The sequence below is a fragment of the Mercenaria mercenaria genome, chromosome 3 (genome assembly GCF_021730395.1).
Source record: "Mercenaria mercenaria strain notata chromosome 3, MADL_Memer_1, whole genome shotgun sequence".
Classification (NCBI taxonomy): Eukaryota; Metazoa; Mollusca; class Bivalvia; order Venerida; family Veneridae; genus Mercenaria; species Mercenaria mercenaria.
The window spans coordinates 14,958,244-15,030,332 of record NC_069363.1 but is presented as its reverse complement, the minus strand read 5'-3'; the positions used below and the strand labels follow the sequence as shown (position 1 = coordinate 15,030,332).

The 72,089-nt window shown below is 34.7% G+C and overlaps 1 protein-coding gene across 2 annotated transcripts; it reads left to right on the top strand.

Moving 5' to 3' along the window:
* Positions 1-40,067: 40,067 nt before the first annotated feature.
* Positions 40,068-46,269, top strand: LOC123523645 (phospholipid phosphatase 2-like). 2 transcript variants are annotated; one of them, XM_045301306.2, is made up of 7 exons: positions 40,068-40,358; positions 40,623-40,719; positions 43,001-43,152; positions 43,537-43,757; positions 44,750-44,867; positions 45,197-45,373; positions 45,840-46,269. In XM_045301306.2, exons 2-7 carry the CDS (start codon positions 40,674-40,676, stop codon positions 46,092-46,094), a joined length of 969 nt encoding a protein of 322 aa, XP_045157241.1. In that variant the 5' UTR covers positions 40,068-40,358; positions 40,623-40,673; the 3' UTR covers positions 46,095-46,269. The 2 variants fall into 2 exon arrangements, with proteins under 2 accessions (XP_045157241.1, XP_045157240.1); XM_045301305.2 differs by lacking the exon at positions 40,623-40,719 and having other exon boundaries at positions 40,073-40,358.
* Positions 46,270-72,089: the final 25,820 nt, after the last annotated feature.

Below are 72,089 nucleotides of genomic sequence, written 5' to 3'. Positions count from 1 at the left end.
ACCAGTGTTCCTGGATCCTGTATCAGTACAAATATGTTATCCGCACGTAACTGCCAACTTCCCAACATGAATCAGAGGTAGAGGACGAATGATTTCAGACACAATGTCTTTTATCAAATCGTACATTTCCTATAAATGTGTAGTTTGAATTTCTACAAGCGCTTCAAAATCGCTGAATTTGACTGGGTCATTTGAAGAGTATTCCAGGAAGTCCACTCTGGTACCGTGGTATTGGAACAGTCAAGCGCATAGTTGGCGCTTAAATAAACAAGATCGGAAAAAAGTACAGTACCACGTTACGGTCAAGAACGCGGTACCGGTGTGGACTACTCAGTGAATTACCTTTTAAGAATATCCTATTGTATGAAAGTAGAAAAATATAGTTGTGTTTATGTGTCCTTTGCAATATGTGGTCTTTGCAAAAGTAACATGACCTGAAAGAGTTTTATCATACGTAATATGTACCATGCATTTATTTGTCTGAACTTCAGCTTCACATGCTCACTCAGTATATATATATATTTAGACGATGTATTTCCTATGAAAGCAAACCTCAAGCCTTTCATAACGCTGAGAGCATTTTTTTTAAATCGGACCACTATTAAAAACGATATGGCAGTTTGAAATTTAAGAAAATGGAGGGAGCCATTTTAATGTGTTAATGACGTCATTTACACACTACTGAATTCTTTAGTTAGCAAATAACATTTTAAATAGATTAATTTTATATGTTTCTTGAGTGTATTTGTTTTGTTTGTTTTGGGTTTAACGCGGTTTTTCAACAGTATTTCAGTCATGTAACGGCGGGCAGTTAACCTAACCAGTGTTCCTGGATTCTGTACCAGTACAAACCTGTTCTCTGCAAGTAACTGCCAACTTCCCCACATGAATCAGAGGTGGAGGACTAATGATTTCAGACACAATATCGTTTATCAAATCGTCACAGAAACCATACGCCCCGCCCGAGGACCGAACTCGCGACCCCGCGATCCGTAGACCGATGCTCTACCTACTGAGCTAAGCGGGCGGTTGTTACATTTCTACATTTCTGGTTGTGCCCGCCCGCTTAGCTCAATAGGGAGACGCAGATCTACGGATCGCGGTGTTGTGAGTTCGATCCCAGGGCGGGGCGTATGTTCTCCGTGACGATTCCATAAAAGACATTGTGTCTGAAATCATCCGTCCTCCACCTGGAGAAACAGGTTTGTACTGGTACAGAATCCAGGAGCACTGTTACAAAAGAAATCTGTAAAAAGATCCTTTGGAAGCAAAGAATGCAACCAAGAAGAATAATAGCAGACTCTGTTTGATTGAGTCTGTTCATAAGAGGTAACAGAAACACTGTTGAAAAACGGCGTTTACACCCGAAACAAATAAACAAACACATCATTTCTGGTTAAGAATTTAGCCTTTCGTTTTTTATGCAGCCGTGTATTGCAATTGTTGGACGTAAGACATTCGTATTGAAAGAAATTTCGCTTAATTCACATTCGAAGTATAGAAGGTAGAGGCTGCGGGTATATGATTTTAACGTAAACGTCTTTTTCGGCACGAGTCAAAGTTTCTTTCTTTCTTTGTATATTAGTGTCTGGTTAGCATACGATTCATATTTCACAGAAGTCAAAAGTAAGGAAAGGAATAGTGTCGATATTGCATTTTGTAAGGAATCAGACATGTATTTTGTTTTTGTTTGTGAAAGATTTACACACCAACACAGAAATATGGCGACTTTTCTACTTTTCATGTTGGACGATGACCCCTAGGTCCGTCTTGGTATGGTATTATTTTAGCCGAAGGCGTGCATCTGAGTAGAGCAGCCGACAATCCGTAATTAAGCTTGATGGCTTCCTCACATGAAAGAATTCTACACCCAAAGCGAGAATAGGAACCCACAGCCATGAGAGACAAGTAATTTGAAGTCAATAACCTTATAACCACTTAGTCAATTGTATGTAGATTTACAAATCAGTTAAATATGAATGGATTGTCTTTCCATCGGAAAGAAATTTAATAGATAAGATGCAAAACTGAGTTGGTTTCGATAGGTGTTATTGGTTGCGAGATAAGGAGAAAGAATAATAAGATATACTTCACTGGATAACTGTGTTTCTCCAACTTGTCGGATAAACTTAAGAAAGACCGTGACCTAATGTGTTCATGTGCATAGGAGACGACCGTTTACACTGATATAAATTTGTTAAATCCCTATTTGTAGTCGTCTGTCTCTGTTCGTGTGTTATTACATGACCATAAATGCCTCAAATAGTTATATTAATATTTACTTCAATTTCAGCTATAATGAAAAACTTGAAATGTTTCGAAAAAGCAAATGGGATCAAACCAAAGCAAAGATATGTATCGAATTATTTACTTCTTCACACTGTATTTTATATTAGATCTTTTTTTGACGTGTACTGTTGAAACAAGAATGGCTTCAGAGATGATTCGAGTTCATGCTAAAACAACATGGAAAGTAAGACATGTATAGATTTTAGTCATATTGAATGCTGATAAGTTGCTGCTACTGCAGAAATGTTGTTAATTTAAGACATTCATATTGCAGAAAATAGAATTCATTCTATACACTTATTTCAGGAATTTTGCTCTTTTGACAACCAACTGCTCTGATTCTTACACTAAAGTCTTAATTCTTTAGTATTTTTGTGCGATACAAAGAATCAGCCGTAATGTAAACAGATGACTTCTAAATATATTACAATGTGTTTCTGTTTGTTTGTTTGTTTTGGGTTTAACGCCGTTTTTCAACAGTATTTCAGTCATATAACGGCGGGCAGTTAACCTAACAGGTGTTCCTGGATTCTGTACCAGTACAAACCTGTTCTCCGCAAGTAACTGCCAACTTCCCCACATGAACCAGAGGTGGAGGACTTATGATTTCAGACACAATGTCGTTTATCACATATTCACGGAGAACATACGCCCCGCCCGAGGATCGAACTCACGACCCCGCGATCCGTAGACCAACGCTCTTACCTACTGAGCTAAGCGGGCGGGCATGTGTTTCTGTTGTTAAGTCTGCAAGCTGCATTCCACCCTTAACTGTCATGAAATTAATCAACATTTCACCGAATAACATTCTTTCGTCTGGTAATATCCAGTAATACAACTACTCTTTCTGTGAATAGTATGAATCTTAGTGTCTGTAACATCTCAACTTTCTTTACACCCTTAATATTTACTGAGTTACACTAAGATGACTGTTAAAATCAATGTCTGTTTTAAGAAGCACTCTATCTGCATATATTTTAAAATCCCGGAAATGTCAATAACCACAGGAGAAACGGTCTTCAGTCTGAACAAACAAACTCATCAGAGAACAAATTATCAATAAAACATCGATTTATGTGCATACCAGCTGCTGAATGCGAATGATTTAATGCGAAACCTGAGGCGTTGATTGACAAATACATGCAACGCAGACAATAAATTGTGCACATTTCGTGCAGTCTCTGACGCATTATCATCTGGTGCAGAAATTGATTAGATATGGTTTGTTGATAAAATGACGTGTGTCAAATGATCCTGATAATATAAGTAGGACGTTGATAAAGTACCGAGAGATGCACTCCTTCCAAAGGTTTATATAAACATTGAAAAAGATGGTAATCGCTACATTTCTCCAAAATTGCATGGCTTCGATGTTTCAGGTCATACATATGTTGTTGTTTTTTTTCAAATCATTGACAAGAATGTTATCCAGTGTTGTCGCTGTTACGATTTTACTTTCTGCTTTTTTGCATATTCATAAATACAATGTAGTTACTATATGATAACAATATTTTAAAAATGCAGAGAAACCGTAATACATTTTGATAATTTAACATGAACTATACGACAAATCGCTTTTTGAAGTAGTTAAGAATTTTTGCCGAGAATGTGAACCCACTTGCCACGGCATCTGTGGAATTACTTTTATATGGAATGTTTTCATTCTAGGTAAACATCGTGACTGACTTTACGTTGATTGTATGTGATAACGATTCAAGGAGTTCTGCGGTATTCGTTCATATATAAACAACAAAAACCTTAATCATAACGTTGCTTTGCGCATCTAGGTGTTCATCTTTTATACCATTTTATTTGATGCAAAACATCGATACCAGGTGCAAAGCAAGTCAATTCTTTAAGTATATAAAAGAAATGCTGTGGGTCACAAGGCAATCTTCAAAATTACTTTACAGTAATTTCGTTATAAATCCGATTGTATTGGACTGCATAAACTATAAACTACTGGCAAAGAAAGTAAATAGCAAATAGAAAGTGGAACATGTATACATATGTAGTATTAGACAATTAACTAAGTTAGATGTAGACATGAAAATTTGCTATTACAAACTTATAATAGGACGTTATGTTTTTTGTGTGTGTGTGTTTCAGATGAATTTCATCTATGACTCTGTTTTTGCATGGCACTCCCTATAATAGAAAACATGTTGTGTGACTTTTTATACATGTACATAACTGGAATTCAACCTGGATCGGCTAGCAATGTATGTTTAATCAAGTTAGTTCAGAATTGTGCCTCTGTCTCAAAAGTAGCTATATTGATTTAAATAAAGATGAAATATGTTTTCATTCAGTTTTTCATGCTGATATTGGCTAAGATATTTCATCTACTTCTCTTATGGCATTTTTAAGGCTAATTTAAGTCACAGCGAAGAACAAATCGAGTGATGTGATAATAAAATATGAAATGTGAATAGCCGCGTGTGTTCAGACAAAACGAGTTTTATTCTGCAGCGTTGTTGTAAACGTTACAGGGTTTTATTGCGATATTCTCCTATAATTCTATCTGAGAATGGCTGTGCATTTTACTGTATAAATATGACTGTCTACATAAATGTATATGAGGGAACGAGACTTAAATAATATACTTAAGCTGTAATATTTCGATTTCTTCAGATCATTCAGCTGGACATTTACGTGGTGTTGGTGCTAGTGTTTAAGTTTTCGGTTTGAGTGGTTTCAGTACTCTAGTTCTGACAGATTTCGGTATTTCAGTCACCCTCATTCTCCCCGGATATGGTGCCTTCGTTTTTACATGAAAAGCCACATTCAAAGAAAGCAGATATGTCGTGTTGGGGGACCTGTGGCTTCTTACATTTTATATTTCATTATCACAGCCGTGTTGTGGGCCTAAAATCTCTCCCCGTTATTTTAATCCGAGCTGTTTTATTTACCTCTCTTCGGATCAATCAGCAGGACATTTATGTTGTGTTAAAGTACTGTTTAAGTTTTCAACTTATAGATTTCAGCTTGGTTGGTTCCAATACCTTTGGGTAGTGTTTAATCACCCCTTGCATATGGTCCCTGCTGTTAAATTGTTTCTTTTGGCAGTTTCTGTTATAAGTAGACTCCATAACCTCCCTAAATTCCAGTTTGCTTTATTCTGCCCATTGTTTTCTTATTTTGAGCGTACCTATTATTTTAACTGGGAACCATACGCCACGCTTTTCATAAAATTCACTCTGTTTACCATTGAAGGTTCTGTGTACTGAGCAGGACGTGTACATCAGTGGGCGTCTCTAAATTTCACTTTCGTTCCTGAAACATGTGTATATGTTGAGTTCTGCTCAAACCAGACTAGAGGGCGTGCACCGAAGCTTGTATTTCCGCTACCGTCCACGAACAGGCTCAGTCAAACCGACCTGCAACAATTTCATTTATGTCGTGTTTGGCGATCTGCGGATTTTCACATTTCTATTTTAATTTCATCAAGAACGAAAGGCTTTCACTTCTATTTAATTTTCCTTCACAGCGTTAAAACGACTGACTGCCTGTCATCTGTAAGAAAGTGTTACTTTTTTTCGTTACACATATGAAGATACGTACACAAATTCTTTGTCCTCCAGACACTAATTCTTTATATATACTTTTTTGATTTTCTGACATATAGATATCCAAACACGCGTGCATATCGTCAATCAAACAGACTTTGACTTGGTTGTGCTGAATGCTGCCAAGATAACTTTTTAGATTTTTGTTTGATTAACCGACACAATTTTGGTCCTATCCTATCTGTGGCCATCCAGACATTGTTCATTCAATTGCAGATTTTATGTAGAACCACCTGCTTTCCACTGGTCAGCGTCCTCACATGAAGGTATTAAGCATCCCTTGCGGGTTTCAAAATCGCATTGGGTTAGGGGAAAAGTGATTCGAAGTTTTAACCACTCGGCCACTTAGGCACCCGACAATTTAACAGAGCATTCTTATACAGACATTTGCTAACATATGTGAATGATACGGTATGACTAAACACCAACATTTTTGTGGCATCGAAATAAATGGATATGCTTTTCGAATCATAATATAGGTGAATATCTGAACCTTTATAATTGTGTTCAGACAAAACTTGAGTAAAGTATTCAGAGCCGCTTTATCTCTTGGCACATATTATCGTAGAGATTATAAAACATTTTGGAATCTCATACTGTATAACTTTTCTTTGCTTTGAAATGCAATAAATATATTACATTTGCATAATGCCGTGACTTCTCACGTAAGTTTAGCAAATAATTATGCAGTTAAATAGAAGGGTGAGGAGAAAACAGAAATACGCACATGATATAATTGCGATAATGAAGCTTTGAAAATTTTGAGCTGCCTGATAAATATAATAACAAAGCCTATATATCAAGTGTAGGATTTGTAACTGAAATAGATCCAGATAAACATGCTTTTATAGTACTATACGATTCACATATAAAAAGAAATATTAGGATTGTTATTTTTTATTAAATCCATAGTGATTAACGACAATTACATAGAACAAACTTCTCCAACCAAATGAAGATATTTGCGAACAATCTAGTATAACTTCGAATTCCCGTACATGCGTCTCATAATAAAACACCATAATAATTGGATTATGCGAAAAATTTTATTTACTTCCGATCGGTTGTTGTTGAACATCCTTGACATCTCGGCACAATTATTTAGAGATTTTTCTGTCCAAGAAGTGTTCCAATTCATTGATCAAAATTGTTTTGGGCTCATACTATTTATTTTTTATTAAAATGTTATAAATGTATTTATTTTGAGAAATATATCAATTTTTAATTTCATTTCAAAGATTTTTAACGCAATATTTATGTTTCATAAAAATCAAAAACTCTCTACACTAAAAACCATAAGAATTGATTGGACACTTTTTATTTTTGTATGTGAAGATTATCGCTAAGTATAATTTATCTAAGAAATACAATTAACAGATTAAATATGCTTACAACCGTGACTTCTCATGTAACTTAGGCACTCAAGCATGCAGTTATATAGAGAAAAAGGATGTGGAGAAAATAAAAATAAGAAGAATTTAAGATATATAGCTGCCTGATAAATGGAAATTATTATTACCTTAGTGTATCTTGAATGGATGCAGATGGGGTGCTCCTGTAATCACTTATATAATGTAAATACACAAAGCCTTTGGAATCATTATGTTACTTTATCAGCAATTTTGAGAATGTTTTATTATCGCTATCGAACAAGCAGTAAAGTTATTCAATTTCATGTTGCTCTATGCTACATGTGTATACCCCTACTTATTAAACTATTTTTGAAAAATACCAAACTGACAGAGGTTTAAATTAGGAAAATATCTTAATATGTTGCAACCTTCCTGTTATAATTTTCTGCGAAAACGCTCTTACTGTATATCCTTAAACATTTTCTTATTTATAATAATAATATTTATTACATCCTGCTTCCTTAGAATTATTGTATTAAAAGAGTTATGCTGTACCAAATTCATCACAATACAGTACTTATTCACACCATTTGCTCTACATGAATGCAAACATCTCATAACGCAAGATTCTTTACTAGTTACCGGATTTCAATATGGAATTATTGCAGTGTTAAGACTAACTGAAGACAGTTTGATGAACACACGGTGAAAAAAACTTTGTTAAATCTAAATGCACGTAACTATAGTTTACATTTCGTTGCACTGTTTATGTTACCAGGTATATATCTAACCATTGGGTGAATATGTACATCAAATGTAAATGTTACGGATATATAATCAAGATATAACTAGAAAATGCTTTTGTAAAAAAGCGCATGTCTCCCCAAATGCAAAGTCCTATAGGCAAGAAGTCAATAGGGGTCAGGAGCGAAAGTCAAAGAGACACTGATGGTTGGCTGCAATAGGGATCATCTACTTGGCATGTCCAGTCATCCCGCTAAATTTCAACACTCTGGGCCTAGTGGTTCTCAAGTCACTGTTCAGGCTCCTGTGACCTTGACCTTTGATCAAGTGACCTCAAAATAAATAGGGGTCATCTACTCTGAATGTCCAATCATCCTATTAAGTTTCAACATTGTAGGTCAAGTGGTTCTCAAGTTATTTCCAAAAAATTATTTTACATGAACAGGCCACTGTGACCTTGACCTTTAATTGACTGACTCCAAAATCAATAGGGGTCATCTACTCTGCATGTTCAATCATCCTATGAAGTTTCAACATTCTGGGTCAAGTGGTTCTCAAGTTATTGATCGGAACTGGTTATCAATGTTCAGGCCCCTGTGACCTTGACCTTTAACTGAGTGACCCCAAAAACAATAGGGGTCATTTACTCTGTATGAACAATCATCCTATGAAGTTTCAACATTCTGGGTTGAGAGGTTCTCAAGTTATTGATTGGAAATGGTTTTCCATGTTCAGGCCCCTGTGACCTTGACCTTTAATAGAGTGACCCCAAAATCGTTAGGGGTCATCTACTCTGCATGACCAATCATCCTATTAAGTTTCAACATTCTGGGTCAAGTAGTTCTCAAGTTACTGACCGGAAATGGTTTTCAATGTTCAGGCCCCTGTGACCTTGACCTTTGATGGAGTGATCCCAAAATCGATAGGGGTCATCTACTTTGAATGTACAATCATCTTATGAAGTTTCTTCATTCTGGTTAAAGTGGTTCTCCAGTTATTGATCGGAAATGGTTTTCCATGTTCAGGCACCTGTGACCTTGACCTTTGATGGAGTGACCCCAAAATCAATAGGGGTCATCTACTCTTCATGATCAATCATCCTATGAAGTTTCAACATTCTGGGTCAAGTGGTTCTCTAGTTATTGATCGGAAATGGTTTTCGATGTTCAGGCCCCTGTGACCTTGACCTTTGACGGAGTGACCCCAAAATCATTAGGGGTCATCTACTCTTCATGATCAATCATCCTATGAAGTTTCAACATTCTGGGTCAAGTGGTTCTCTAGTTATTGATCGGAAATGGTTTTCAATGTTCAGGCCCCTGTGACCTTGACCTTTGACGGAGTGACCCCAAAATCAATAGGGATCATCTACTCTTCATGGCCAATCATCCTATGAAGTTTCAACATTCTGGGTCAAGTGGTTCTCTAGTTATTGATCAGAAATGATTTTCAATGTTTAGGCCCCTGTGACCTTGACCTTTGACGGAGTGACCCCAAAATCAATAGGGGTCATCTACTCTTCATGACCAATCATCCTATGAAGTTTCAACATTCTGGGTCAAGTGGTTCTCTAGTTATTGATCGGAAATGGTTTTCAATGTTCAGGCCCCTGTGACCTTGACCTTTGATGGAGTGACCCCAAAATCAATAGGGGTCATCTACTCTTCATGACTAATCATCCTATGAAGTTTCAACATTCTGGGTCAAGTGGTTTTCTAGTTATTGATCGGAAATGGTTTTCAATGTTCAGGCCCCTGTGACCTTGACCTTTGACAGAGTGACCCCAAAAACAATAGGGGTCGTCTACTCTAGCAGCCCTACAATTCTATGAAGTTTGAAGGTTCTAGGTCAAATGGTTCTCCAGTTATTGCTCGGAAATGAAGTGTGACGTACGGACGGACGGACGGACGGACAGACGGACGGACGGACAGGGCAAAAACAATATGTCTCCTAGGGGAGACATAATTAGACTTACACGTGTGTGCTATTTCATAAATAATGCATACTTGCTAGTGCAACTGTGCACAGTGCAACGTCGTGTTTTAACCAAACTTCACGAGTGAAATCAGTAATTCGAAACCTAATATTAAAATTTGAATTAAACATACTGTCGCTGTCATTCTTCATATATCATCATAAATTAATTAAACTGTTATATAATCACTCCGGGAGAACTACGTTCCAACGTAAGTCATGTCTCAACGATATCATGTGACATATCTCAACGACTTCTGGTTACGGTATCGCTCAATATGACACGGCTTATATTATTTTCATATACAAAAATGTATATCAATTACTTTTATTATATTTACTTATTTCTTGACTTTAACATTTATTCACATTCTAAAAGTAATCGCATAAATTTATTAAAACATTTAAATTTTAAAAAACAGTTGTCTGTTATTTAGAAAATAGAAGCATTTTACTGTTTTCCAGAATAAAACAAATATACTACACTTTTTCAACAGCAATACTTACTGACAGTCAATGATCGATTAAAGGCAATGCCAGTTATAATCTTAGAAATATATTACTGCAACTGCTTTATCATAAACGAACAATATTTATTAAATATCATGTTCCTCACTCTAACCGATGATGTTACTAACTCTATACGCGACAAAGGCAAGGGTTACTGACACTCATCGAAGTATTTCTGCGTAACACATTACTTATATTCGAGTGAAATATACCAGCAAGTCTGTGACTGAAAATCAGATTTTGTTCAAGGTATGTACTAGTATTCTTTTAAGCCGTTTCTTTTATTATCATTTGACGGTTTCCCCAAGATATCTTACTAGTGATATATACGAGGTGGCGCGGAGTTGCCGTATACTATTGCATGCGCACACCTTAATTATTATTAAGTGTGTAAAAAGATTCTTTTGAAGCACAGGACCCAACTAAGAAACCTGAAGTGAGCATGTAATCGTAGGTTATTAGATTTGTATCTAGGTATATGCACGCGTTCTGCAGCGGAAATATAGAAATATTGCGCGACTTTATGAAGAATGAATAGATCTACTTATTTATCGATGCAAATCTAAAAATCTTTTTATAATTACTACATGTGTATAATTCATTATATCAATGATAAAAAAATTGTTCTTTAGCCCAAGTGGAACTGAAAATGTCCTAGTTAAAGAACTTAAAAACGTGACGATATCCATGAAACTGACGTCACAATTGACGACACGCACTCGAAATGAAACTGAAACGTCAATATTTATAAGTTATTGACTTTGTTTTTGGATATAATGCACTTGTTCTGCAGCTGTGATATTGCGCGACTTAAGGAGCGCAATATTATCCGCGAAAGAACGAGTGCATATATCCACATACAGAGTTGATAATGTTTTTATTACATACCTACTATCAAGTTATTACTTTATGTCTGAATTTTCTTTCTGCTACGAAAAACAGGAAAAATACGAGAATTTCTCCGAAAATCTAATAAACAAATCAAGCTGATGCGCATTCATATTTTCCACAAGTTGAAACGTCAAATAGATGTCGCAACGTGCGCGTGGACGTCATGGACGTCACGCGATTATTTCCATTTAAACGTTTAAGAAATCATTCCTCTCTGATATGAAAGCGTTTTCCAAATTATGTACAGTTTCATAAATGGGAGAGTGGAGCATTTGAGTAATAATGGCCCTGTCAAGATGATAATAGCCCAAGGGCTATTATTTTCTTTTAGGGCCATTTTCACTCAAAGACACCGTTATCACATCTATTTACCTGTTTATATTACACGTGTATCTATAATCTTGTAAGAAAAGTTTAAAGTGCATTTTTCATTTGTTCAAGCATTTACTGGAGTTTTTCAGTTTCTATACTATGTGGATAAGAGACTATATGTTGTATAAAATCAAATGCCTTGATAGTTGTACTTTCTTACATAAAGCATAATTTAGGGTTGAAAAAATCATTTCGTGAAGAATTACTTCGAAGTTAATATACGACGGGGTTGTGCTTTCTTGCCATAATGGCACGTCTAGTGTTATAATAGTCCGAGGGTTTTATTCCGAGGACCATTATGAAACTTGGCGTGCAATTGCGGCTAGAAGGCATAACCAGTCGTTTATTGACTTTTTTATCATATACGTTCACTTCATATTTATCTTGGTATTTTCATTTTATATATTTTCCAAACACTTAAAAGAATTATTTGTATTGCTTTTTATCAACAATGCCATCAATATTTGACAATCGATCTGATTCAGCGCTCTTTCAATCGCCATAATAATGTTGCTTCTTGACGTCAACATCAGAACGCGCTGACGTTCTGGTTACCCGGGGCGGTTATGGTTATGGCGCTAGAGGCGCACTGCGCCATTATGGATACATAAACAGAATCCGTAATGACCGTTTTAAACGGCTTTTTTATTACTATTTATAGTAACGTATATAATAAGGAAAAATATTGCACGATCGCAGTCAATTGAAACTCAATTGAAATAATTGTAGATATGTAATTAGGAAAATATTTCTTGCACAACGGACTGGCGTTTCTTTCGACTTTACTCATGCCTCCAAAATCCATCTGGCACCCCATGCGATGGCTTTCGTTCTGGTTATGATTATAAGGATCTTACATGCCTGCCTGTGAGGTTTTCCCTACCCGAGGGACAGTGTGGAATGGAAAACCGAGCGTTAGCGAGGTTTTTTATCCATGCTGTCCCGATGGTAGGGAAAACAGCTGTCTTACACAGGCAGACATGTTAGATCATTTTTCTTGCCTATCATGTTCAAAATAGATCGTGGAGACAAATAGGTTTGGGTATTTCCCGACATTATTTATAAAGTTTATGACGTCACAATGGTACCAGTACTATTTGACGTCACCTTAGTGCACGCTATTTTAGACAAGGATTTTCCCTAGGGAAAGACAGGAATATCTATCCCCGGCGCGTGCTCGGATAAATGTATACTTTCCCCGCTAGGTAGGCAAGAAAACTTGCGCTGCTTTGATATTATATGGTATTGTATATGTGAACTTAGACAATATCAGGTACCTTGAGACCTTCTCTTCGTCCTATTTACATGTAGTATTTTTGTCGGTCTGAAATACGTTATTTTACGGAAAGGACATACCGTTACGCTTTAAACGATAAAACTAAAGTGGAACTTCGTTACTGTGCTTCACTTGAATGTAATGACGTCACTTCGGCTTACGGACGTTCATTTCCCGCGCTGTAGGTGCATACTCTGCCGTAAGAATGAGTACTGCAAATGAAGTATTTCTAATTGCTTCTAAATTTCTGTTGTTATTTTAACAAATACGATCTGTCAGAATGAAACGCTTATTTTTATACGATATGCAAGAAAAAATTCAGTTATGTGTTAACGAACTCGACAGAAATATCCATCCTGAGGGCACTTGCGCCTTGTATTGTTACGAGTTATGACGTCTCCTGAGATGAAGGTTCCTAATACATTTGCACGACGTAATAATAATTATTATATGCCGACAAAATGAGCAATACGCCTGCACATGATGCCGAAAACATTTGTTACGAAATAGCTAATTTATATGGAAAGTTCTTGAAGTAATGCTTTACGATCCTGATTATCTATACAGTATTGATTACCGGCGTACACATGTACGTACTATCTAAAAAGTGTGTTGTAACATTAATGAAGCGTTCCGAGATAATTAAAGATTTTAAGGTTCGTGGTGACGGAAAGCGCGAGGTGCCCCTCCGAACATAATTTCATATACGGACTGGCATCTTGGTCGAGCAAACGACCTTTTGCAAGTACTATATAGTCTTTTTCGGAAATTATAATTCGGTCACAGTATAGGTAATTTCAAATATTACCGTGATTGCGGGATAATTGTAGTAACATTTCCCCATCCCTTTCTTTTTTCTTTTTTTTTGTTGGTCCACTCACTCTTGCTTTATATATATACATATATATTTTGTAATTTAATCATCTTTCTGATTGATTTACAAAACAACAACCATGATAAAATTATACATGCTATTTGACTTCGTACATGCTTATATCACCATGTCATGTTGAATTGAATTGAATATTATTTTTGCTTTGTATACTCAAATAACTGTTATGTACAAGTTCCGAGGTAATAAAGGTATGTTCTGTTCTATGTTCTGTTCTGCAAGCGTACTGGATGGATTTTTTACATGAAAATCCCACATCCAAAGCTAAAGTTCAAGCACATAGATGAAAAGGCAAGTAAATCGAAGTCTGCGAACATAGATTGGACGGAAGAAATAAGTAATGATTTAATGAGATTACTGAAAAGCGAGAAAGGGGCGCAGTAAAATACAAATCTGTCTGAGATTATAATAATTGCTTATCTTTGGATGACTTTCAATTTAAAAGGAAAAAGGCGTTTCAGTAAAACGACAAAGTAAAAGAGATTCGAGTCACTGTACGACTTTTGTGAATTATGTTTGAAAAAGCAAAGAAAAAGGGTGATGCAATATGATGCATAAGTTTGGATTATCTTAGTAAATGCACAAGTTTCGGGAACTTAAAAAAGAAATTGGGAGATGAAAACAACGCAAAATACTAGCAATGAAATTTTCAGGAAATGCGCGTATTTAAAAAGGACGACAAAGAAAGACATGCAGTAAAGTTTAAAATAATATAATTGTTATGTTCTTCCAATTATTAAAACCTTACAGGTTCTCTATCCGCTTTTAACGTAAAATGTAAACATTACAATGCGTAACATTTATACACTTTTTCAAAACTGACTGTAAGAGTAATGGTTCACCTGAGCACCACTTTTGTGTAGGAGCCATCGACAATGCTTACAAGATTCCATGGAATTTGATATTTCAAAGAATTTTACTCCACCCTGTGTAATACTATAATGTGTATTATTATAAAGACAAATACATTTGTCATACTGATTAAATTGTTGTATCATGCCCAGACGTCATCCAGTCATTTATGAAAATGTCCAAGAAATGTTCTCGACGTAAAGATAAGATCTACATAAGAATTTTCTACAAGTTCAAATGGTAATTATGATGCTGAGACTTTGCAACACTGTATGTGAGACGTTGTCACATAATGTCTGTTATCGTTGCGGCCTTGCAATATTTATGTAGCTTACATAAGTGTATTTGTAACTAGTTCGTTGTATCTTGCAAAATGCTGCAAATAGCTAATATATCTTCTACACATCAAACTTACCTTTTCAGTTATGAAAACGTTGAATACACGCTTAATTACACATAATATATGAATCAATAAGGTCATTCGAAGCGACACCGTAGCTTCATCGTTGAGGTATGTCACATGATATCGATGAGACTTGACTTACGTTGGAACGTAGTTCTCCTGGAGTGATAATGTAGATAAGGGAATGTATAAGTCATAATTATGTCTAAATCACAATTTCTTTGGAGTAATAATATGTAAAATTAATGTTAGTCCCCATTGCAACGCCATGTGACATTTATTTCATTTTTCATTCACTAAAACATAACTTTAAATTACTACTTACCAGTTTCCAAATTACGTTTTTCTAGATTGGGTAAATATTTACATCAAACGTAAATTTTATGGCTATATAATCAATATATAATTGTGACATCACTGAAATGTTTTGACAGGCATTTTGTGTATGCCATCGCCTGAAGATCAGTACTGAACGGAGAAAAGCGCTAACAATGTATTTTGAAGGAGACAGTTGCTTTCCTGCATAAGGCTAAAGGGATTGTTTCCTAAAGAAAAAATGTTTTGTCAGTGGAACGGGAGGTTTGCAATGGGTCAGAGACTCGCAGTCAAGACGTCAGAAGAGTTAAACGTCAATAATGTAATGTTTTAAAAATCTAAGAGGTTCTTGGTGTGGATTGAGACATCACAGTTCAGCATTAAGTTTCATCAGTATTATAAGAACAGTTATTCTATGTTTGTATGAAGGTGTAGAAAATGCATTTAACGGCGAGAAACTTTGAAGCAATGGTAATCAATTATTGTATTATTAATTTCGCTTGATATGACAGCGTCATAATGACGTTGATCCGATTTATTGGTAGTGCCTTAGAAACGATAGATAAATAATGATCATGTTAGAAAGTTGCAGTTTAAGTATTGACATTCAGTATGCTTCCTATCTATCATAGTTTCGAACTTTCGTAAAATAATACCAGAAAGAAAGCGAAAGAACACTTTCTGGGTATTTTGTGAACACACTAGTACACGATTCATATGTAAACACTATTTTTACTTAAACATTAATTATTTATATACACAATACATGTTTATAAATACCTACTTATGATATACGAACAACAACAACAACAGTGTTTATTCCACAAAGCTGATGTAACTATAGCTCCGTACGTTTTACACTAACGTCAATGTTATGAGTGAGACAGAGCATACCAACATTTTGCGCAGAGAAAAGTTTGTAACAGGGCTAAGGGCTGATGCATTCAAAATGCAAAAACTAGATTACATTGCAGTTCTGGTATCTTCAGATTATTAATTAACTTCACGTTAAACTGACATCGACAGGCCCAATAGAGATACTGGCGTTCTCATTTTCCAGAAAACTGACAAATTTCTATTAAGAACATCAAGATAACGCTGAAAGATATGAAGGTTAATGGATTTTTCACAACATCAAAACGTCCGCTGTCCCGGCCCCCTGTTTTGTTTTTAGATTTCGACACATGATTATAAAAAAACAGATTTCAATGGTAATGAAACGAACTAGAAATATACCCACTATATTATGAGTTATGTTTTTGACGTTTGATTCCATTACTTTGCTACATTAAAGTCTTGAGGTTTACTTATCCAAATGGACGATTGATAGAAACAGCTAAGCAGCAATCAATTATAGAGTCTGACATACTAAAACATTTTTCACGTGATGTATCATTATTTACGTTCAAACTACCAGTTTCATTGAAAGTTATGACGTTCATTTATCATGAAACGAAAATCTAAATGTACTATGTTACGATACGTCGCTTAGAGATAACGTGTCGCATTTATTTTACTACGCCCACATGTTATCGGGGAGAACGCATATACAGAATAACCGGAAAGAATGGTCATCAAATGTTAAATTCAACAAAATATATGCAATCTAGAAAATATAACTTGTTAAAGAATGGAAAGGAAATATAATGAAAATATCCTTACGACACTGGATACATTTTATACACTCTCGCAAGGCATATGTATGGTTTTGGCAGTACAGAAAACGACGTAGGGCGACCTTCTGAATCTCGTCATACCGTCCTTTTTGATGTTGTTTGAAAGTGTCAGCATATTCCTCAGGTATTCTACACTTAAGAGCTGCTGACCTAGACATTTCAGCTATATTTTCAAAATGCCTTTTGCATTTAATGTTGATTCTACGGAAGCGCGAAAGGACCATCATTTGTTATTACATATTTTAACGTTCAAGGTGCGGAAAGGATATAAGAAATTAAATCACTTTTTTGAAATTCATGCAAAATGAACGACAGATAATGATCGTCAAAATAAAAATGAATTGCTAGTTGCCGTTCATTCCGCATTAACTCCAAAAATATTTGATTTATTAAATAAACATACTATAATGCAGAAAATTTTGGTAACCTTGTCCCAATTTCTGTATACAAAGCGGTCAATTAAATTCCTATTAAATGTTCTTGTTATTTATGAAACGTTTGTGATAGGTATAAGGGCTAAACTGTTTCTATATAGTTAATAGTAGTCTAAGGGACACCCACTCACAGCTATATGAAAGTAAACAAATGAAATTTTATTATTTTTAAATTTCGGGTTCAAATTTTCTTGTTGTCAAATGATATGTCAAAATGAAGCTTCATTCGTCCTTGGATTTTTGCGCAACATGTAGATTTGCTTAATCTTATTTTTATTTTAAATCAATACTTGCAAGAGAGACTTCATGTTAGCTTCTTAAACTCGCGTTCCAGTAATAGGTATTCTTAGTCACGTGATCGTTTGGTGTGGTCGTTCAAAATCTTGTGGTGTAAAAATGGATTTTAGATGGATTTAAACAGTTTTTTCATTAGTAAATTTATCACTGGATATTAGAATATTGAATAAGGAATATACATATAAATTTACATGGGGAAAGGAAAACGGATAAGAACTGAAAAAAGGAAAAACAGTAGTGAAGGAGAGAACAATGATCATACTGTTGTAAATTTAGCAGCTAATCTTATTAAAGTTGATTTATTAATTGATTCTACTGATGTGAAACTTTGACCTCTGCTACTAGAGATGTCATTCACCAGTTACCCTCATAAATTGCTTGGGACTGGAGTGTGTATCATTTTATCAGGGTATGTTGTCATCATGTACCATCGTAAACATGTCTGATCTGTTAGAGTTAGAGGTTGCTCCATATTTGGGATGGTACCATCAGTCAACGGTTATCCTCATAAATATTAGGGGTAATCTTTGTCTTTCATCACTATGATACACTCCAAATATGGGAGGGTACCTGCTTTTGTATATAAGCCTAGGTCAGAACTTGGGAGGGAATTCTTTACTTTTGGCTCGGACTTTGAAAATGACAGATCATAGAAACAAGAAATGAAATACTTTACAGTTATAATCATAAGTGACTTTAGACCAGATGAATGAGAGAATTATAATTTTGACAACATTATTTCCATCATTTAGACTATTTATCCATCACATAATAAACTGATGTAGTAAACTGGATTTTAAGTGTATTTTATCAACGGAGTATAAACCCCCTCACCCGAACTTACGTTTTTCAACAGCGACGGAAATGGACTTATACACGTGCTTATAAGAAATTTGGACATATATTTCTATTCAAATATTTGTGGTGACAATTAAGTGATAATCATGGGACCTAAAAAGCAACACGAAAAAGATTCTGTCACAACTGAAGACGATGATAGTCATGAACAATTATTAGCTGAAGTTGAACTTTTGAGACAAAAACTTAAATCGGCAGAAGTTGATAACTTGACCTTAAGTGAGAGACTACGCAAAAATAAACAGGAAAGTACTTTACAAAGAGATGAATTAGTACGCAGTTACCAACAACGAATCATGACATTTCTATGGAAAAGACAATCAGATAAGAAATTTAGTCCAATGAAAGGGACACAGCTTCGAATGAAAACAGCAATACATCAAGGCAGCAAAATCAACAGAGAGGCCGTGATAAATACGAGGTTCCTCTACCAAGGCAAATTATCTTTGATGGCAAATCATCCTGGGAGAGTTTCATTCACCCATTTGAAGCTATGGTTGATGCGTGCAAGTGGGACAATAGTGAACGTTTGTTCCGCCTTAAGAACAGTTTACGCGGTTGATGCTGCGGAATACGCTTTCAAGCAGCTGGGAGCTGACGAATTGTCAAGTTATGCGAAGATAAAATCATCTATGGCGAGCGATTTCAGGAAAAGCGCTCCACTTCCTCCTATCTGGCTGAGTTAGAAAACCGGAAATACAATAGGGAAAAAGAATCGTTGGCTGAATATGTGGCAGAGGTTAAGAGGTTGGTAATAAAGGTTACCCCACAGCAAACAACGAGACGAGGAAACGATAAACCTTCGGCACTTTCTTAAGGGACTTCAGGATTCTCAGGCGGCTTTGTTCATTGGGATGCAGGACCCAAAAACTATCGATCAGGCAAGAGAATTGCTCGACAACTATTCCAGCATCAGAGATGACGTGAGAGGGGCGAGAATTAGGAACATTGACACGGGCAGGGAACCTTATGTAACAGAAGCAAGACTGCAAGAATTTGGTAGGGATCTGAAATCCAACATAGGCAAAAAGATTGATCATCTCGCGAACCAGCTGAATGTTAAAAGTAGTAGATCAGCCTCGGATCGTAAAGTAAATCAGCGCCCAAGAAAAGATGTGCAGTGTTTTAGATGCCAGCAGTTTGGTCACTATGCGGACGAGTGTAAGGCAAACCTTCAGGAAGGTAACAAGTCGGAAAACTAGCTTCGACCAAGCCTAACGGCCCAGACTTGGTCAATAACAGTGAAGTCGAATTTAAGACTATTAAGTGTAGGAGTGCTAATACGGATGGTGTTTCCATTATATTGCCTGTAAATATTTTTCAAACTGTGCGCGCGAACTTAGTCATAGATACTGGTGCCTGTACTAAAATTTTTTTTCTACTGCATTATATCATAGAATACCAGAGGATGTGCGACCTGAGTTGTGTAAAGTTGACCCTTCAATACGTCTTGAAGTTGCGGATGATGGTTTATTAGCCATAGATGGACAATGTGAATTTTCATTTAGTGCATCGGGTCAAACTTTTAATTAAAACTGTATTAATTGCAACCTATTCATGAAGATGGACTAATTGGATTAGACTTCTTGAAATGAAAATGTTTACCAACTTAGTGCTAAAAAGGGATTAAAATTGAATGGGAAAAATGTGTAGAACTCTAGTTGAAAAAGTTCCCTTGAGGGCAGTCAGAGTGACCACAAGGTCAAGAGTAACAATTCCAGCGAATTCAGAAACAGTAATACCTGGGGAGGCTATAAATTTCGGTGAAATTTAAAATTCATCATTGGGCATCATTTACCCTTCAGAGAATAAACAACCGGCTAACAATGTTTTGAGGGGAAGTGTGCTCATTGCTCCAAAGAGAATTCAGGGTGATTCAATTCCCATTAGACTAGTTAACACCTCTAACAAAAAGTGAAATTATCAAAAGGGTCATTATTGGGATATTTACAGAAACTAAACAAGAGGATTTATTGAGAGAAAATGTCGATTTAAATGACTGTGAAATATTGGACAATAATACCAAAACAAGTGAAAATGACATTAAATATGACATGACTAAATGGAGTAGTGGGTTAAAGGACTTGTAACCATAGATCCTCTGAAAATCTCAATGAGTCACAAAAAGAAGCATTGAAGTGTCTATTGGAGAAACATAAAAATGCTTTTTCCAGTTCCTCCACAGATTTAGGGCGTACTTCATTAGTGCGACATACAATTGAGGTGGCAGAAAATGTTCGACCTGTAAAAATACCACCTAGACGGGTGCCAAAAGCGTTCGAAGGCCAAGAAGAAAAAATTATTCAACAACAACTTGAAATGGGAATAATTGAAGAAAGTAAGAGCCCATGGTCTGCACCTTTATGCTTTGTAAGGAAAAGGGACCCGCAGGCAGGAGTGCGTGTCGTTGTGGATTATAGGGGTTTAAATGATCTAAGTAAAAAATGTGCCTATCCATTGCCGAGAATTGACAGTTGTTTAGAAAGTTTGGGAGGAAATAATTATTACAGTTCATTAGATCTTTTGTCAGGATTTTACCAGATAGAATTGGATGAGAGAGATCGTGAAAAGACTGCATTTGGCACCAGCAGGGCGGTCTGTATCAATACGTTACTATGCCACAGGCCTTACAGGGGCTCCACATACATTTCAGCGGTGTATGGAATTAGTGTTTAAGAACTTACAATGGCGGACAATGATTATTTACATGGATGATATTTGTACTTTTGCCGAAACGTTTGATCGGGCATTGTTTAGGTTAGATGAAATTTTAACCAGATTGGAGGAAAATAACTTGAAATTAAAAACCAAGCAAGTGCAATCTACTCCAAAAGCGCATAAATATATTAGGTCACACAATTGACAGTTCTGGAATACGTCCTTCAGAAGAGAAAGTTAAAGCTGTGAAAGAATGGCCTGTGCCGCGGAATTTAACCGAACTCAGAAGTTTTTTAGGTTTTTGTAGTTATTACAGACGTTTATCAAGGGATTTAGTGCTAGGGCGTCACCACTTAATCGCTTAACAGAGGCCGGTCGAGCGTTTATCTGGGGACCAGAACAGGATAGTGCTTTTATGGACTTAAAAACTGCATTGACAGCGAAGAAGTGTTAGCATATCAAAAGAGGAAGGCTTATTCATAGTGGATACTGATAGTAGCAATTTCTCGTGCGGGGGTTGCTTGTCGCAAATGCAATGGTCAGATACAGTTCAGGATTATGTTTAAAAACCAATTATGTTTGCGAGTAAATCATTTGACAAAACACAACGACGTTATTGTGCCACAAGAAGAGAACTGTTGGGCGTTAGTGACATTTATAACCCAGTTTAGACACTTTCTGTTGGGTAGAAATTTTTATTAAGGACTGACTGTTCAAGTTTAAGGTGGTTAATGTCGTTAAGTCACCTACTGATCAAATGGCGCGCTGGCTAGAGGTTTTGTCACAGTATAACTTTAAAATCGAACATTCGTAGTGGGAAAAAGCATATCAATGCTGATAGCCTGTCCAAATTCCATGTGAACCAGAGGAGTGTCAGTGCTATGATGGGAATACAATACTTGAAAGTTTACCATGTAAGGGGTGTCAGACTTGTTTGAAGAAACACGATTCCTGGTCAGATTTTGCACAATTCAATGACGTTGTTCCATTATTCGATAAAAACTTTAATATTGGGAATCAGAGTAGGCCGTCTATTACGAGTGAAGGCTCAAAATAGTGGATTTGGAGCAGTATTTTTGTGCTCATGCAGCTGCAAATCATGAAGTTGATAGGTTGTTTCAATACACTTTTCCATGGATTAAAACAGACTGGGAAGTACTTCCGAAATCGCGTTCAAAAGACTTCGATTCCATAATAGTCTGGATTTAAATGGTGTACAAAGTGGAAATAGCTTCAACTATGGTGACAATAACGAGGAGGTGTTGAACAAGGACGTAAATCTATACTGGATGAACATGTTGCATTATCCGAGGATGCAGCGCAAACATCTAACTTAGGTTGTCTCAAACAGTTTAACACAGTTAATTGTTACCTGTCAAAATGGCCCCAAATTACAGAGAGCAACCCAGATTTAGGAATTGTGATACAGTGGCTTGAAGAAAACAGACGACCCCTGAGAGATAAGGTAGCAGGGAATTCACCAAGTGTGCGGAATTATTGGCTAAATTATGACCTGTTAACTCTGATTGATGGAGTGTTATTTAAAAAGTACATTGTCAGTGCAAAGGACCATCAGCTTTTGTGATAGTGCCAAGTTAATATATAAGGAACTTTTGATATCTTGTCATGATTCAATTACTGGAGCACATTTAGGAATTCAAAGACATATTCAAAATTACATCTCAATATCACTGGTATAAAATGAAGGAATACGTCCAGTTGCATATCAAAAGTTGTGAAAAGTGTGCATTCCGAAAAAGGCCGAAAAACATACCGGGGCACCATTAACAGAGTACACAGTCGGCAATCCTATGGATCGTATACAACAGACATAATGGGACCACTTACTGAGACAGAATCCGGAAATCGGTACATTATCGTGGTCATTGACGGATTTACCAAGTGGGCTGAGTGTTATGCAACCAGAGATCAGCTAGCAGTACCGTTGCTCATAAGATTGTATATGAATTTTTGTCCAGATATGGTATGTGTTTGGACATACATTCTGATCAAGGGACAAATTACCAATCCAAGTTGTTCAGTGAAGTCTGTCGGATTTTGGAAATTAATCAAACTAGACTAGTGGATATAGGCCAATGGCAAATGGTGGACCAGAGAGATTCAATCAAGTTTTGCAAATATGATATCTACTTATGTAAACTCCAATCAAACAAACTGGGATGAAAATCTTAATTTAATCACCTCCGCATACAGAGGATGTGTCACCAGGCGACCGGATTCACGCCAAATTATTTAATGATGGGACGCGAAGCTATTATCCCGGTTGACGTTTCACTTGGCTGCATTTTAGAGAATAAAATAAGTTCAGTGGACTATGCCATTCAACTACAAGAGAAGTTAACAGAGGCGCATCATATAGCACGAACTAATTTGCAAAAGAATGCTGTCAGACAGAAGCGTGATTATGACACCGGATTTCAAAACACATTTAGTAAAGGACAGTTAGTTTTGTGCTTAGAGAAGTCTAGACATAAAGGAATCAGCAAGAAAATTGACCCTAATATTTTGGAAGGGGCCTTATGTTATTACAAGGAAGATCACAGACCTTTTGTATGAGATAAGACTTTCCCCAAATGGCAAATCAAGAATAGTGCATCATGACAGATTGAAACCGTTTCATGGAAATAAAACGACCCATTGGCAATCAAACATGGTGAAGTCTAAGGAAAATAACCATAAATCAAAATGAAAGGGTTCCAGCAAACTTCCAAACCCCGCCTGGACAGTACCAGTCAACAAGTGAGGAGAAGTTCTAGGAACAGGACCCAATACAGACCATACCAACATGGTGCACAATAGTTATAAATATTAAAAGTGTTAATTGTTTTGGATAAGTTCATATTCCTTCTGGATTTTAAGTGCTAACTAATATTCGTCCTGGATTATAAGTGTGTACTTATTCATTTCATTATTCTTTGTATGGATTAATTAGTGGCTGCAATGGTAATAATAATCCCATTCAGCACAATGTATTCAAATGGATTAAATATTCTTTGTATGGATTTAATTAGTGGCTGCATTGGTAATAATAATCCCATTCAGCCTTGGTGTATCGAAATGGATTATTTGTGGGCTTCATTTTCAGATATAAAATTTGTGCCCTTTATTAAAATCATATGTTGTATAATTAGATGCTCTTGGCACACAGGACTTAAAACTTTGGTAGAGACGACTACCATAGCCATATAAAATCCAACATTGTGCCTATTCCCTTTTTTTTCTAATTAATTTAAATAATTAAAGGCACCAGGACTTACATTAGTAAATGGTAAAGACGACTACCATATCAATGAAACTAATCAAAATTGTGCCTATTTCTTCATCATACTGTGTTAATGTTAAAATAAATAAAGGCACCAGGACTTAGTGTGAGTGAAATAAACATTGTGGTAAAGTGCTTACAAAAATATATTCACCTTATAGATGAACTGAATTCAACACTGGATTTATTTTACATGTGTTTTACTAGGACAGTTGGCGATTTTTTTTTACACTTTTTAATGTTTCATACATACATTAGTATAATAGTCATTTTACATGTATACTACTTTGAGAAGTATTTAGTCACATAGTTCTTCCGAACTATAATCATGAGTTTTTATAAAACACAAAGTATAGCATGTTTGCTCTATTCATGACACTTAATCATTTATATTGAGGAGCAATTTCAGTGATAATAATAGTTTAGGTATTCATATTCTTATGTACCTTCTTCATAGTATTTGACAGCAAGAGTCTGGCTCAGTAGTCACTTATATTTTAATGTTAAAACTTAATTGGGGACAATTAAGAAGCTAAGGGTGGGGGAGTGTTGTAAATTTAGCAGCTAGTCTTATTAAAGTTGATTTATTAATTGATTCTACTGATGTGAAACTTTGACCTCTGCTACTAGAGATGTCATTCACCAGTTACCCTCATAAATTGCTTGGGACTGGAGTGTGTATCATTTTATCAGGGTAAGGTTGTCATCATGTACCATCGTAAACATGTCTGATCTGTTAGAGTTAGAGGTTGCTCCATATTTGGGATGGTACCATCAGTCAACGGTTATCCTCATAAATATTAGGGGTAATCTTGTCTTTCATCACTATGATACACTCCAAATATGGGAGGGTACCTGCTTTTGTATATAAGCCTAGGTCAGAACTTGGGAGGGAATTCTTTACTTTTGGCTCGGACTTTGAAAATGACAGATCATAGAAACAAGAAATGAAATACTTTACAGTTATAATCATAAGTGACTTTAGACCAGATGAATGAGAGAATTATAATTTTGACAACATTATTTCCATCATTTAGACTATTTATCCATCACATAATAAACTGATGTAGTAAACTGGATTTTAAGTGTATTTTATCTATGGAGTATAAACACCCTCACCCGAACCTACGTTTTTCAACAATACGCTAAAGGCAGGAAGGTATAGGTCAAAATCTGGCTCGGATTCTAACCCAGTATTAGTGAGCGAAGTTCTTAATCAGACTAACGGTGTTTTGTACAATAGTGAAAATCTCAATAACAGTGTATTTGATCCTTCATGTGTTCCGACTGAAGAGTCAGTAGGGCAATCAAAAACTTCTGAAAGCACGCACGCAAGCAAAATGGCAACAAACATAAGCAAGCAAGAAACAAGCAATGATGATCTTCTAGCATATATGAAGAAACTAGATACAAAAATCACTAACATGGACACTAAACTGCAATCGCTAGAAACACTAGAAAAAAAAGTTGATAGCTTTGAAAACTACATGGCATGGACCAAAAAACTAATGAAAGGATTAATTCAATTGAAGAAAAAACAGATTCTGTTGACTTTGCACTTGCGCAAACTGCAAGCAAATTAACACTTTTAGAAAAGCAAAGGGAGAACTTACAAAATGATGTGACATACTTGCAGTCGCAATCTATGCGAAATAATCTCGTTTTCTCTAACATACCAGAGGACCCTGCGGAGAAAACTGAGGACACAGAAATCAAATTAAGACAATTTATGGTTGACGAAATGAAAATTGCACAGGATCTAGTGGACAGTATATCTCTTGAGAGAGTACACCGTATGGGCAGTAAATCAAATGGACGCTATCGTAGTATCGTTGCAAAATTCCCTCTAAACAAGGAGAAGGAATTAGTACGTAAACAGTGGAAGGCCCTACCTGGTACACCATACTTTGTAAACGAACAATTCCCAAAAGAAGTTGTGGACAGGAGAAAGAAACTCGTCCCAAAGATGAAAGCAGCCCGGGAACAAGGTAAGACCTCATGGATATCCTACGACATTCTTTACATCGACGGTAAACCTGTCAGAAACTAGTTCGCTGGGGATGAACTTAAGATCCTTTCCTGGAACATAAATGGGCTAGGTAAAGCCAAAAGAGACAATATTGAACTTGTAGATATATTATCAAAACATGACATTATTTTTCTGTATGAAACTTTTGCTACCAAAGACAGTGATATTGCTCTATCTGATTATGTAACTCATAATTTTTATAGAAAATTCCAGCATCGTAGAGCAAACAGACCGAGCGGTGGAATTGCATTGTATTATAGGGAATCAATTGCTGATGGCATTTCTATTGTTGAAAATAAATATGACACTCTACTTTGGATTAAACTAGATAAAACTTTTTTTTTCATACAGAAAACGATATTTATATATGTGGTGTGTACCTCTGGGGAGAAGATTCCCCGGCTTACAATACAGTAAATGTTGATCTGTTTGACTGCCTTGAAAATGATGTTAGTCTATATGAAACCCTAGGTTCGGTATATTTAGTAGGCGATTGTAATAGCCGAGCTGGTGAAAAACATGATTTTATGATTTGTGATCGCATAAATCAGTCATTCGATGATGACTGTTATGTTCCCGACAAATACATAGACCGGGCCTCATTGGATAAGACCTGCAATTACCATGGAGCTAAATTAATTGACCTGTTTCGATCAAATAACCTCCGCTTAGTCAACGGGAGATTAGGTAGTGGTTGTATTATTGGAATGTATACATATGTTTCGCAAAACGGGGCGTCCGTTATTGACTATGTTATAACCAATGAAATTAATTTTTCAAATATAAGCTCTTTTTTTATACAAAGTATAAACGAATGGAGTGATCACGCTCCCGTTACTTTTTCATTATACACAAATTATAGCACACCTGTTTTAGAAGAAAGTGTTAGTACTAGATATAAATGGGTAAATGACCTACAAAATACCTTCCGGGTAGGTCTGATGGCAAAATTACCTGATCTTAATCGCCTTACGAGCGATATTGATAAAAATGATCGCATGTCCAATAATACTATGTTAAATAGTTTTACAAGTCTAATTAGGGAAGTAGCAGATCCACTTTTTTCCAAAACTTATACAAGTAAAAAGCGTGTTACATTTGCAGATAGTTACTCTGTAAGTGATGCAGACTGGTTTGATGCTGATTGTAGATTATTAAAAGATAATTGCTTAGACGCATTGAGTGCTTTTAGTAAAAATTTAGCCAGTAGGCAATATTTTTATCGATGTAAAAAGGAATATAAAGATTTAATTCGTAGAAAAAAGAAAGCTCATATTAAAATGAAATACTCTAAAATTGAACGATTACGGTTTTATAATCCCAAGCGATTCTGGAAACATTTTAAGAAAAATAAGTATACTGGTACAAAAGATGATATATCTTTAGAAGAATTTAAAAATTATTTCGAAAATTTGTCAAACAATGTATTTCAGTCCCAAAATGATGAATGTAAAGCTTTTTGTAACGAACATGATTTTAATTCTTCGGACTGTAGTTATGAAGAAATGAATGTCCCCATTACATGTGAAGAAATACAGAAGGCTGTAAAGTCGCTTAAGTCAAACAAAGCTGCAGGTTCAGACTGTCTTTTAAACGAGTATTTTATTGAATCTATAGACGTATTGTGTTCACATCTTTGTGATGTATTTAATGCTGTTCTAGAGTCTGTTTTTTTCCCAGACAAATGGACAGAGGGTATTATTGTTCCCGTATTTAAAAAAGGTGACCCCGAAGTTGTAAATAATTATAGGGGAATAACTCTAGTTAGTTGTATGTCTAAGTTATTTACTACAATATTAAATAATAGAATTGAAACATTTTGTAACAATTATTCAGTAATTTCTGATTGCCAGTTCGGTTTTAGAAAAGGAAAGTCTACTGTTGATGCTGTATTTATTCTGCACTCTGTTATACAACATTACCTTAATAATAACAAACGCTTATATGTAGGATTTATCGATTTAAAATCCTGTTTTGATAGTATTTGTAGAAATTCACTATGATTGAAAATGTACAAGTGTGGCATTCAAGGAAATATTCTGCGCATTATAAAGGATATGTATGATAAAGTAAAATCATGTGTAAGATGCTGTAATTCATATTCTGATTTTTTCCAGTATGCAATAGGCTTACGTCAAGGGGAGGTAATTTCGCCTATACTCTTTTCTCTCTTTGTAGAAGACCTTGAATTGTACTTACAAGGCAATTTTAGTTCTGGTTTATTGATTGATGACATTGTATTAATTATATTACTTTTTGCCGATGATATGGCAATTATAGGTAAAACTCCGGAAGATTTGCAGAATAGTCTTGATTTATTACACACATACAGTATAAAATGGGGATTAGAAGTTAATGTTATGAAAACTAAGATTGTTGTATTTAGGAAAAGGGGAATAACTTTTGATAGGAAAAGATGGTTTTACAATAACCAACCGATAGAAGTTGTAGATTATTTTAATTATTTTTGTACAGTTTTTAACTACACAGGGAGTTTTGTGTTAAACTAAGAACATTTGATTGGTAAAGCATTAAAGGCTTTAAACGTTTTATTGTATAACTGTAAAGATTTTGATTTTAAACCAAAGTTATTATGTCAGTTGTTTGATTCTTTTGTAGGCTCTATTTTGTCATACTCTTCTGAAGTATGGGGCCACAATAAGTCAACAGATATTGAACGTGTACATATTAGACAGTTGGCGAAAGCCCCGAGAAAAAAATCCGTAGGCATATTTTAGTACAATATGGTATCATACATCAAAATGTTCGTTGGGGTATATGGAATCCAGTCAGGATGGATACCAGACTCAAATATCCCTATTCAAGTTTTCTTGAGGCCCCAAAAGGGGTGCACGAGATAAGAAATAATAATGAAAGTAAAATGTTGTTTAAATTACAGGTTAAGGTAAATCTTACTTAAATATATAATAGAGTGGAAAGATTCAATTATATAATATAGTCTGACGTATAAATGTAATTTTCAAGTGAAATTAAAGACTAAGAGGCCCTAAATTGGCGGTTCTCCGTCAGACGGCTTTTACATGATGATGTGACGTATCCAATATGTTAAAATTATTAACATGTAATTAAGAAATGAATGTTTATCCTCTTTAGTATCCAGTGCATATAGAAAACTAAGACATATTACATTTTCTTTGAAATTTCATATATAATTCAAGAGGCCCCAAAAGGAGTTACACTCAAAATCAACAAGTTTAACCGGACATGCTGCATATCATTTTTGCAATCAACGTAACATTCAGTTAAGTGTGTGGATATACTCACGCAGTCTTAAAACATTTATACAATAAGAGTGCGTAAAATATCGGTTTATTGGTACTAACTTTTGAGACACATATAGTCAAATTGTCCAAATATGGAATACTGAACCAATATATACACTCAAAAAAGTAAACACGCAATATCACTTTCTGGCAAATATTTCTCTTTTTTTTTTGCAAAACATTGTGTGTAAATATTTGATGTACATTGATATACACATATAAATTGCCAAACTTTTCAAAATTCCAGTGCATTTGAAGAATAGTGAGAGCTATTCTGTTCACTCTGGTGTTGGTGTCGCCTTTGTTGACATCCTCACCTTGGATAAGTTTTGCATGTAAGTTCATATCTTAGCAACCAATATATGTGTTTGATTAAAACTTTGCATAAGGCTTTTGTGTCATCTACCTTTAGAAATAAAAATAATCTTGACTGAGTTTTATACAAAATATGATTCGTTTTCAATCTAGAATGTTTGGTAAAAGTTTAGTATGTACCTAAAAAACAAGGTGTATTTCAGAAACTACATGCATTTGATTAAAATTTCACATAGTGCTTCCGGTCATCAAACCTCGGGAAGTAACCAATATATGGTTTTGTAAGTCTTGCCCAGCCATGGTCCTTGTTAAACTTAGAAGTTGTTGAATAGTCGAGCGCAAGGCTTTTGGGCAGCTATTGTTATTAAAATCGTTATCGGATATTATCCATGGCCAGAACAGGCATTTTTCAAAAATATTTTGTTGAAGCAGTGGTATGCCATAAGACCAATTGACATTCAGTTGTTTTGGAATGGTGGAGTAATAATACTACTACAATATAGAAAACCTTGTGTGACATTACACGTTAATGTTTGCAATCGCGTCTACATCAAACAAAAGTGTTTTGCAAGGTAAAAACTTCAAACTTATCAAACTTAAACTCATAGTCAATTTATTAATCATTTAATAGTCCCAAGACTTTAACGGATATTTGGTATGTCATTCCTTGCTGATGATCGAATTCCTGTATATTGAAATGTAGTTAATATGAGTTTCTAAGGTGGTAGTGAAATGAATTACAACACATGCGCCATATGCTCATGTAACGCAAGTCATGCGTAGACTGTTCTAAAGAATGGATGTTGCATTTTTACTTTTTGAGAGTATTTTCAAAGCACAAGGCTAGACAAAAAAATCACATGGACAAATTTTCATTAAGAAAAACTACGTTCGAAGAAAGAACCTCCCTCCTCAAAACAAAAACCCCATATCAGTGATTATATGGATGTGTACATGATTAACTTTACACTTAATATACATGAACAAAGTAAAATATATATACAACGTGAAAGATACGGACACACAAAGGAACAAAGTGGAGCACAGATTTGGAACTGTCAGTTGCAAAAACACAACTTAGAAATTAAACCAGTAAAAAGTGAAGTAAACCTTTCTGCTAATCCTTTCAACTTTTCAGAGTTGCATAACAGTGTAAATAAAAGACGTAATGGCAAAGTATGTACAATACGAAATGTTTCTGTAACTTTAGATACAAAGTAAGCCTAACAACTATTAAGACATGTACTCAGTTCTTTTAACATGAGCAAAATAGGCTTCTAGAGCATAATAAGCCTAGAACTGAAAAAATGACCATTAACAATTTTTTAATGTTGAGCTGAAACTACATAGAGGACCTTCAGGTTGGAAGCTAGCCCTGACCATCACTTAGGTGCCAGAAAAATCATTTCTTGCAGTCATTTGTACATAATAATGCTTACTCTCCGGAATCTTACAAGTATAACTATCGTTAATAACAAACAACAAAATATACATACTTAATCTATTATCAAAATTGTGAACAAACAGATTTAACAGGTCCTCGATATTCTTGCTCCTATAGCATGACTAGAGGCGAGTATATGAGGACAAAGAAGAGCCGATATCTACAATCTGCAAGGCACAAAATACTAATGATTACATTATTTTTGAAAATATTAGAATTTTCTAGCCTATTTGTGGCTACTTCATAAACACCATCTACCAAAAACGTAGCTAGTTGGGAAAATAGGTGCTACATGTTCACATGAACATCAGTTATCCTTTTCAGGTAATGAAATACTTACAATAATAAAATGTAACTATCAGCTGTGCAGTGTCATTGTGACATTTACTGAAGTGGATACACACCAGTACTGGTGCCATGTGGTACATGAAATGCTGACCACCAGATTGAGCAGCGGAAACCTAAATACTTGACAACTGCTCCGCTGATAACAAATTGGTTAAAAATGTCTTTGACTTGTCTCTCAGGCTAGCTGAATCAAGTGATCCGATTGTTGTTTGGGGTATATTCCAATGTTACAAGAGATCAAATGAATAAAGAAACATGTGTAGGTGACATTGCCAATGAATATTAGTGTAGGCTTGCTACTAGTATATCAAGAGGGCACACATTTAAGAATAATCTGGTCTTTGAGCTATATTTAGTTTAAACATATTTTATTTCAGTAATACATGAAACATTTACAGAAAAATTAATTAAGGAATTGGACAGAAAGCTATATCAGCTTACGGTTGTCCTCTCCTTTTTATTATTATTTGAGCTATATTTATACTATTGCATATCAGTTAAAGTTCCACTTACATACTATTAAAGAGATGTGAATACCACCATACATATAAAATGGTGAATCATAAATTGTCATATGCTAAATATATTTCAGCAATGATTCTGTTAACTAACAATTACTTACTAATCTAAATTATCATAAAATGTAAGTAATTTAAACCCCTTTGGAGCCTCATTTTGGGGTGGGTGGGGAGGAGGTGTAAAATAACTACCTAAGAACAAATATTAAATTGTTGTGAAGAAAATATTCTGGTAAATTTTATGGTTTACAACATATGAAAGAAGAGGGCAATTTACCATTTTTTTTTCAACAAACTTTAAAATTTGCTTATCAATTATTCTACAATAACATGACCCCATAGTGGTGCCTTTTTTATTATTTTGTGTATTAGAATGCCTGCTACACACCTGAACCTTAAATACTCAACCTTACTATCGTAAAGATTTCACAAATAGAGTAAAAACAATATACGTCTGAATTATGCGATACCGATCAAAAATTTCAAAATATTTTTTTAAAAACCCTGTAATGGGCCTCAAATTCTAAAATAATTAGTGTGATGAACATTTCTATTCATATTACAATACATTTAATCTAAAACAGATACACATTTCATCAAATAATGATAAAAATTAAAATTTTCTTTAATTTCCCTTAAAATTGAGAAAAAAAAAAATTGTCCCCTTTTGGGGCCTCACAAAAAATAAAAATGGATTTTTGAGCCTGGTATCCACCCTGGTTGAATAGAAGAAAGAATAACGAACGTTCTAAGGTATGATACCATATTGTACTAAAAATGCCTACGGATTTGTTAACCAGGCCTCTTTTCCAAGTTAGCCAACTGTCTATATAAAATTTTGTAAAAGAATCTTAAATGTTAGAAGTAGCACTTGTAATGCAAGTGTTTATGGTAAGTTAGGTAGGCACCCTCTATATATTGATAGATATGTGAGAATAATAAATATTGGTGCAAATTAATAAATACTGATAATATTATATTAAGGAAAGTCTATGAACTAGGTGTATCTGATTGTAATATAGGTAAAAAGAACTGGGTTTCGAATGTTAAAAACGTATTAGATATGTATGGCTTTTCTGAATATTTCAATAATACTAGTTTGATAGATTGTAAAATGTTTCTAAAGATTTTTAAACAAAGACTCGATGATAATTACATGCAAGTGTGGCTTGCATCTGTTGAAAATAGTGCCGTGTTAGATCTTTATAAAAATTGTATAACAACTCTCACATATGAATGTTACTTAGATTTATTACCTAAAAGTTATACATTTTTGTTACAAGAATAAGAATATCTGCACATTCCCTTAGAATTCAAACTGGTCGATACGGACAAAATAGAATACCACGTAATGAACGATACTGTTTATGTTGTAACACTGTAGATATTGAAGATGAAAATCATTTCATTTTAATATGCCCATGTTATATAGATATTAGAAGAAAATACATTAAGAAGTATTATTATAATAGACCATCGATGTACAAATTTATTGAACTTATTACTACAAATAAAAAGAGTATATTATTAAATCTTGCAAAGTATATTAAAGAATCTTTTAACTAGAAATATGATTATGAATGCTAACAATTAATATTAACATATGCGTCTTCTATTAGCAACTTTAACGACACATTTAAGCCTACTTGTTGATAGAATTATTATTAATATATTATGAATGTTATATTATAACTGTTCATCCTCCATCATTAAACATTACTATTTGTTGTATAATTATTATATTATTCATAATTATCATATGTTTGAAAGATCATGTTAACGTGACATTGTATTATCATAATATGTTGTTTATTATGTATGACGATGTACCATGTACAAGTTTTAAATAAAATTCTGTTCTGTTCTGTTCTGTTCTAATATCTATATGGGGATAATTTTTCAATGTCTTTCCTTGAACTCTTCATGTGTTGGCAAAATATGTCGGAAAAGATGAAAATTAAAGATGAAATAGGGATGAAGATGAAAATTGCACGACAGTCAGACAATTTGTGTCCTGGACTGTGTGAATAAATTTGTAATGCTTTAAAAAGAACAATACTGCTACATAATGTTGTATGTAGCTCTACAGTAAGACACGCGCGAAGCACTTCAAACGTCAAAATGATTACGTTACATTTTCAAAAGTATTCTGACTGAATGCGCTTTATGTGATGCTTGATCCCATTATCATAAAAGTTTCTGTACTATGTCGACTCCTACCTAGACACTTGTTCGGACAGTCATCTTGGGATCTTTTGCATGTTTGTCTGTGTTTGCTCTTTGCGGATCGACGTCAAAATTTTGGTTGGATGTCTAGAGTACATCAAAAACTGCATCATCAGAAATATTGTGACATTTTTGCATTTAGTCAGATGCTAGTAGACAAAATAACGACTGTAGAATTATTCAGCAAAAAAAAAACCGTTTTAAAGTTATAATACTGGCCAGCGAAGATTACGTAGCGAATTTTTTTGGAAGGTCATTTTTCTACAGCAACGCATAAAACATCCGTTCACGAAGACATTGACTGGATAAATTTACCTGTAAATTGACAGATTCCACCGATGGAGGCATATATAAAAAAATGTTACTTTCGGTTTCAGTGACACAACCGCCATCATTCGGATACGTCCGTGACTACGCTAAAGGAAGTGGGCTAATCGTACGGTCCCGTATGAATAGTGAAATAAACCGCAGGTGGTTATTCGTACGGCAGTTTTGTATTACATTGTACTGAAGTCATTCAACTGATATGTTTTCAACCGATTTCTTTACTTTTCTTTAATTTTCAGTCGCACATAAACAGGAAATGATTTCGAATATAGAAAAAGGCTAATTTTATGTCTGCATGCAATATTGTTGTCATCGTATGACACATATACAGTAAGTGTGAAAAATAAAAAATGTCATCTATAGAAGTTCATATCATCGTTTGAGTATCATGTAATATGCTTACTTTTTCTTTCATATTTCGGTTGATAAGACTAGAACTAATTATTGACAATAATAAATCTTCTCTCTCTCTCTCTCTCTCACACACACACTGAAAGACGCTGCTAAATATCTGAGCGTAAAACTAAATAAATAAATGTACACAATGTATCTCATTTGGTCAGAATATATTGATAACATCACATCAAAAGCAAAAAATTCACTTAGATTCATCAGAAGGGGAATAAACAAAAAACATCTTACAACACAATGTCCGCCCACACAAACACTGCTCCTCTATAAAAATGAGACTAACATTTACCTGTCTTGGTATCAGCAGTGTTCCACAAGATTGGAGGACGGCTATCATTGTCCCTGTATACATAAAGGGCCCATGAAGTAAAGCCAGCAATCAAAAACTTATTCTCTTACTTGCAATTGCTTCATTCCAACTGATGGGGTATGTTTTAGTATCAAATATTATTAATCATCTAGATAATAAAATTTGCTTAATTCCTTCCAACATAGCTGCCGCTCAAAACACAGTTGTGAATCTCAATTTTTATTAAATTTTAGTCAAGAACTTTTTATTACCTTGAAGCTAGTAGACAGACCTAACAGTAATGGACTTTATCAAATCGTTTGTCAAAGTCGATCACAATCGTCTGGTCTATTATTATTATTATACCAGATTTATATAGCACCCTTTTCATGATCAATTTCACGTTCAAAGGCGCTTTACATAGTTCAAATGCAGCCACACAGGGCGCATAATTCATCCTCTATTTGTACAGACACAGAGCGATCTGACCAGAGGGACAGAGTGAGACAAAGCGCCCCTGACAGAGAGATCAGAAATCAGATACCTTTAAATACAATACGAACACAAAAGGTCTTCAATCAGATATGCCACATTTGGTATCAAGGGTACCGCAAGGGTATGTCCTTAGGCCTTGCCTTTTCTTAACATGTCCATCACCTGCCAGGCTCACTTAAAAGCACCGTAAGACTCGTTGTTGATGATACAGTAGTTTATCTCACTATAAATATCATGCATGATTGTGAGACTCCCTAGCAGTACCTCCATAAATTGGAGCTGTGGAAAAAGACCCGGTCAATGGAGTTGAATTCCGATAATTCGAAGTGATTAGAGTATATAAAAAGAAATAAAAAACATTGCTTTTCGCTATAAGCTACATATCTATGAATTTAAAACTATAAAATGCTTAATATTAGGCGAACCAGCAGTGTTAGATCACAAAAAAAGACAAACAAGACCCTAAAATACATGAGAAGAAATGATCAAACAAATGATAAATGTACAAATTTAAGAAACTCCGTATAAAACATGTTCAACCATTATTGGAATATTGCTCAACTGTTTGGTATTCAACAATCTCTAACACATGGAATTGAAAGATTAAGAAAGGTTGCCGCCAGATATGTTCAAATCAAGTATGTCTGTAGATGAAGCATCACAGAAATGTTAACTGTACTGGCAAATGTTAAAACAAAGAGAAATTTCACATCCTTGCATCCCTGATTCTTTTATATAAAGTCCGTCATTCGTCCATTGTTTTTTTGTAGATCAGTACCGGCTAGAGACTCGGGACCTTCACTTTTATATTCCCCTCAGTCGCACCCATTATCAAGAGAACTCATTTTTTTCCCCAAGAACCATTAGACTCTGAAACAACCTACCACATCATGTTAAATTTAATGCTACTCTTAAAGAGTTCAGGAGTGTTGTATTTTGAATGAATTATATGTGAATATATTTAGAATGTTATAACGCGCATGCTCAGTATCATATAGCCAGTACTCAGTAAAATTTAGAACTATCAACACATGTTTGTGTTCTCTTTCTAGCACATAATCTGTGGCTATATTAGATCTATAACATAATAAACACCAAATACAACAAGGAGTGGCCTATATTGTTCAAACCTGAAATATCTGTTTTATCATCTTTTAACCTGTAACTTGTAATATAATAGTGCTGATTTTAATATTGCACACTAATTTGTGTTTGTAATGAAGGCTGGATCTAGGTGGTAGGAGGCGTGGGCAGTGTTGCATTTTCCATTACTGCTCATGAACAGACTCAATCAAAACGAGTCTGCAATTTTCACTGTTTGTATTGTTCTCGGTGCTTCCCAGGGATCTACTTTTCAGATTATATTAATCATCGGTGTCGACCAAGCAGTCGCCTCCCAGTCACAGTCAGTCATTGACAATGGGGACTATCTAGTTCTGGCTAACATAACTTAACTGACACTGTTTTTATTTTCTGATGGTCGCATTCATTTAGTTATGGCGAAACCCCATTTTTTAACTAACCAATATCAAACCGCAACATCTCGCACAGTCTCTCGTGAGAAACTCATGATGTCATGCAACAGTTCAGAGCACGTGTTTATTCTTGAAAATCAGTATCAAAGTTTTACCTATTTATGAATTTATATAATCACATAAAATCTATAAAACAACATACAATTTCCCAGAAAATGTCAATAAATAACGATTCTCTACAGCCTATTGGTTTTTCAAAATGAAGAGTACCCTGACCAGGCGACAACTGAATGACGGACAAAATATTGCAGACAGGGGTACCAATTTGAAACTTGTGTTCAAATTATGTTGCATGGATTATTTATGCCAGATCAAAAGGAAAATTGATTAGAAATATTGTATAGTAAAAGGTGAGTCCATTGCATTTGATAAAATTATAGCACGACAGACTTCTAGAACGAAGGTGTTAGGTGTCACTACGGGATTCATTTTAGCTCAGAGATCCGTAACAGCATATTATATAAACATCTTTGAGCTGAACTTTTAGCTAAGGACTACTGTGCAGATGTAGACAAATTGATTGTGAAACGTACGGGACCGTAATACGAGCCACGCTAAATGATTGTTCGTACGGGACCGTACAAAGAGTCACGCTAATCTATTTTAAGAAACAAAACAACAAGATGTCTAGCACATTCGTATAAAGTAGTCGCAACTTGACCGCGATTGTTGACCTTAGGCTGATTATTCATATCGATTATTTCATTGTAGAAATCAAGGGTGCTTAGGGTAGCCGTGCATATTTATATTGAATTAGTTTGTATCTAGTGCAGTATCAAAGTATATATATTTACATTTGATCAGTTAAAACTCTCCAATACACTAATTTATATTTACACAAATTTATATTTCCTTTATCTCGTGCAGCTCGTGTTTTACGTACACTCCTTTTCAATAATAGGTTGTGCTTTATTATGTATTATAATACAAAGGTCAACCATCGGGGTCAAGTTGCGTCCACTATATCGCATTTTCTTGTAAACTGCCTTTCCTTTTATTTAACAACAGGCTAAATTTTATAACATTAATGCTTTTTCTGTAGAAATGGCATCGAAAAGCAAAATATTTGTAAATTTCTGCATTTATCCGCCGTTTTACACAAAATCCTATCACGGCCGACCAGCCATTGTTGTTTTCGACGTATTTAAATTTTTGTCACGTGACACTGTCTTCGTTGGTTTACGGAATTCAGCGAAGCCTGGCGAGTGAATTAGTGTAAAGCTGGTCATTAAATATTTCATGGTTTTATATCCATTCGTATCTCAACAATATTTGGCCATCCAAGTCTAACTAACGGGCGAATTTGTTCATTAGACTGTCTTCTACAAATCTACAAAGTTATTTGCTTTATTTTAACGGTGATTTTCTACCAGTATTATAACTTTAAATGTACATTCTATATTCAAAAGCTTTAATCGCACCGCCATAGTAATTAACCAATGACAATACACTAATTCTATACAAGAAAATTCGGGAATTTAATGAATGTCTTTCGTACTTTTAGTTGTTTTCATTTTGACATGTTATCTTTCGCCCCCATCCAAAACCTCACGCCCCAACAATTTCTGTTGTAAAGGTAAATGACAACAAAATCTTTTGTCAATATTTTTTTGTGGTAATACGATAAAACATCTATTTGCAGTAAGCTTAAAAAGCCCAAAGAATAGAAATTGAACAACACCTTGTAACATATTGTAACGTTATTTTACCATTAACAATGTTATTGTTATGTGGTCTGGTTCTCTTTCATCAGATAAACTGACGATACATGAAATCATATCTATATCATGGTCCCAATAAGTGTGCTTTGACAATGTCTATACAAATACAGAATAACCACAAAATATTTACAGTATTTTGCAAAACAAAAGTTACCGAATGTTATGGGCTCGTTTTTCTCTAACATCACTGTGACACGAACAACGGGGTTCCTATATAGACCTATATAGGACCTATCCCTGTGTATGTGTCTGTCTATTTATAATTTATAAGTAACATTGAGCTAATACCGATTGATACAAACATCACAGCTCAAGCAATGATGAAACTGGAAAGAGATACTTACATGTTTAACCAAGCACGTCACTCATGCATATTTAATCTAGTATTATTTTGTACTGGTCATATTTATACTTCTGTACTATTCGCATTAAAATGGACAAATGAGAGCGTTTTTTTTTTTTTGCTAATTTTAAAATTCTTCTTCTGCAAGAGGGTAAGAAAATACTTATCATATCGAGGGCCGAGTACGGTAAAATAAGATCAAATTAATATCTAAACATAAACCTGTGAAAGTAAGCTGTTGATCAAGTAGAAAAAAGCAAGCTTTCTAATTCGTTGAACACCGATATAAAACAGTAGTCGCATATTCTGCGGATTCATTTGCTGTGATGAATATCGGATACTAATGGAAAAGAATTCTGCAGGAGGGAGGGATAGTCGCCGGAGGATTACAGTTCAAATTATAGTGGACGTTATCATTTGGCTTGCAGGTAATATTTATATTTCACTTCAACACTTGAAAAACTATCCATTTTGTTCTCAAATTTTCGTTTGTAAAATTTACTTGTGGTTATCGTAAATATTTAGAAATATAGTTAATATATGTTATTTTAAATATTGATTTTTAAATGTTTTAGTTGTCTAAGTGTATAGCTAAAATTAATTATGCAAGACATTTCTATTTGTAAAAATAATAATTATACGAGTTAGTTAAAGTTAAACTTATATAAAAAACATTTTGCTATATATTTCAGAGCAAGAAAAATCATAAGGAGAACTTTTCAAATAATTAACATAATGAATACATGAAGGTGCATCACAAAAATTGGGTCTATGTACTCATGAATTATGGTACAGTTAACATTTCGAAGTAATCAGCTTACCTCTTATTTATTATTTATATGTTTCAATAAGATATTTTGTATTAACTTGCGACTAATATAACAACATTTAATTTGGTTGAACCTGCCACATGCTTGAAATAATTAAAGTTAAACTTTGTATATTATTAAATCATAGATTAGAGGCACAATTTTAAACAGTAATTAAATTGCTAATTAATATCAAAGCAAAAAAAAAAAAAAAACAATACACTTTCTTAATTAGGAATAAGAAATATTAAAACAAAAGAAGAAAAATAACAAACCTTATTCATACGATTTCATCAAATCCATTAAAGGCTCATAGTGCTTTGTTTAAAATATGGCTGCCACATTTTTGGTTACGAACATAAAAAATGTCTTTTCTTTTTCAAATTCTATTTTCGATAATTGTTTTCAGATGTAGTTGTCAAATTTGAATATTGATAACCGTAATGGAAAATGTTAGTGAATCCATTGTTTATGATTACCTCCCTTTATCGCTTTAACTGAAAAAGTACATGTGTAATATTGAAAGTAGTGACTTTCTATTCATGTAAATATGCATTTCGTCTAAGTGTACAATTGCTTTATCTGTTTTTAACATAAAATTATAGGTCTTATGAAACTTTAAAAAGTAACAGATCATATACAATTATTTTGTGCAAATATGATTAAGAAGCAATAAAATCTGTAAAAAGATCCTTTGGATGCAAAAGAATGCAACCAAGAAGAATAATGGCAGACTCGGTTTAATTGAGTTCCACAAGCCATTTTTTGATATAACTCGACTTTAGTCATATTTCTGAAAGCGACTTAAGTCATTTTTTTGTGAACACGACTTAAGTCATTTTTGTTAACTCTAAAATATTAATTATAACGTCAATATGACAATATGAGCAACAAATTCAATATTTTGACTTCGCACGTTAAAAGGAATATCTATTTAATTGGTTTTCGTCAAGGAGTATGTATGCATTCAGTTTTATTGAACCTCCTTTTCAGCTGCCATGAATAAAACCTATTTAAAAAGTCTTGGTGGAATATAACGTAAATAAACAAAATTATAACCGACTCGGTTAAACATATACCAGTACATCGAATTGAGGTCACGATACCAAGTGACTAGAAAAATAACAACACTGAACTGGAAGAGTTTTACGGCCGCCATCCGGCAATTTATGTGATAGTCAAAAATACAGAAGACATTTATAAATAAATCATAAAAAATACAATAAATAAAGATCTTGAATTTGAATGTTGTAGCATCTTGTTAAAATACATGGTTTTATGTGTTGCCAATGTTTACACCAACTTGCGATTAAAGTAACTCAATAAGGGTTTCACACACGCCTTAATTTATTTATGGATTTCTAGCCAATCCCTCATTATCCATATGGCATGAGGAGGATGTGGCTACATATCGTTTACTGATGTATTCTAAGAGTTCACAGTGAACATTGTATTGTGTCTTTCCCCCACAGGCGAATGTATTTTCTTAAAAAAAGAAACAATGAGAAAAATTTCTGCATAAAACATTTATTGCATGTTAATGCACGATACTATCGGTGCTTTGATAGGAGATAAGGTATCGTAACTTACATCATATACCAAAGTCAGTTAGATGCATATATTCATTGGCTTTATCGCTTCTATCAACTAACATCTCTGTGTAAATCTTTGATGAGCAGAAATCATATCTTTGTTAAGGGCATGATTATGTAAGCAAAATACTTAAAGACTCGACTAGTTATGAACAGTTAGACCTAAATCAGAACAGAGCAAGGCACAAATATAAAGTATAAATGATTTTGTTTCTTATAATTTAGTGTTTATATTATTTCATTGTAGCATGCATTAAGGCTACTTGTATATGTTGAAAATGAATAATATCATTACAAGTTCTCACAAGCGGTACCAACTATGAACAGCTTTTTTGAATAATCTACACAATTAAATCTTGTTTGCTATTTAACATATTTATTCAAAAGTTATATAGTATCAACAATTTGAAATGTAATTGTGTTTTTTTTAAGTTCCAAATTAATTCTTTGCAAGACAGCAATAATATCTGTTCTTTTAAACGGTTTTTCTAAAAACATGCTTTTCGATTAAGTAAGTAGTTCGATTACATTATGTCATTTTCTAACATTCATTTTTGTTGTCGCGAGAAAAATAGTGTAGTAATTGTGCACAGCTGCTATATATTTTCACATTTACGTAGAGTCAAATTACATATACATGTTCCTATTCTCCTTCGTGTTTATTTTCAGTGTCTTTGCCAGTTTTGTACTTGTTTCTGTATGGAAAACCATACCAAACTGGATTTTTCTGTGACGATGAAACTCTCAGTTATCCTTCTAGACCAGACACCGTATCCACACCAGTACTTGTAGCAGCCGGCTTTTCACTATCAGTCTTACTGGTAATATCTTTATCTATGTTTAGCCCAGTTATATACATAGGAAGGAAACAGAACTCGATATGAATACTTAAAGAATATAAAAGACTGGTTTATTTTTATATGCGTACTTACGACATAACTCAGCGTCTAGTTTAGGTTGAGTAACATTTTAAAAATAATTTGTGAGAAAATTTTAAATTCTATTTATCTCAGTGGACAATTAAGTCATAAAAGTTTTGAGATTATGTTATTGTCTAAACAAACAACAATAGTCTATAAACATAATCGTAAATTTGACATTTGTGGGCCCTCTATATTTTATATTATGGTTTAGAACTCATGCGGTTAGTATAAAGTAAGTCAAAAATATTTAAAAAGAATTTCGTATGTTGTCTTTCATTATAGGTGGTTCTTGTCGAAGTTTTGAATTGTCTGGACAACAAATGCCGACGACCATGTCAACGGGCAAGCGATATTTTATACTGTATGAAAAGTTACTGTGTGTTTCTGATAGGATTTCTCATCCAAGAACTAGTGGTAGATGTCGTAAAAAACAAGATGGGTGTATTAAGACCAAACTTCTTTGACGTGTGCAAACCACAGTTTAACAGGACATTATGCCCTGGGTAAATCGTGATTATGATGTAGATATTCGTTCTTAATGTTAGACTACCTAAAATGACATTTTATTAAGTCAGTCTTTCATCCTTCTAAACTACGCATCGGTACTTTTTTCTAATTCTGTCAACCCTGTGTGCAATTTGTTATCCAATCAAATGCATTTTATACTATATATTTGCAAAATCAAATTGAAGCCAAGTATTCACACTTAGACCTAAGTGTACGAATTAAACTAAGCAGGAACGTTGGAATTGCCTTATTCACTGTTATATAATGAACATGTAAGTTATTTGTATCTCTTGTTTATGTAATGTATCTACAATGAGCAAACCATTGCATTAAAGCAGTTTTGACATTGAAGTACTTTCGAAAGCTATTGCATTTGTTTTTATATATTGTCTTCACTCTTAAGTTGCATCATAATTCGACATAAAACATGAAACATTTTACTTATGTTTACAGGTTATTTTTTATTTGTATTTAATTGGATAATGGCGAATATGCACTCCCACTCAAAATGTTTATTTATATCTCTTCATTAAGTAAATAAAATCCGGTTTTGTTATTGCATAAATGTAAATATTACCTGTATAAGTATTTGGTCATTTTAACTGCTAACATTACCTGCTAATTTCAGAAATTATGATAAACACGTTTTCAGTAGAAATGACATTAAAAAGTAGGAAATTAATTAGTCTCTACATGCAGTGGGGGATACATATTGATTTGGTGTTGTCAGTCTGTCGTCTGTCCGTCATAAAGTATTTGTCCGCGCAACCCGTCTGCCACCACCTGTCGGATTTACACCTAACTTCTGCCAAACTTTACAAATGTGATCCATGCCAAGCCGAGTTGCGTATATCGTTATGACCCTTAATTTGTGGCATTTTACAATGTTTGCGTGGCAAGTGGTGGGGTGCATACGTTTTTCGTGAATACAGGTTCTATGTATACTCTAGTTACAGTTGAAAAGTAATGAATATTTTCAATATTACAGGCACATACGTGAATACACGTGTATGGGAACTGACACCGATAAAGAACTTAGAAGCAGCCGACAATCCTTTCCTTCCGGTCATTCAGCATTGTCAATGTATATAGCTGCTTACTTTTGTGTAAGAATTTAACATTTACAACAGAAAGCAACATATTGTAAAACACTCACTGTGACCAAAAGAAACAGTGCATCTTCAACAAGAAATGAACACCTTTCTGACAGATTGCATGCCACCTCATCACTGTTCTCTGTCTTAAATCACACATTCCGGTATATATAATGCCTTAATTTGCTTATTTATAATTACATTATACTGACCATAATGTCACTTGTTATTCAGTCAAGACAAAGACACACCAGTGAATAAAACATCCCCCGATATTTTGTTACAAGCGTTCGTGATAATTTTCATTAAATTCTAGCAAAACATTTTCATTTTTTTTTCAGATTTACATTCAAACTCGTTTGTGGATACGTTTTTCAAGATTATTGAAATTCTTTCTTCAATTTGGTCTTGTTCTTATTGCTATACTATGCGGTCTTGGACGCATCAAAGACAACAAACACCATCCTTATGACGTCATAACAGGATTCATATTAGGCATCACTGTTGCAGTATTTGTGGTAAGTGAATGTACGCAATTCAAAAATTTCTTATCACTATTGTTAATGTTGCGGTGTCTCAGATGTTGCGATTATGCAAATAGGAATGTAACAAATTAGACAGTGCTTCAAACATTCCCAAATATATATAGAAAATATTTTTGAAGCTCAGCCGTCGACCTGCTTATAAACATATATTTCCGCAATAGTTAATATACGTTTAACGGATGACTATCATAGCTTCAAGAATAGTTCATGTTAATGTATATGAACTTTTTAAAGAAATATCAAACTTTACTAATACCTTGATGCATTTATGCATTTATGTACTCGTACAGAAAATAACTCTGCTATTGAGAAAATACAGTTTAGAAGATCTTAACGTCCTTTCTTGTAATGAATGGCATTATGAACAAAACAATGTATTGCGGTAATTTGAATAGATGAATAAATTGTGTTTAGATAATGCAGTATTTTAATGTTACAGCACGTAATGATTGGGATGAAAATAGTGAAGACATCAGTAAATAAAGACAGGACAACGTTACAAATGTTGGACAAATCACCTGACTGTTGTTGCACTTGTGAGCAGACTTCTGACCTTGAGCAACAAACTCCATCTCCATTGTTACAAAATGAGTATCTCCAGGAAACTGGACGAAATTCATCTTCTGCAAAACTTGTAATGCTTCAAAATGATGAGCGAAATATGTTGGTACCAGTGACGTCAGAAATAATTTGAAGGATATTTTATTAATAACTTGTTGTGATACAAGCACAAAAATAAAAGGTTTTGCAGGAACACGATGGCTGTGATAATTGAATGATGATATAATTGTGTCATGTTTAATTTTTCACTTTCTACATAACCGTTGTGTTGACTGTTTTTCTTTTCAATTAAACGGCATATTTGCAGATCTTTTTGCGTCTTAATATATAAAATTATATATATATGAGCCGTTCTCCAGCAAAACCGGGCTTAATGACATTTTTTTCGATTTTTAGGTTTTGACATTTTCCAATTTATCAAGCTTTAACAAGTATGACTGTGAAAACCGTTTTATTCTATGTAAATAAGTTTTTTATTTATAGAGTTTTAAAGTTACATGGTGCTATGCGCAGGAACGTCAAAAATGCGCTGTTATGACGTCGTGATAACGTCGTAAAGAGCTTTATAAAATGTGTTTCGGTGTCAGTTATAATTACTATTCAACATTATTCTGCAGGCTATAACTATAGGAGAAAACATTTCTTCTGTCAAAATAAACGTCTTATTCAGTATAAGATACATATATGGTAATTCGTCTTTCGTTTTGATGTACATGTAGATCTAGTGATCATTGCGATTTTAAAGTAACTAACCCACAGTTTTCCAAGATTTTTTCAACATATTCATTTTCACCAAGTTTGAAATAAAATGAATATGTAACATTGAAAAAATGATAAAGTTGGTGAAAAGAAGAAGTAAATATCCGTAAAAACGCAAAAATAGTGTATTTGTTTACCTTAGTTGAAAAGCGTTGCAACGGTTTACTACTGTTTTCACAATATATTTTGTCATTCATAAGGACATCTTTGACAAATTCATATCTCAATAAGTTTGTGCCACTAGCAACTTTCAGAATAAACACATACTGATTTTTGAAAGAAAAATATTTTCGTCAAAAATGTGTGGGTTATTCCCTTTCAAAACATGGGAGTAAAACTTAATTGTGTATAAAATTCTTGAGTCTCATCGATTTTGCCCTTTCAATAAACAATGTCTGTCTAGTTTCACATTTATTTAACATTATATTTAAACATATTGTTATAATAACAACGTAAATATAACAGCAAAAATTTAAATAATTACTAATTACTAATCGTTTTAGTCAAGACGTACAAGTACATATGAGCCCCGACACGAGAAAATGTGTCTTCGGGAATCTTCGTGGATTTCCGGAAAGTGTTAATTTAGGCTGTCCAGAGCATTAATACACCTGAAAATTGCTTCTTCAGGTAGAATAAGCCTTCTTTGGCGTAACAACGAACAGTGTGGGCCCTGATCGTACGGCGCGGATGCGCATGTTGATCCGGGTCCACGCTGGTCGCAAAGCCTCGAAGATTCCCGAAGGCACATTTTTCCATGACGCGGCTCATATATATTCCAATTCAAGTGTCTACAAATGTCAAACAACTACTGATCACTAGGCGCTGGGCACGTGCTATCCTGGTGCATTGGACGTACATAAGGTCTAACGGCCTTATAAAGGTAATCCTGGCGTTCTCGTGTAAGTCCATGGGCAGAGATAACTGTTGGTAAGTCGTCTGCTGGAAATACACGATCCTGAGACCGCAGCACGTTTACAGTCGTTTCATCTGTGTCTCTGTTCTCTTTCACAGTTACTACACCAGGTTTGTCAGAAGACATCTTGAAGTACTGGTACTTCCTGCATGAAGAAGAAAATGAAGTATTCATCGAAAACAAATATTGCTTTGCTTTTTATATGTATACAGCTAGCAATAAATTACTTTTTCTGTAACGCACTATTGTGCAACGTGATTACCATTATCTAGCATTTTTGGACAAAATCAGTACAAATTATTATTTTTTTTTTGGTTGGCAAAATAAGCATTTCGTTGATACAGCTTGCTTCTATGGACACAAGTGGCTTTGTAAAATATCATAGCTACCTTATCCCACGCATTGGTTTAATAACAGGTCACAAGAACGATTTCCAGTCACGCCATTGCCAAGCAGGATATCGAACAGCTTCATTTGTAGCAGACGACATATCAACAACGTGTTGCAACTGAACAAGGGAATCACAATCGGCGCGCCGGTAAAGCTTCTTTAAAGAAGCAAATCCACTGTCAACAAGACAGCGTGCATGGCCAGGAATCTGCATATGGTATTCGATCTCCTGGTGTCTTCCTGTCATGACACGCCACAAGAAATATCCAGTCACATACTGATTCTTGTTCTGGCCTGGAAATGATAAAGCAAAGAAAACTTCAGTGCATGGAAATAAGTTTTTATTTGCATTAATGCACGTTTGCTTAAGGCTTCAACGGTTGAACAGAATGTTATTTTTAGTAGTGCAAATCATTAATTATTAATGAAAGTCAATTTGGTATATTCAAAACATCTTCGTACGTATAAAGTAATACGTGCGCACGTACTAGTACAAAACACATCATCGTACGTACTATAAAAAAACATCTTCGTACGTATAAAGTAATACGTGCGCACGTACTAGTACAAAACACATCATCGTACGTACTATAAAAAAACATCTTCGTACAGAACTTATAGACTTGCCTCTCTTTTTGTGCATCTATCACATGGTTCTGAAAGTTGCTTGTTGATTGTATCTTTTCCTCCTCCGTAACTGAATCCACAATGGCCTTTCTCATCTTTTCACACGTGGCACACACGTCATCTCGTGGAGTAGCAATCCTAATATGTGGCCATATATTACAAGACCGTTCTCCAGCAAAACCGGGCTTATTGACGTTCGTGACGTTATTTGGAAATTCCAGTTTAAAGGTTGACGTCATCAACACAGTGCGTCGTCAACTTTTCAGAAACACGTGTGTAAATTAAATCGATTGTTTTCTTGTTTTTGGATAGATCTAGTTAATGATAATTAAATATGGATGAGGAGTTAGAGGTAAGAGTTTTCTTCTAAACCAATAGTTCACTAATAATGATTTGTGCGTTGCTTTGTGCATTTTAGAAATGTGTTTACATTTGTTTACTTTTGAGACAGAGGTGACCTCAGAAAGTCGGTATCAGAAAACCCGACAAAAAACTCAAAGATGAAGACCTAAGAAAGGAAGAAAATAAAATTTTGTCTCGCTAGATATATCTATTTAGAGTTTTTTCTCATGATTTAGCGTAAAGCATCTCGATCTACATCAGATTTCTACGATTCCCTATGTCCCACCCACTAATTGCTAAACACTATCCCTAGGTGTAGTATGAAAGATATGGTACCCAACCGGACAATATACTTGCCAACTTCGAAATGCAGCTCGGAAATGGGTAGTATGCCTATTGAAGAATTTGTCTTCCATCGAGGACACGAAATATTTTGACTGGCTGACGCAGAAATGTATGTTTAGCATCGTTTCAACTATACGTGTACGCTTAAATGTGAATACGCAATATGAATGTGCAATAGGGATATTTCTAGATAAAAAATAAAACAAATGAGTACCAATGAGATCACATCATGATTTCTTCACTGCCAATACGACTTTCTTTCACCATTTCGAGTTTAATTGTACAGCTGAGAATACTCTACATTCTGTTTATGTTTGTTTTTACATTTCGTCACCGTGTCGTCTAGACCGAAAGTTCAGTTTGTGCAAGTTTTTTTTTCTATAACGTTGACGAAAACATAAAGATGAAAATTTTGTTATTGAAATTGGCTTCTACATTTTTCATTCTGGCACAATGGTTCTCGTAGTATTCCTAAGGGTAGTGCATAACATATACATTTATGACAGTACCTTTCTGGTTTGGTGCCGGTGAGCGTGCACCCTAATCTATACGTGATAAATCATCGTCACTTGAAATGTTCCCTGAAGGTAAGCAAGCTCTTTTGATGGAATTCGAGATATTTCGGCCAATTAAGTTAAAAGCAATTTTTGATGCACATTAAGGTCAAATTTTAGGATAAGTGGTGGATGGATAGCTCAGTGCTTTGCACACTGGTCTTACAATCCTGAGGTCGGGGGTTCGATCCCCGGCAGCTACTCGGGAATTTTCAGAAACGCTTTTCAGTGTTTCCCACCCAACTAGAGGTGTACTGGTCAGGAACCCAGGCAATCCTTGCGTGTATCAGTGTTATACACTGGGCACGTTAAAAAACCAGGCTGTCTTTTCGCAACGAGCTAGGCTAAGTTAGCCGGACAATCCTGTATCTGATTTCTGATCTCTCTGTCGTGGGGGCTTTGTCTCACTCTGTCCCTCTGGTCAGATCGCTCTGTGTCTGTACTAGTAGAGGATGAATTATGCGCCCTATGTGGCTGCATTTGAACTATGTAAAGCGCCTTTGAACGTGAAATTGATCATGAAAAGGGCGCTATATAAAATCTAGTATAATAATAATAATTTGTTGGTAATATGTGTCTATAGGAGTAAAATAGTTCTCCAACGGTGATAAAACTCATGACTCCTAATTTATATAGAATGTGTGTTACGTCTTAGGGTAACAATTGCTTGTTACTTAAAATACTTAAGGTAACAGAAAAACAAACCAGCAATTATTAACAAAGTTCATTTGAAAAATTAATCAACCGTAAAGTCCAATCTTGATATGCAAGAATAGTCCAAATCCTGTCCAAATCGAATTTAAATTCACTCAGTATTACCAAAGAATCCAGTCTGAATTTAGTATATCCAAAGAGCATAAATCCTCTCCTTAAAGGTAAAGTTTTGAATCCATAATGTTAATGTAAATCCGTCCAATGTTAAATGTCCAAACTGGTTGTATTTTGTTACTAAAATACAAAGAAGATTTTCATTAAGATCTTATTCAGCTTCTGCCCTGTGCTCAGACTGTGTCCTATTTAATGCATAATGGAAGGTTCCAGCACTTACATGTATTACTAAGAATAAAAATATTCTAGGAAAACCCTGAATAACCCAGTCTTAAAAATAATATTGACACCCTGGTGATAGAAACTTCTAGAAAATCATAGCATATAAATAACTAATTGACCAACATAATACACTTTATAATAAACGATAAATCATTAATATAAAAAAATAATAACATGAAGCATAATGGGTAATAATATGTACATAACAAGTGCATCTGCTGCTAGACCAAAAATCAAGTTTTTTTCATTTGCTTTTCAAATTTAAAATTCACAACAGTTGTTATGTAAGCTGCTTGAAATAAATCCTCAATATCAAGAAAACAGTTCAACCAAACCAACCATAAATCTAATAAAGAGTCAATAAGACGGTAGCTTGCACTTCCACTACCGTCCATGAACAAGCTCAATCAAACCGAGCCTTCAACATTTTCGTTTATGTCGTGTTGAACGACCTGTGGTTTTCAACTTTTTGATTTTGTTATCACAGCAGCGTTGTTTGTGTCGTATGGCTGCTGTACAAAGTCCCCCGTACCTTCAATCAGAGCTGTCATATTTCGATCTCTTCAGGTCGTTCAGCACGACATTTATGTTGTGTTAGTGTACAGTTTAATTTTTCAGCTTAAGCATTTCGGCCTGGGTGGTTCCAATTCTCCCGCTTTAAAAGCTTTGGATATTGTTTAATCACCCCTTGGATATGGTACCTGCTTTCTAATTTGTCTTTCGGCAGTTTCTGTGATATGCAGGCTCAATAACCACAGATCCCCTCTCTAAATTCCAGTTTATTTAGTTCTGCCCATTGTTTTCTCGTTTAGGACAGCCATTATTTTATCTGGGGATCATACACCGCTTTTCATGGAATTGCACTCTGTGTATGATTCAATGTTCCATGTGCACCGCCGTATGAATACACCTGCGGATGTCTCTAAATTACATTCTGGTACTTATGACATGTGTAAATGTTGAGTTCTGCTCAACCCAGGGATAGAGGGCGTGAACAGTAGCTTGCATTTCCACTACCGTCCATGAACAGGCTCAATCAAACCGAGCCTGCAACATTTTCGTTTATGTCGTGTTGGGCGACCTGTGGTTTTCCACGTTTTTATTTTATTTCATTTCGGCAAATTGATAGTCTTGACAGCTATAATATTATGTAATGTACAGAGTATTTAAACGCTTGCAAGTTAATGTTAACAGCCTGAAATGGTGGATAGTTATGTAGTTTATAAGCGAAATCAATGGTTACTTTAGAATATTTATATCATTATTTGTCTGTTAAATTTTGTCCGTTCTAAATAAAGTTGTATCACCATCACGGCTAATGTAATATTATGTCATTTTAAGATATTTTGAGATGATACTTTATATCAAAAGTGAATTTCAAATAGAAATTGGAAATACAAATTATCTTTGTTCATTGTCCCTCATTTTTCTTACATATTTCGACAATGAGTTCATTCTTATTGATCTTTGAAATATTCTTACGTTCTATGATTGAAATTGTAATATATACAAGTACAAACGTGCATGTATACACATGTGCATGTGCATTTAATTTAATTTCAGTATTGTGGTATTAGTTCAGCAAATTTTAGTTGCTCTAGTTACTACAATAAGATAATCTGGGTCACAATTATAAACATGGACGGTACAGTATAAAAAACTGTAAGTTAAATGTGGCACATTTAAACATTCTATCTGAGAGACTGTTATGTGTTTAATTACATCATGAGGGGGCAGTTGACAAAATTACAAACTGTATAAATTGCAAATGAAAAACCTGAATAAAAGACATTTAAAACATGAAATATGACTAATAATTGTGACATTAATTTGTTATGCAGTTGCTTTTACTGTCACTCTTTAATGTTTAAGTGCATACTTGTTAATCTTATATCACACAAAGTTGACATTTATGGAAAACAATGTAAACTTTTGTGTTTTGTATAAATATATTGAACAGTTCATTGTTTTTACCAGCATTGTATTTAAAATTAAAATTGTTTTTTAAGAAAGGTAAAGGGTTTGAACACAAGTTCATCAACAACATCAACATTAGTAATTCGGTCGTCCCCGAAGGTATATTTAAAGGAAACGTTATATTATTGATTACATTGTATTCAGAAGAAAACAACAAAGTGAGATAGAACAATGTCGGGAAAGAAATAGAAATGAGTCATCTATATAAATTAAGCATTAGTGAGATACAATGTATATGGAGGAATAGAGACAGAGAGAATCCGAAGTCCTGGTTCAAGAAAGGGGGTGAGCAATTGCTAATATTTCAGCAGCAGTCAGATCTCTTAAAGAAAACGATTTGTATGTTTGATATATTTTGCACTTCCAGAAATATTGGAATATTTTCTTCCCCGGTATAATTTTCATCATCAATCAAAAGATTACTCGTATCCTGTGGATGGAAAATATGTGTAGCGATAAAAGCTGTATTCTTTTTAAAGCATAACATCTGTCGTTGAAAGGGAAATGTTCAGCATCTTCGATATCATGACCGCAATCACATGCAGCATTGTCCTTCAAACGAATTCTGTATAAATCAGCATTTAAATCACAAAATTTATTACGCATTTTTGCTTGGGGAACCTAGTAGACAAAGTCCACGTGCCTAAATTGGCAAATCAGATTTCTTGATAACGTATCATAGGCAGTTTTAGCTACTACACTAGTATATGAATGTTTTATGCAACAGCATTTCTAAATGGTTGAACACTACGCTTTGTGAAATGACAAAGCGTTCATCCTGACACTGTTTACAGTTTGATAAAAAGGAATGTGTCGGTCAATATATAAAGAAAGTATATTGTTAAGTCTAAATAAATATAATAAGTATGTCTAATATATACAATAGAGAATCCCGTTAAAATAATATTTTTATCAGTTTGCAGAGAGCTGCTGTCAAATAACTAGTATATACTGTATGTTAAGCAATCGATTGATGTCTACGATGTAGAGTATAATAAGTTCAAGCCATTTTTATGTAAGATTCTTTCTTCGTTTGATGTCCAGCTGTAGAAAGGAACAGCTTTAGACAATTTAAATCCTAAATACAGCATTCTTTGAATAGATCTGAAAAAGCCAGTAACTTTTATGCTAAACATACAGAGCGGTATCTTGGTCTAGTAGATATTCACTAGACTTGAAATGCGGGTGTCACAGGTTCCATCGTCTGCTCTTCCACTGACATAACTAATGGTCTTTCGGATGAGATATCATGCATCTATCTACCCTTTCTATGCAATCTGTATGTAAAAACGTGTGTCTACAATTTATCTTGCACTACCTTTCAAAAACCCTAAAATATCTAACCTCTTTAGACTGTGTTGGTCATCTGGGCAATGATGAAGTAAAACACGAAACCGCAGAACGTTGCCACTTGCCTAATAACTGTTTCATTCAATTGTTTTAACGATTTTCAAATACCACTATTTTAATGCTCCCGTGATCAAATGATCTGAAGGCATATTGCTTTTGCACTGACTGTCTATCACAAAGTTTAACCTTACATATAATTTATTCATTTCTTTATAGATCTCTTTGAAACTCACACCCGTTACTTCAAGTCAAAAGTCATTCATATTGATGCTTAGACATTTCATTTTACTTTCAAACACATACAACATTTCCCAATTTTAGATAGAACTTTTTCCTGTTTTATGGACCCCTTTCATAATTACAGACCTATTGGAGGGCAAACATTTACCACAATTATACATACTAGTAACTTATTTTCCAACTACACTGTGCCGACAAATGAATATGTTATTGTGTCAGTGGAAGAGATTTATCCTTAGTATGTTTATGGTATACAGTAGATTAAATTTTCATAAAACTGCAATACAAAAATTAGACGGATTATCGATATACCCTTTGTCAGTATTGCATTGCTGTTTTTGAATTTTTGTTTTAAACTCAGATTAATTTAATCAATGCAATTCAATTTTTGTTAGCCCTATACAGATAACCATCATATAATTCACAGGCACCAGAAAAGAACTTTACCATTACTTTAAAAATGTATGTGTAAAGAGTATGAAAATTAGCCTCTTTAATTGGTTTAGCTACAAAAGAAGGGTAGATAACACATTTATTAAATTCAGACCTTGTACTGTGAAATAATTTATCATCAGAAAAAAAAAAACCGCTTGTAGTAGCATTATACAGTTTATCATCAACCTCGCAAATGGGTTCAACAGTTCAGCCGATTGTGTTATAAATAATTCAGAATCTGTGGATTTGATAAATTGGTAAGATGCCTCAAAGAGCCAATAAAATTATCCAATTAGGAACGCAAACATTGGTTAGGCGGTTAAGCTGAAAGGAGTAATGAGACACAAGATAACCATAAAGCATTATCAGGCGCCAAAGAGAAAAATTCATAGGTTTGTCTTAGCTGTTCATGCAGTGCAAAAAATGTCCAAGGTAATGGGGATAATAAGCCAGCTACTCGCTAGGTGGCGCTGGTGAAATAAAGGGTAAACAATGCTGACCCAGATTCTTATCTCACTACACTTTGCAATGGATTCTGAGGAGAAATCAAAATATTTTGGATGGAAAGTCATACAATGACAGAGTGAATTAATAAAAAGAGGGGCATCAATCAAAGGCAGAAAGGAAGATTTGTTAACAAGGTATATTTTTATGTTGTTATAATTAAATAAATCTCAGACAAATAGTATTAATCCATTTAAACCTTGAGAAACCAGTACACAGAGGCAATGTCTTACATGTAGGCCATGGTGTGCATTGCAAGTTTTATTGGTGCTATCTTTATTGCATCTCATTATTTGTAGATTTAGTGTTGCTTATACAAAGCAATAATACTGGAGAGTAGCCCTTTGGATAACATTTTACAGGTTAATGACTTATGCTAGCACTATATCTTGTTTGAGGAATTTATGGTGTCTATCTTTTTCTTACTTTCAGACTTGAAGCATATGACAGAAATCAAGACTTCAGGGGTGAACCTATTCTCCTACCGGAACCTCTGGATCCAGACTGGCACACTGAAGAGTTTCATCAACTGCAAGCAGACCATCGGATCTACTTCCCTAAATTGTGAAGCAATATGAAAAAAACAGCAATTAAGAAATTTGAAAAGCAAACGGGATATAGTGTCAACAACTGTGGTTAATTCATATGTAGAGAAAGTCCATATCTGACTGAAACACCCGACGGAGTCATCAATGAACAAACAATAGTTGAGGTTAAATGTCCATATGCTGGGAAAGAGGAAATAATCCAACCTGGAAAATTGTTTCCATACTTGGAGTATACGGACGGAGAAATGAAGAAAATTTCAAACTACTATTATCAGATACAGGGACAGATATATATATATGTTAAGGACAATATTGCTTTTTCATTGTGTTTACATTCAAGGATATGTTTGTACAAAAAGTTGAAATAGATCATGAGTACTGTAAACACAACCTTTTAACAAAGCTAGAACTGTTCTACAAAAAGTATCTGTGGAAATATGTAGCTGAACATCTGTGAAATAACATTGATGATGATTTATGTAGACATTTGCAGTACAATATGATGTTCAGTCTATGAAATGCTACGATGTATTTGATAAATAATTGTATGTAGTTGAAATAAATATATAACAGCCCGGCATCAATAGTTCATATTCCTTGGTATTTCTGCGCAAAACAATAATAATTATGCAAGTTTACCAACAATACATCTGTGGAAATTACTCAAATTAGCTATGTTGAAGCACACAAATGTAATCCTTGACCCAAGATTAAGTTTTGTTTTTGGCAAGTCAGATCTTAATATTTTGAAACAATATCATGTTTACTAGGTTGCCACAGTTTTGTCTTATTCACAGGAACTGCTTTCTTTACTGCTACTCTCTCTCCATAAATCCTTTAAATGTTGTTCTTTTGGAAAATGAATTCCTCCATAAACCTTACATAGTGGTACACAACAATACTGAACCATAATCAAATTCTTATTAGTTTCATCTATGAACTACTCAAAAGTCCTTTAAATAAATGTATTCAAGTATTTATTTGACTATTTTCTAAGATTTTATTTTATTCTGGGTCAGATACCTAGGAAATTACAAATTAATTAGTGTTTATATGCAGAATCTCTACTACATTCTATAGTGAATCTAAGGTCAGACGAGATAATGTTTACCCTTTATTTCACCAGCGCCCTCTGTGGAGATAACCAGAGGTAACTCTGTTCTTATTATCCCCATTGCCCCATTCATATTTTGTAAGTAATTCTAAAGCTTTATAACTGCGTTAGCTGAATAGAAAAGGAGAATAACAAAGAATTTTGTCAACGTAATATTGAACAAAACATCAACTACTACCATTGCTAAATATGAATGCATTTTAATTAATTTTAAGATAGAAATAATATTAACATTATTTAATATTAAGTATTTATAAAACAAATAATACCTAGCACTATATAGTTACTCAAAATTAGACTAGATTGGTGGGGGCCTCCGTGGCCGAGTGGTTAAGGTCGCTGACTTCAAATCACTTGCCCCTTATCGATGTGGGTTCGAGCCTCACTCGGGGCGTTGAATTCTTCATGTGAGGAAGCCATCCAGCTGGCTTACGGAAGGTCGGTGGTTCTACTCAGGTGCCCGCTCGTGATGAAATAATGCACGGAGGGGCACCTGGGGTCTTCCTCCACCATTAAAGCTGGAAAGTCGCCATATGACCTATCATGTGTTGGTGCGACGTTAAATCCCAAAAAAAAAAAAAAAAAAAGACTAGATTAGTTATATTTAAACTATATAATTTGCTGATTTTATTTTGTTTTTGTCATGTACAATTCATGTATGAATGATAATTTCTAATGGACAAGATCTAATGTTTCATTTCGTATGTCTTTTTTCGTTTTTATTATGCTTGTATTTAGATTATGTTTCTGGATTTCTTGATACTTTTTGAAACCTACTTATGCCTAAAAGTCCTAACGTCGTGAATACACTAAACACTTACTGAATGGCTTGCCGGTCAATAGTCAAAATATTGCCAAATGGTTCAGAAATATATTTTAATTATTTTTCTTCAAGTTTCCAACTAAAGATCGGTCAACTACCAAAAACTATCGACAGGCGATTCGATTCATTAATTATTTGATAACATGCCATCAGAAATATTTTTTAAAAATTAGCTCGACTATTTGAAATTTTTCAAAAAGTAGAGCTTTTTTAATAATGTAACCCTTTTGTCGGCATTGGCGGTCCGCGTTCGCGTCACAAAAGGTTAAAAATTTTCGTGTTAGCAGGTTTTTCAGAAACTACCAGGACAATTCATACCTCACATATGTCTTTGACACCAGAAGTAGTATAGGGGTCTCTTTGGCCCCACGACTGCGCATGCGTGACAATGACGTCATGCGCGGCAGCCATTTTGAATTTTATTTTTAGAATGACATCATCTTCCTATGTTAAGAATGACCTTACTCTGCTATTTATATCTCCCAGAAGTATATAGAGCTGACTTATATACCTATCTAGGGCGTGTTCGCGCATATTGAGGGTCAGATGCTCAGCCCTAGACGGGGAGATACCATGAAAACAAAATATTTCAAGAAAATCAAATAAATATTAATTATATTTGAACATATAGATTTTTCTATAACCTAAATAAATAAATACATTGTATGGTAAACAAAGAACTTATTAATGATTAAATGCAAAATATTTATTATATTTGTAATTAAAACCATTAAGCTTTTATTTAAGATATTTAAAACATTAAGCTTTCTTTCAAATAGTCACGTTAGAAGTATAATTTACTGAAAATTAAAGACTACTTTTTTGCTTACGATGTTTCCTCCTTGGCGTTCACTGACAAAATGACATCAATCATAAGCGTATTATTCCTAAATGCGCATGCTCGGACTTATTTTTTACGATGACTTCATAAGCTATATTTAGTTAAGATCATGAGTGAATCAAACGTGATCATGGTCAAAATTTCTAGCGTGTGTTGATTTAAGGCCGAATAGGCGGACAATAAAAAGTAAACATGTCAAAGTTAATCCCTTTAAAGTCGCCACAATGTCTGGCGTTTATTTATTTAAGAGCGGATACGTTAACAATTGCCTATTCAACTTTCAAATTTAATCCCTTTAAAGTCGCCGTAGTGTCTGGCTTATGTTGACTTAAGGCCGGACGCAGTATAATGGATATTGATTTTATCAATAGAAGTATTGACATAAAGATTTAATCCTCTAACAAAGGTACTTTTTGCAACTTGTCCATTCTTTGATGGTTCAAGTTTGACTAGTTTAAACCAGTATTACTATTTTTAATCGGCCAATCAAAATCAATAGAAATGACCACTGTTGCTAAAAAATACCTCGAATGAAAAGTATATAATAGCGCATTCATCAGACAAAATCATTCTGACCTCAGAACTGAAACCATGGAAAATAGTCCGAGAATATGATGAATTCCTTCGCTGCTGACCTAAAGGAAGTGTGTCCAGTACATCACAAAGTATGGATTTATGAAACGCATTTCAGTAAAGTGCATCTTGGGATTTCCACAGGCACTTTTGTAGAATTATTAACAGCCTATATAAGAAACAGGACGAATTTAAATGTAGACTTCTCCATCATTCACACTGATGATCCATATAGGGACATGTGGGACAGTTTGCCTGGCGGTCATTATTTGATTACATTGAGTGTGCTTTACGCGACTTTCTGGAAACAAAAGGATGTCTCTATGTTAAGTACAAGGACATAACAAAAACGAGAATTGAACTTGATATGAATTTCTCCACATGAATGTACATGCTCCGAAACTACATGAGCAAATATCATCCGAAAATAGAACTAAAGTGGTGCGAACACAGTTTGCAACCAAATTCCTGTTGCTCCTGTAACATCAGTACGGAACCTGAAGGACCCAAAAATATCTACATAGATGTACTTACTATGCTCTGTGATCATCATGCAAACAGAAATTGGTAGATTTAAATGCGTGTCGGACTTGAATTCTTTGCTGATTTGTGTTGATCAAAATGTGTATGAAGGACAGGCTAAAGAGACAGTTTTATAACGAATAAAGGATGGATGTGTTATCATCGAATCTCTGTAGAAAAATATTTTCCGACTGTGCAGAAAGACCCTACATACCGTTATATTACATGTTGGACTATGAGCCGTATAGAATGGTTCTTAGTAAAATAACAACACAAAAGTTTCCCCAAGAAGGCACAAAACAGTGGTTAAAGCAAAAGCGCACTTTTATATCTTTTAAGGACACTTTGATCGACATGATTCGATTTCATAAGATGAATTTGAGTATTGAGGCGATCAGTGAAAGTAAATGGATGACTTATATACCTGAGAACGAGGAAACAGCGCTTTATGTCAACGATGCGATACGAGGTGGTGGCCAAGAATTTCTATACGATTGGTTTCCAGTCCAAGAGAAGACTAATAAACATAATCTTATTTTACTTACGAAATCTGTAGATATTATTGATGCAATTCTTCATTTAGAACTGCTAGAGACGCTTATTGCGAAGCATGATATCAATTTGTGAAGTGATGTTGAAGAAATAAAATACAATAAAGGAATATGTTGTTTTATTTGTGTACACCACAACATCTACTGACGCTTCATCTTTTCTTTCAAATCAAATTCAAACGTATGGGTTATAAATAACAAAGACATATTGTTCTTTCAATCTTTTATTGCCAAAGCTTGTATCACTAATTACAGGGGGGCCTCCGTGGCCGAGTGGTTAAGGTCGCTGACTTCAAATCACTTGCCCCTCATCGATGTGGGTTCGAGCCTCACTCGGGGCGTTGAATTCTTCATGTGAGGAAGCCATCCAGCTGGCTTACGGAAGGTCGGTGGTTCTACCCAGGTGCCCGCTCGTGATGAAATAATGCACGGAGGGGCACCTGGGGTCTTCCTCCATCATCAAAGCTGGACAGTCGCCATATGACCAAAAATGTGTCGGTGCGACGTTAAACCCAACAAAAAAAAAAACTAATTACAGGTTACATGTATCAACTAAAATAAGACAAAATAAAGTCATCATTCAACTTCTTGCAATACACATCAAACGGTTTTGCAATGTCCTTCATTTTTCGTCCAGAACATCGGTTAATAATGTAATATACACAATACAGCCCGCATATGTTTGAATATGTATCCTGTATTTGACTGAAGTTCATCCAGTAACGCTTCTTTAACACTTGCTCAAAATGAACTTTGTAGTGCTCTGGTCTATTACCTAGTGAATCGAAAAACTCGTCGTGTCCCCTATTTGGAAAATAAAAGGCCACCCAATGTTTTCCTGATCCCTGGCTCGTGTCTGTATTTGAGATGACGTATTGTCCTCTACGTATCTGAAGTTGATCCGCAGCACATATTGTCACAGGGTACTTTTTTAACATTTCCTCGAGTTCATAGTTATTCATTTTAAAATGTATAGGTGTTCCAATCCAGAGTATCTTGGGCCATATTTTGGCGATATTTCTTACGTCGTGGGCTGTCTAAATCACGACTCATAGGTGTGTCCAATGTATCCCTATGTCGCTTTAGATCACTATGCTTTCTTGCCCGTCTTATTTCCGACCTAGCAATATCAACCGCTTGGGCTACGGGTGTCATAAGTTTTACTACGGGAAGATCTTCCCCTTTTTGTTCTTGTGCTTCCCTTTCTTGTTTCTCTTTTAGTTCAGCCATTTTTCTAAGATGAGCACCGCTACCCACGATGTAACGGCCCATATGATCAGGATACACATATCCGTCCCTCAAGTCTTTGAAGTGTTGTATCCATTTTTCCGGGTCCGGTTTATCCGGTATCCATTTTTCTTGTTTATAATCGTATACCTCTATGGAACCCATTTTGGCATTTCGAAAAGTTAAAGCACGCCAATCCTTCTTAAACGTTCGTTCATCATCATCCGATTCTTGATCGTCATCACTTTCTTTATTATCATCTATTGAATATTCTTCTTTGCTTTTATGATCGGGCCACAAGTCATCAAATAGGTCTTTTCTAAAGGCAATGGCTTGCCGAATAGATTCTTTGACAGTCATGCCCTGCTGACTTCTTAGTTTTTTAGCCGACTGTAGAATCTGCTGCTGAGTAGGGTCGTTTTGTAGCTCATAAAAGTGAATTAGAATTCGGGCATAATTTTGTCTCAGTCTCTTTCTTAATTGAGGCAAATCATCATTAGCAGTGCGACGGTACGCTTCTTTAAAAGTGAGCTCTTGTTCTGTATAGTTGTTAACTTTAGCTTTAAATTGTTCTTTAATAGATTGTCTGAGAGGATCCTGAAAACGCTTATCCCATATCTCACGGCGTGATCGCTCTTCTATAATATCAACTTTTCTACGTTTACCTGGAGGTCCCTTGATCAAATATCGTTTCTTTACAAAAGTATCATTATTTCTATTTTCTGTTTCATCATCACTATTATCATCATCATGGTCATCAGAATCTTCCTCCTCATCTTCAACCTTGTCATCATTTTTATCAGATAAGTATTCTTCACAATTGAAATAGTCTTCTTGTTTATATTCATCATCTGTTCGTTTTCTCTTTTCTGGAGTGGTTGCCTCAAAAATGTTTTCACGTAAACGGTGTTGTTCTTGGGTGCTGGATTTTAAGTCTATTACTAAATAACCGTGAGGTCTTTATGTCGCTCGTTCAAACCGTTTCATAAAGATGTTACTAGACGAAGGATATATTCTTCTTGCCAGTGTAGCCACTTGCTGTCTATCAATAGGATTATTAAATAGTACCAGATACTGCGTATTCAGAGCGATATCTCTGCAGGCTTTACCTTGAGGAAACAAATTTTGGGTTTTTTTTCCTGTGGTGACTGCCCTTGGTAAAGAGATCAGCAATTCTTTGATCGCATTTAGCTTCAGTCATCAAGTCGTCAAAGACCAACAGGTTCCTTTGACTAACATTTATATATTGGGAATCATTCAAGTAGTCTGGAATACCTTGTACAAATTCGACACCGGGGATTTCACGCTGAAGTTCATCATACAAGGGTTGCCATTGTCCAAAACACCATATGATACGCTGAGGCTGAGGTCTTACAAGATTTGATGATAGCAGTTTTCTTGTCCATTCAGTTTTTCCACTACCACTTGGTCCTGAAACGACCATAGAAAATGGATGTTGAAACGTCGTCTCTCTTGAGATGTCCCATGTTTGTAATGGCGGTGAAAAACTGTCAGTGGCTTCGTCTTTTCCGTGGACATAACGTTGATGTCTCCGCATGTTGTCAATCCGAGTGTCACAAATTGACATACGGGCCTTATTTTATATGTATTGTAAATGCAGGTATTGCATCATCTTTTTGTAAATTTTTGAGTTATTGAGGTAAATGTCAGATTTCACGCATGAAATACCTCTCATGTTTTTCTGTATTTCATAACTTAAATTTCCATGTAAATTTCATTAAATTCTGTTCAGTAATAAGAAAGTTGATATTTTATAAACTTCAGTAATTTATGTTTTTATCCCCAAAACCACTATAATGGGCCTCAAATTGTCAATTTAAATTCGCGCCAAAGTAGTTAGATTCCCCGGCTATATCGTGAATCCCGTGAAAATGACAATAGTCGGAGTCCACGGCTTACCCGTGAATCCTATGAAATTTAGTATTTGGCGGGACATTATCCTTTAAATAGACTGGACTAGATATGCCTTGCGCACACCACCTTACGACTTTATAGACGAATCTATGTCTGAATTATTTTCTTGCTAGAAATTTATGCTCGATCGAGGTAAGAAATTTATTTGTTAGATTTTTGTATGATTTTTGCATAACGATTTTTATTTGGTAAATTTTTGTTCATTCTACAGAATTCTGTAACATTTACTTTTCGGCATATGATTTTAGCTAGTTTCGGTATGTCAGGATGATTTATTAAATTTTTCAGACTTTTGTAAATTATTTCGAAAGAGGAATCTAAAATGTTTCATTTATATAAGATGTTAGATTTATACTGAAATTTGTAACATGATAATTGTAAAGCACTGTTTCACAAACTTATGTCAAACATTTCGTTGTTATGGAACGCCATCACTGCACTGTATTGTTATGTATAACTCTATATGGCAAGTCTAGTACCATGTATGTAATATATTATTGTAATATGAAATTGTGTGACAGTCTATTGCATACACATACAATGTCCGTTTTGTTGTATGGCATTAGATATTATATGGATGCCAACTATCATATAACGTTTGATTTACATTGAATTTTGTTAATTTGTAGTTGTAAATAATAGCTGCAGTTTATCGTGTCCGTATCTATAATGTTTCATCATATACTTTTCATATCTTTTTCATACTTTAACTTTAGTCTTTTAAGTAAGTAATTAATTTTGGTAATAATGGAAGTAATAAGTGACGTATTTTAATCATGTGACGTTTGAACTTAGTAGCACATATATTTTGTATAAGTAGCACGTATTATTTATGGGAGCCTACGGAGGTATGGTGTACCCAAAGGAGCAGTTTTATGCCCTGACTTATTTGTTTTGCTATGGTGCTTACCATATGTTATATATTTTAAGCTTTTTCCGCCAGACGATTTTACCTGGTGATGCCATAACCCGGAAGTACAATGCCCGAGGTTTACTTGTCTTCACTCGCCTGGATGTGATATTCCCAGCGCAGAGCTTTCGTCCCATGGTTGTGCCGTAAACCGCAAAGACGATGATTTTTGTTATCCTCTGAAGTCAGCTCAGGGATGCAATCACCTACCACCATAGGGAGCCAACACGGAATCAACGTATTCACGGTTTAAAGGGACTGAATTTAGAAATCTGTTTTGTTTGTGCTACTTAAAGTTCACAATTGAATTAAAGAACTGTGTCACGTCAGATTAGAATGGAATTTAAGAACTTTTGTATCTAGAGATACTGAACTTTCTTTTTTTTTTCTTTCTTATAATCAGTTTTTTTTTTCTTTTCATATCTATTCATTGTTAATAATCATCTTTTGTAAATAAATTTGTAAATATTGTAAAGGGTGTTGATTTGTTCTGATGGTTACTGTCGCCGGTACGGCCTTTCCTGTCACACCGAGAGAAAGACTGATGGCACACAGGACACTGATGCATCTGTGAAACCGATGTAAGTATCTTTTATCAAAAAGACGCTGCTTTATTCTGTTTGCAATTCTTACGCTTTCTTGGGGCCAAGGAGAAGGAAGAGGAGGAGGAGCAGGAGGAGGAGGAAAAGTGGAGGAGGGGAGGAGCAGGAGGAGGTGTGGAGGAGGAGGAGGAGGAGGAGGGAAGGAGGAGGAGTTGAGGAGGAGGAGGAGGAGGAGGAGTGGAGGAGGAGGAGGAAGAGGAGTTGAGGAGGAGGAGGAGGAGGAGTGGAGGAGGAGGAGGTGGAGGAGGAGGATGAGGGTGAGGAGGAGGAGGTGTTGAGGAGGAGTTGTTGGTATGACAAGTTTTAACATGTAAGCTAGCCTTTCTTTGAGAATTAAACAATCAGAATGCGTCATATCGCTAGCCAATCAGAGCATTGCTATAACCTTTACTGACTAATCAGAACACTGCTCAGACTCCATTTATTTTACTTTACCCTGTGAATTCGTTCATTGTCATTTTTGATCTCAAAGTGTAAGGATCAGGTAAGCTTACTTTGACGCATTTTACGCGTGAGTGACCCCATATTCTTTTAGTGCAAACAGTGGAATAGTACTAGTCAAAATCTTTCGTAGGATACCAAACACGGGTATAGTCGGCTGAGTAATAAAGGAGAAAAGCAATTTTTTACGCATGAGTGATTTTATTTCCGGTTGTATGCTACCAACACTTAGGTCTCGTCAAGCCTTTTGGTCTGACACCAAGATCATTAAAATCGGTCCACAAATAGAGGAGAAATTACATTTTGAAAATTTTGGTTGCGAAATTTGAATTTACCGCTCAAAAACGTTTGCATTGACGTCACTTCAATCTTTAAACGCCAATATCTTGAGAACGGATCTAGATAGAGGTAAATATGTATACATTTTCTGAACCTATGCGACGAGATCTTTCCAATGCTATTTGTTTCAAGAGTTTATTGCAAAGTTTAAGGCAAAAGGTTTAAAAATCGCTGTTACGTCATAACTCGTTAACGGTTGAAAATCGAATCGAGAATGGGGGATGTAAATGAAAGATTTTTATGAATTCTATCACATGAAATTAACATCTCAGAATTGATGAATAGAAAGTGTGTCACGAAATGGGGAAAACTAATTGTTCAGTGTTAACTGTATTTCTGTTCATTGAATCTCTTAACGATTTCCTAGAATGGTCGAAATAGGCTTTCTAGAACCTATCTGTACTTAAACCAGCATCCTAAAGGACTATAAAAGTTTTATAACACAAAATACTCGTTTCTATAAGTTTCTCCTAAAAGTCATAAAATTGACCGAAATTTAGTCCGCTTTTACAGTTTTCAAAGTATTAGTGTCAACATTGGCCAGTTCTCTTTCATACATTATCTTAAGCTGATCTCAAGTCAAAAAATATTGACTTATAAATGGTACAGGACCCTAAAAGGTTGAATTCATGCATAGACTTGTACGATTATATTGAAGTGTATACTCTGTTAATTCAAAATTCTGGAAACATGTTCCAAATTATATATGCAATATTGTGTGATGTGTTGGAGTATCTACACCGTAGTGGAACTGGCATGTTCAATTTTGGAGACTATGATGTTGTTGTAATAACTAAATATGACAAATGTAAAGTTACATAGGAAGATATTATTGCGATACCTGTTGATGAGATAACAAAAACTGGAATGTCTGATACAGACGAAGGATTACAGCAGATACATACATCTACGGTTCCTTTATATCATGCAGCAGATATTACCAAAAAGGTAACGTTAACTTTTACTGTACAGTCACATTAATATTAAATAATTTGTTATCATTAGAGTTACACTACGGTTGATAAATCTTATCATTTGCACCTCTCTTTTTACATTGGTTGATGGATGACTTAAGCATTCCGTGAATAAAATAAAATATTTTATTAATTTTAAAGTAATGTCCCTGTTACTATCAATCCTAGAGTGTAGAAGTGCGTGCTTTTCTTCCATGAGAATCTTCATAAAAGAAGGGAATAGTCACATGGACAGAAAAGGAGCAGTGATTCTGGGATTCACAAAATGCACCAGTTCAAGACGGATGGAAATTAACTTGTTTTTAAAACACCACAAATCGGACGTACGCTTTCTGGGTACACTAGTTCACGAGCTTGCTCATGTATTTGTAAAAACATATGTGAATGGTGGCCACACAGATGAATGGTGTAAAACATATGTGGCACAGATGCAATTAGTAAATGTTTATATAAAGGACATTCCTTTATTGGATAGCTGCAGACACTATCTGTGTACTAGGGCAATAGGCCCGAATTATTTTTATAATTTTGAATATTTTGATGATGTTACACATATTGTTTAATGGTGCGTACGTGTGTGCGTGCGTGCATGTATGTGTGTGTGTGTGCGTATGTGTGTGAACTTGTGCGTGCGTGTGCGTGGGTGTGTGTGTGTGCGTGCGCGCGTGTGCTTGTTGGTGTGCGTTCGCGTGTGCGCATGTGCTTTTGTGTGCGTGCGTGCGTGCGTGTGTGTGTGTGTAATAATTGTATATATTTTTATTTTATGTAATTGTTTTGAAAATTGTCAGTTTGTAAATAATGTACATAGTTAAAATATATATATTGGGTCTTCTAAATTGTACATGTATGTTTCATTTAAGGTGATGTCACTGTTATTAGTTTTGTTGGAGGAGAGACACACCTCAACAAAAGACATATGGTTATACCATTGTATTCAGCGCTAATCGCTCAGAAATACATTTGTACCTGGCACATCATAGGTCAGACCTACATTTTCTGGGAACTTTGTTACACGAATTAGCTCATTTTTTTACGTGTAATATTGAGCAGGAGGATCATGGTATTAAGTGGCAGGAATGCACCACTTATCTGATGGCTATAATGGATATCCGTGACAATGAAATGGAGTTATTAGACGGTGCTCGCCACAATTTGTGTGCTAGGGACATAGGACCCAATTATTGTGATAATTTTGAAGAGTACAGTTCTGTGGTAGTATTATAAAATAAAGTGTGTTTCAGTCTTCATCTGATTTGTCAATTTATCTCACATTCTGATTGGTTGAACTTTTTGGCAAGTTGGAACTTGTCCCGTGACTCCGTCACACAATGCCTTTTATTCGAGGATTAATTTTGTCGTATGAATAGGCCATTGTTAACGCATCCGCTCTTAAATAAATAACGCCAGACATCACGGCGACTTTAAAGGAATTAACTTTGACAGTTGAATAGGCTATTGTTCACGCATCCGCTCTTAAATAAATAACGCCAGACATCACGGCGACTTTAAAGGAATTAACTTTGATAGTTGAATAGGCTATTGTTCACGCATCCGTTCTTAAATAAATACACGCCAGACGTTGTGGCGACTTTAAAGGGATTAACTTTGACATGTTTACTTTTTATTGTCCGTCTATCCGGCCTTAAATCAACACACGCTAGACATTCTGACCATGATCACGTTTGATGCACTCAAGACCTTATCTAAATATAGCTTATGAAGTCATTATGAAAAATAGGTCCGAGCATGCGCATTTAGGAATAACACGCTTATGATTTGAGTCATTTTGTCAGTGGACGCCAAGGAGCAAACATCGTTGACAAAAATGTAATACTTTATTTTCTGTTATAATGCACTTATTTTAAAGAACGTTTTATGTTTTAGTTTAAATGGAATAAATATTTTGCTTTAAATTATCATTAATAAGTTCTTTGTTTACCATACAATGTATATTACGTTATAGATAAATATATGTGATTATTAATTAAACATTTTTAATATACAGTTTTTCGTTTTCATCTCCCCGTCTAGGGCTGAGAACCTGACCCTCAATGTATAGGTATATAAGTCAGCTCTATATACTTCTGGGAGATATAAATAGCAGAGTGAGGTCATTCTTAACATAGGAAGATGATGTCATTCTAAATATAAAATTCAAAATTGCCGCCGCCCATGACGTCATTCTCACGCATGCGCAGTCGTGGGGGGGGGGGGGGGGGCCAGAGACCCCTATACTACTACCAGAGATGACCTCCCAGGACAACATACATAACATTTACTTTTATTTCATTAAACTTATTTCCTTTTTAAGTTGGAATTGATTTTGTCAAAATCATGTCAATTATTATTTTAAATTTCAGGTTAAAGTTTTGCAAGTTAGCACTTTTCTCAGAAACAACTGGGCCAACTGCTTTTAAACTCCACACATGTATTTGGTATTATGAGATAACATCACGGGGCAAGTTACAAACGTCTAGCTTTTATTTTATTTAAGTTATGACCTTTTTACGTAGAAAGTTTGTTGACAGTTTTGTATATAAACATGTTTTCAGGAATTACTTGACCAAATGTTTTCAGATTCTCCAAACATATTTGGCATTATGGGATGACATTACTATTATTAAGTGTCATTACTCCGGCTTACATTATAGCAAAAAAGAGCCCCTTTTCAATATACAAGCTAGTATATATTAGGTGGAAGGGCTTCAAATAGTGTAGCGTGCTGTCGTCAGACATTTCTTGTTTTTGTTTTTTTACTTATCAGCCCAGTAAACGTGTGTTCAATAAAGACCTGTCATATAGCATGAACTATTGACGGGTGTTTTATATCAGGAGTCGTGTTATAATATTACTTAATTATGTTCTAATACTTCTCAATAGCACATAGGTAATTTAGTTCTTGTCTATTATACCTGTCTGTCTCAATATCTGCCCTAGGTGATAAATTACATTAGTTGAGTAAGACATGAACCAGTCCAATTGCAATTACATAATGTTTATGAAGTTCAAAGAAAAGTAAATATTAATCAAGCTCACTGCTCATGGAAACCATTTCTGCTCAAAATTGCATGACACCTCATCATTTAAAAATAACTATTGTTATAACTCTATATACTTGTACAAATATAAATTCAACACGGACTAGTTTCATACTAATAACAAATAGTGTATGCTTTGCTATATTTAACAGTAGCATTACTGTACTGAATTAAATCTAAACTTGATTAAAACAATAAAGCGTATGTATAGTATCAGACGAAAGTCGAATATTTATTTTTATCAAAAATATCTGAAAATAGACAAGAAACTTTGCAAATTATTTTAGCCAAGTATTTTATATTCTAGTATTCGATCATATAACTAGGAAAAAGCCTGTGCTGATATCGGTTTTAACATCTCAATGGATGTCAAGCTCAGTTGGAGAAGATAGACCCAAATACCTTCCACTTTACCGATAGAATCATTAATTCTAACTCCTGTATATAAAATGAAAACAACGCTCACAAACGTCATGGATGAGCAAGAAGGTAGTAATAAGGATCAAATTATGAGCCAGCTAATAATTTGTTGGTTTAGAATGCAAACAAGCAAACTAATAAAGCACACGTGAAGGTTTTAGCTACGAATGAATGAAATAGTGTTTAGTTACTGTGGCCTACGTAGGCGAAATCTGATTTGATTCACATCATCAACCATTAGATTTCAGCTATGTTAACTCTTTAGTTATGCTTACAAGTATACCTCATTCACCTTTCAATATGTAATAGAATTGATAAAATTCTATACGTGCCATTTTGCACAAAAAAATGTAAAAATGTGCATTCATTTCCATTCGTTCTGGATACTGACTGTTTATGAATAAAACAGACAGAACTTGAGATCGGCGACTGTTGAAGAAATACAAGTATCCGAACACGTCTATAGTCCGCCTAACTACCTATGCTATATCACTATCAGTTTTTAGGTCACAGTGAAACAATTTATTTTCCATAGGCCCATATTGTAATGTTTTGTGTTATGGGCCTTTCCTAACATTTAAACGTTTGATACCACCTACCCAGGATGGAAGAACTTAGATAGGCCTATCACAAAACTACAAGAAATATACCTATTGACCATCACTTTTTGGCACTTTTTTCTCTTTAACTCGGTTGTCCTAGTCCGCAGTGATTTATTTTTATTTCTCATGAAAATGCTCTACCGGTAAAACATACTTATCTATCATGCAAAATGCATCATTCCAAATGATTTTAGCAAGAAATCATTGATAAAAAATTAGATAGTTTTCAAACACATTCAACACATAGTAGACCAATGGGAGACCACTTTACACCGAAATATACACTGCGGAATTCCCTGTACATTTTCAACCAATCAGAGGCCCTGTGACTTGCTTCACTTTGACCATAAAACGGAGTGTAGCTACCTTTAACTACTCGCAAAATCTTTGTTAAAATATGCTACATGCTCAATAACGCAGGGAAACTATATATCAAAGCATTTAACTCACAATCATATATATATTAATCTTTATTTACGTCTCATTTATGTACAATATCACAGGTATAAAATTACATTTCAATATATAAATAAAATGAGTAAATGACCATTCAAATTTGAACAATAAAAGACTATTACGAAATATTGCAATACCAATTTACACATAACACATAGTTATAGATGAGTTATGTTAATAAACACAACACGTATAAAAACCGAGAAGCTAGCATTTATCTTGGCTTTTTAATGACAGGAATAGATAAATATTTTTAGCTAATTTAGATTTTAAACCATAGTTATTTACAGATAAAAGAATTACGCCTTTTAAGAATATTACTACAGGGTTTGGCACAACTTCTAATCAACTGGGAACATGAAAATAAAAGTTGTCACATGATCTAACCCTGACATATTGTGGAAATTTGGCTCTATTCCAACAGCTCTATCAAGTAACTGTGATCTGACGGCATCATACAAAGCACATTTTTATATAACATGTAATGGTGGTAACTATGAAAAAATATTTTGGTATTAAGCTGGCAGAATACAGCTTATTTCAAGTGTAACTTTGCTATCGAAATACATTATTATCAATATTTATGATTTATTTATATGATTTATTTTTGATGACCTTTTTCTGTTAGAAGCATGGAATTAAAAAAGAATTTTGAGATATACGTATTACAAAACCACTAACATTCACACATGAGTAACAACTTAACTTATCATAAAAGTATCT

Coding starts and splice junctions, on each gene's coding strand:
- LOC123523645 (XM_045301305.2), top strand. CDS start 40,274: ATGGAAAAGAATTCTGCAGGAGGGAGGGATAGTCGCCGGAGGATTACA. Junction 40,359..43,000: donor CGTTATCATTTGGCTTGCAG/GTAATATTTATA, acceptor GTTTATTTTCAG/TGTCTTTGCCAGTTTTGTAC. Junction 44,868..45,196: donor ATATAGCTGCTTACTTTTGT/GTAAGAATTTAA, acceptor TTTTTTTTTCAG/ATTTACATTCAAACTCGTTT.